General features: G+C 38.9%; 4 protein-coding genes across 4 annotated transcripts; 2 read left to right on the plus strand and 2 right to left on the minus strand.

Moving 5' to 3' along the window:
* Positions 1-5,013: 5,013 nt before the first annotated feature.
* Positions 5,014-16,146, minus strand: LOC109430151 (uncharacterized). The gene is made up of 2 exons (XM_029862377.2): positions 15,153-16,146; positions 5,014-5,511 (listed from the first exon to the last, which is right to left on the minus strand). Exons 1-2 carry the CDS (start codon positions 15,547-15,549, stop codon positions 5,096-5,098), a joined length of 813 nt encoding a protein of 270 aa, XP_029718237.2. The 5' UTR covers positions 15,550-16,146; the 3' UTR covers positions 5,014-5,095.
* A 12,777-nt stretch (positions 16,147-28,923) lies between these two features.
* LOC115265231 (uncharacterized) lies at positions 28,924-31,084 on the plus strand. The gene is made up of 2 exons (XM_062854890.1): positions 28,924-30,445; positions 30,509-31,084. Exons 1-2 carry the CDS (start codon positions 30,040-30,042, stop codon positions 30,904-30,906), a joined length of 804 nt encoding a protein of 267 aa, XP_062710874.1. The 5' UTR covers positions 28,924-30,039; the 3' UTR covers positions 30,907-31,084.
* Positions 31,085-45,978: 14,894 nt separating this feature from the next.
* LOC109430111 (uncharacterized) lies at positions 45,979-47,359 on the plus strand. Its single transcript, XM_019706142.3, has 2 exons — positions 45,979-46,575; positions 46,638-47,359. Exons 1-2 carry the CDS (start codon positions 46,074-46,076, stop codon positions 47,270-47,272), a joined length of 1,137 nt encoding a protein of 378 aa, XP_019561687.3. The 5' UTR covers positions 45,979-46,073; the 3' UTR covers positions 47,273-47,359.
* A 5,569-nt stretch (positions 47,360-52,928) lies between these two features.
* On the minus strand, positions 52,929-54,393 carry LOC109430112 (uncharacterized). Its single transcript, XM_019706143.3, has 2 exons — positions 53,695-54,393; positions 52,929-53,630 (listed from the first exon to the last, which is right to left on the minus strand). Exons 1-2 carry the CDS (start codon positions 54,116-54,118, stop codon positions 53,008-53,010), a joined length of 1,047 nt encoding a protein of 348 aa, XP_019561688.3. The 5' UTR covers positions 54,119-54,393; the 3' UTR covers positions 52,929-53,007.
* Between the last annotated feature and the right edge of the window lie 17,696 nt (positions 54,394-72,089).

The raw sequence follows: 72,089 nt of genomic DNA on the forward strand, positions 1-72,089 counted from the left end.
GTCAGTTCGAACATGCTGCGGGGCAAGACGAGCACCCCTACGGGGCAAGAAGAGCACTTCATTAAAATCAAAACATTTTAACTATAAATTGACCATACAGTGATTGAAATAATAAATCTTGTTTATTGCTATGGTGTCACGTTCTAAAATGATCAGATTTTTTTTTTGATTATTAAAAAATGGCGGTTTTATAATACTTTATACAAAATGACCCGAAAAGCAATGAACGATTACGAAGTGGCTTATTTTTAGAAATTAACGCAACCAAATAGTTTCATAGAATACGAAAACCTATTTTCGGCACTATTGAGTGGATTACAATAATTTCAAAATATTTTCTATATTCCCATCAGGGGTGCTCATCTTGCCCCACTATAGGGAAATAACTTAAATTGAATAAATTTTAACGTTTGTTTTTAGAAAATATTTCCTAATGCAAGTTAAAATGCTTTGCAGTAAGCTAGTAAAGTTCGCTGATAATCAAAATTATTGTAAAAATTTGATTCTAACACAAAAACCTTATTTTATTCTGATGATTTCTTATAAGAAACTGCTAAAAATCCATGCTATTGACTAATTTTGCGATATTTTTCAATTCGTTCGTTATGAGGTACCTTTTATCAGGTTTACAAACAGGATGAACTTTATTCTAACGGATTATGAAGTTGTTTGGACAAAATTCATCATAAAAGTAGTAAAACAGAGGGGTGCTCAACTTGCCCCGGGTGGCCATCTTGCCCCGTCCTACCCTATGCTCTCTCATCGGGAGCCAAACATCGGGAGCCAAACATTGAAGATGGAGGTTATGTTAAGCCTTGTTGAACCTGTGTGATTGATTGAAGAGTATTGTTATCTAGGTGCTGCGGATATAATCAAAACTGTTGTCACGATATCTCCATTTGCCGCTGTCCATCCGTTGGAAAGCGAGGAGAAGGATAAACATTGTTTTGAGCCTATTTTAGCTAATTTTGTAACAACTATCCATCAAAATTTCCATCGCGAATGGAAAATAATAAACTTTGAACACGAGAACAGAATCGGAATAATGGTGGATTGATCATGTTTACCATTTCCGAACAGCGTCGCGACGGCGTGTTTGACAACCGCGGTGAGAGAGGTGGTTGCAAGAAAATTGAACGCTCGTGCGTGTTTACAAGCTGTGTGCCGGGAGTGTGTAGGTGTGTGTTAGGTAGCTTGAAACATAAAACCGTTTCTATTCGCACCACCTAGCTTTTAGGTACCAAAGTTGTGGCACCATCAATGAACTGGGAACAGGATTTATAGTGTTGGGCAAGATGCGACAACGCCCAAGTAACCAAAAGTTCAGATAAAAGGGTACTTTATAAGCTAAGCAGCTTGTTCGAGGGTGCTCATTAGCCTTCTAAGCAGCTTCATTTTTAAGTAATTTTGGAACTTGAAAGTTCACATAAGCGCGCTGGATAGCCTTAAGCCTTCTAAGCAGCTTCTGGCAGAACTTTGACAAAATTCATGCAGAAACAAAAATGTGTTTTTCAGAATCACAACCCTGCTGGTGGGTTTGTGATTCACGTCTGGAAATTGCTTCTGATAATTCTATGTTCACACATGTCGTTGTTATGTAGATTTGAACTGGATCCTCCTTCGTGATAGCCTGCCGACTTACCGCTGCGCTGCTGAAGACATTTGACAAAGTCAAGCTAACTTCACTACTGTACAAATGTGCAAAACTAGCTGCCGAAATCGATTCAAGTCAGACTTTACCTGCTGTCCACTCAATCGCAGCTGTAGTACTGTGGTAGAGCGTGGGGTTCTCACGCAGCGACTATCAGTTCGAATCCGATGAGCGGCATTTTTTTTGCTCAAGCCTAGTATTCATTGATTTGATAAATTCATATTTGTCTTTCATCCGTGTATGCTTAAACAGTTGTTTTCTGTAAAATAAATAAATTTAATCTTCATTGAAACACAATGTTACTGAACTGAACTTCTATGAACTCGAAAGTTCCGACAAAGTTCCGAGTAGCATCTTAAGCAGCTTTAAAGTTCCGCGAAGTTCAGATAAAGTTCCGAATGGAACTTTCTGGCTGCTTAAGAGGCTAACAATGAGCCTTGCCGGAACTTGTGACCGAAGTTCCAGCAAGGCTCATCATTAGCCTCTTAAGCAGCCAGAAAGTTCCATTTGGAACTTAATCTGAACTTCGCGGAACTTGAAAGTGCATTTTGTCATGGGAAGCGGAACTTTTGGTTACTTGGGCGTGTGATCGGATGGCAGCCGATCAACGCAAGAATGTGCATGTTAAGAGTTAAGGGCCGTTTTTTTTCAACTACAGCATCATCAACGTCCACTGCCCATATGAAGGGAGACCTGATGACGAGAAAGAAGCGTTCCACGCTCAGTTAGAGCAAACATACGATAATTGCTTGCCGCGTGACGTAATCGAATGATAACGGCCAGCGATGCTTGAACTTTGCAGCCTCCCGTGGTATGGTAGTCCGAAGCACCATCTTCTCCCGCAAATATATAAAGCCACCTGGAGATCACCCGACCATCAAACAGAAAACCAAATCGACCACGTTCTAATCGACGGTAAATTCTTCTCAGATATAACCAACGTCCGCACATACCGCAGTGCGAATATAGATTCGGATCACTACTTAGTCGCTGTATGCATGCGCTCAAAACTTTCGACAGTTATCACCACGCGTCGAAGTCGAACGCCGCAGCTCAACATCGAGCAGCTGCGTAACGTAGAAGTGGCTCAAGACTACGCGCAGCAGTTAGCAGTGGTCCTACCAACGGAAGAGCAGCTTGGCGCAGCTACACTTGAAGATGGCTGGAAGGACATCCGATCCGCCATAGGTAGTACCTCGGCTACAGCACTAGGCTTCGCGACTACGAATCACAGAAACGCCTGGTACGACGGCGAATGTGAACAGTTGAAAAACGAGAAGAATGCAGCATGGGCAAGAATGCAACACCGTACGAGAGCGAATAAGGCACGCTACAAACAGGCGCGGAACAGGCAGAACTCAGTCTTCCGGATGAATAAGGGAACGTTCAAAAATTACGTCCAACATTTGGGGGAGGGGGGGGGGGTCTAGAAAAGTGTGACAGTACGTGTATTGGGTATAGGGAAATTGCGCGACAGAGGGGGGAGGGGGGGTCTAGAAATCCCGAAAAACGATGGACGTAATTTTTGAATCTTCCCTAAGCGCGAGAAGGAAAAACGAGATCGCGAAGCGATGGAAGAGCTGTACCGCGCTAAGGACACACGAAAGTTCTACGAGAAGCTGAACCGCTCGCGCAGAGGCTTTGTGCCACAAGCCGACATGTGTCGAGATAATCACGGGAATATTCTCACAAGCGAGCGTGAGGTGGTCGAGAGGTAGCGGCAGCATTACGATGAGCACCTCAATGGGGACGTTGAAAGCACCGAAGGTCGCGTTGTAACAGATCTAGGAGTATGTGCACAGGACCAAAGACTTCCGGCCCCTGACCACCAAGAGATTGAGGGGGAGGTTGGCCGGTTGAAAAACAACAAAGCCACTGGAGCAGATCAACTACCAAGCGAGCTTCTAAAATACGGTGGAGAAGCACTGGTGAGAGCACTACACTTGGTCATTACCAAGATTTGGGATGAGGAAGTATTACCGGAAGAATGGATGGAAGGTATCGTGTGTCCCATCTTCAAAAAGGGCGACAAGTTGGATTGCGGGATCTATCGCGCGATCACACTACTGAGCGCTGCCTACAAGATACTCTCTCAAATTTTATGCCGCCGTCTATCACCGATTGCAAGAGAGTTCGTGGGGCAATATAAGGCTGGATCTATGGGTGAAGGCGCTACAACGGACCAGATGTTCGCCATCCGCCAGGTGTTGCAGAAATGCCGCGAATACAACGTGCCCACACATCACTTGTTCATCGATTTCAAATCGGCGTATGATACAATCGATCGAGAACAGCTATGGCAGATTATGCACGAATACGGATTCGCGGATAAACTGATACGATTAATCAAGGCGACGATGGATCGAGTGATGTGCGTAGTTTGAGTATCAGGGTCACTCGAGTCCCTACGAATCTCGCAGAGGGTAACGGCAAGGTGATGGTCTTTCGTGCTTGCTGTTTAACATTGTGTTAGAGGCTGTAATAAGGAGAGCGGGGATAAACACGAGTGGGACGATTTTCACGAAGTCCGTTCAGCTGCTTGGTTTCGCTGATGATATTGATATAATAGCTCGAAAATTTGAGACGATGGCGGAAACGTACATCAGACTAAAGAGTGAAACCAGGCGAATCGGATTAGTCATTAATGTGTCGAAGACAAAGTACATGATGGCAAAGGTCTCCAGGGAGGAATCTCCGCGCCCGCCACTCCGAATTTATATCGACGGTGATGAAATCGAGGCGGTTGAAGGATTCGTGTACTTGGTCTCACTGGTGACCGCCGACAACGACACCAGCAGAGAAATTCAGAGGCGCAATGTGGCAGGAAATCGTGCTTACTTTGGACTCTATGATCGAATTAAGTTCGCCGTAACACGAAGTTAACTATCTACAAAACGCTGATTAGACCGGTCGTCCTCTATGGGCACGAAACATGGACCCTACGTGCAGAGGACCAACGCGTCATTGGAGTTTTCGAACGGAAGGTGTTGCGTACCATCTACGGCGGAGTGCAGATGGAAGACGGGACTTGGAGAAGGCGAATGAATCACGAGCTGCATCAGCTGCTGAGAGAACCAACCATCGTCCATACCGCGAAAATCGGGAGGCTACGGTGGGCGGGTCACGTCATCAGGATGTCGGATAGCAACCTGACTAAAATGATTCTCGAGAGTCATCCGACCGGTACAAGACGACGTGGAGCGCAGCGAGCTAGGTGGGTCGACCAAGTGGAGGACGATCTGCGGACCCTACGCAGAGTGTGGAACCGGAGACACACAGCCATGGACCGAGCAGAAATGAGACGACTTCTACGTACAGCAGATGACACTCAGGCCTGACCGGAAAGTAAGCAGAGGGGAGAATATTTATCTAAGAATTATATTTATTCTTTTTTGTTGTAATTAGTTTTTATTTACATTTCTTGTCAATTTTTGTACCACATTTTCAATCAGACAGCCTAATGTCCAACTTTCCGATGATGCTGGTCTGATCGTAATCGAGTATATCGTTTCCGGTGTGCATCAACTCCAGCACCTTGAGCTTATCCACAATAGTCTTCATCTGAAACGCAATTCCATCCGAATAATCTTCGGCCGAAACGATCGAATCAACGTACGGCTTCAGGGCCGGGTTGGCTTCGAAGTATTTCTTCACTCGTTCCAGTAGGTTGTTCGGCCCGGCTGCGTTGTCCACCTGTAGGAAAAGGTTCTTCGATACGAGACCATCGGCACAGCGGTTCGCCAGTCCGGAAATGACACGTTCCAGCAGTTCGATTTCGGCATTCGGATCGGACTCGTGCACGGTGGACGGAACAACGGGTTCCGGACAAGCGCAACGTCCCATCGGTTTGATGATGTAGTCTACGAAAAAAAATAATACGATTTTGTTTTAGTTACGGTTATGTTAGAAATTATTAACATAGTAGCTGGTCTGGTAGTAGGTAGTAGGTTCTTAAAGGACTTTCAGCATGCTTCTCTACAGTTTTTGCAACTATTTAGGTAGTTCATTGAACATTTCTTTTTTTTTTAAATCCACTAATATTATTGGCGACTATACTATCACCTATTTCAAAAATATGTCAACATACTGGGAAATTCTCAAGAAATTCTTCAGCAATATCTCAATTTTTTTCGGAAAAAAAAATTCCTGGACTCATTTCAGTTTCCTCCAAATATTGCTTTTAAAATAATTAAATTACTGGAAGATGTTATTGAGAATTACTGCAACAATTCCAGAAGAGAATCTCAGAAGAATTCTCGAGAGTACGTGCTGAAAGAAGCTCCAGTGGATTTTTCGGAAAAATCCTTTAGGAGTACTCAAAAGAATTTTTGGAGGGATTCCAGTATTGAAGAAATTCCCGAAAAAAAACTAGGGCATTCTTCGAGAAATCCTTAAAAATGTTACTGGAAAAATGCTCTGAATTCCAGAAGGAATTTTGAAATTCTGAGGGAAGCCTTGAAGGAGTTTCTAGAGAAAAAAAAATAGAAATGTTTGTGGAGGTTTCCTTGAACGAATCCTTTTTTGTTTTTTATGAATGTTTGTTCCAATAAAAGCTAGTTCAACACTTCGAAAAATAATCCTTTGCAGATCGCATTTCTGAAGCAGTTTCTAGCGAAGTCATCGGAAAAAATAAAGAAATTTTGGAGGATTTTTTAGAGAATTTTCTACAGAAATTCTGGAAGAATTCTCAGATGAACTTCCGGAAGAGAAATTTCTAGAGGAATCCTGAGTAAAATCCTAGAACAAAAAAAACAAAAAAGGATCCTTGGTAAAATCTTCGGTGAAATTTCTGGAAGAATACTGGAAATTATGTGTGTAAAAATGTATGGGAGAGACCTTGAAAAAAAATAACAAGATTTTTTTTTACAAGAATCTTCAGAAGAGTGTGTGGAGGAGCTCTCGGATGAACTTTTCTAAGATAGATTGTTAGAGGAACTTTCGGAGAAATTCCTGATATCGTTCAATCTTTCAGAAATTTTGGAGGAATCCTCGCAGATTTTTTTTTCTTTCAGAAGAATCCTCAGAGGATGAGTTTACAGGGATAACGTGGAAGGAATTTCAGGAGGGTTTTATAAGGAAATACTGGAGGATTTTTCGGAGAAATCCTCGGATGTGTAGTGGCAAAAGCCACTCGGTAATACTGCCGAACCCTCTTGGGTTCTCTGAAGTGACTTTGTTCTTAAATAAAGATTGAGTTTGAAGATGGCTACCATCGTAACTGGTTACACTTTATCGTAATGAGAAAGTTTAGCTCTTAAATTATTTGTCCCGTTATAACAGGATCTTTCTGATGGATGATATATTAGGGTGTCCCAAAATAGAAAAAGTGTCAAAAAGTTAACTTGCTCACCCTTAAAATGATAGATTAGGGTCCTAGCAACAATCAAAAAATATTTAGAGGTTGCACGCATCGGTTTTATGAAAAATGGACGATTTTTGGTATTTTTACCAAAAAATGCTAATATGAATTAAAAAATAAAAGAAAAAAAGTCATCAACGAAAGTGAATCATAGTTCTGGGTCTCACAAACAAAGTTTGGAGGGAGTTTAGGTCATCAAAGCTGATTTTATATATTTGGCAAAGGTTAAAATACTAAAAAATCGCGATTTTTTTCACCATTTTTTTTTCAAAAATGCTCAATTTATAATGATTTTAAAATTTTTCCTGCGATTCACAATTTCCTTATTTTATAGCAAATTTTGTGTTGATTATTTCGGCTGAAGACAGTTTTGAGCTATCTCCTTCATGAGTTGAGATATCGGCATAATAATAAAAAAAAAGACACGGACAACGTCTTCAGCTTTCGGCTGTACAGACTGTTTTGAACTTAACATTAGACAACGGACAACGGAGCATGCACCAGTGGAAACGGGGAAGAAACTATTCTCACGAAAAGTTTCAACGCCCGCAGCGGGAATCGAACCCTCACCCCATAGCATGGTGCGATTATAAGCTTGGTGACCCTAACCGCACGGCTACGAGGCTCCACAATGATAACACAATCAATGAAAAAATCGGATTTTCTTATGTTATGTATTTGTTTTTGTTCATTAGTTTCTATGACTACCATGCAAAATAACCAGATTTTCAGAAATAATTGTGTTACTTTGATAATTTTACATTGGTTGTGCTTACCGGTTCAAAGAAAGACTCAAAAAGTGGCTCGCTGCAAAATTTCAATAATATACATAAGTGATCGCAAGTCAGACAATCAAATTCCATGTTTGAAGTTCCATGATATATTTTGAGTGATGTGTAGATCGCTCAACAATGTTTACCTTTTTTAAATAGATTTTGGAGCTCTTGTTAAGCAAACATATAGGTTCTTCCTGGTTATACCAGAACTACTGCTCTTATATTGAAAACAACTAAAATGGCAATAGCTAATAAAAACTGTAAGAAAGAAAAATATTGTTTTATAATTGCAGCCAATCGACATAAAAATTCAAATATGTGCATGGAAATGCAGGTATTTTTAGGAATATAAGATTTTTTTCTTTTTATTCGCGAATTTTAACTAAAGTATTACACCATATTGATATTTATTATATAATTTGATTTTAAAAGCAAACCATTAGCGCACATATTTGCAGCTAGGGTTGGATTTCAGAAAGCGTTAGGATATTTTGATTCCACTATTATTTAAAAAAAATATAACTTAGTGACTGGCCTAATATGTTACAAGAGCTGTTAACCTAAGAAATGTCAATGTTTAAATCTTTCTGCTGCGCAGCTTACTTGTTCAGGGTGTCTACTACCTGGAAAAACCTGGAAAACCGGGAATCCTCAGGGAATTTTATTTAACAGGGAAAACCCTGGAATACTCAGGGAATATCTGGAATACTCAGGGAAATTTTACTCCGATAAAAAAAAAACATTGGGTCGTATGAATAAATAAAAACCTGATAGTAAAAATCCATATAGAAAAATCGCTACAAGGATTTTTTCCAGAAATTCCGTCAGGGTTTCTTTTTGGAACATCTTTAGAATTACCTCCTGGAATGTCTCTCAGGATTTCTTATAAAATTCCTACCGCATTTTTGACGCTATTTTTCTTGGTATTCCATTTTGATTTTTTTCCGGAAAGGCATACTTCCGGATTTCTTCCAGGATTCCTGAATTCCAACCGATTTCTCCTGGAGTTTTTCAAGGGGATGCTATTTCTTTCCGAAGTTCCTCCAGTGTTTTGCTCAAAGAAATCTTCGTAGGATTTCTACCAGAATTTATCCCGAATACTCTATAAGAATTTCTGTCGGGATAAATCGTGGAATTTCTTTCGGCATTCCTCATGGAAATTTTACACGATTTCTTCCGGTGTTCCTCTTGGGACTTCCCCAGAAGATCTTACCAGAGTTTCTATCCGAGTTGCTAAAGGAGTTATTCCTGGGGTTTCTACTAAAGTTCCTCCAAGGGTTTCGGAAGGAGTTTTCACGAATTTATTGCAAGAGTTCCTCAAGAGATTTCTTTCATTTTTTCCCTGTGATATCTTCAAACAATTGCCTTGGGCTTTCTTCGAGATGTTCTTCCTGGTCTCCTACAGTAATTTCTTTAAAATTTCGCGAGGTTTATTTTGATGTTTTACCTGAGATTACTCTCGGAGTATCTTCTGGAACTTCTCTCAGAAGATTCCTTCCGATGTAGGTCATGAGATGCTTCTCAGAGTTTTTCTGAATTTACCTTGAACTTTCTCCTTAGATTTTTTTCCAGAGTGCCTTCTGGGATTTCCACAGGAGTTATTGCTGATATTTCTCATTGAATTCTTCTCTTGCATTCTTTCAGAGCCAGGCTGTCCCTTGTAGTTGTACCAGATTTCTGACAGTGATCCATCTAAGATTCTTTTTTACAGATATTCTCTGCATTATTCCCAAATTTCTTCCAGCAATCTTTACCAGAAGTTATTCCGAAATTCTGGATACTCTTTTAGGGATTTCTCCGAAAATTATTGCAGGGATTCTTCTACGGGTTTTCCTCAGAATGTCTCCTGAGATAACTTACGAAATACCTTATAGGAAGTTCCTGGAGAAATATTCGAGGGAATTCAAACAAAATCTTGCGAAAAACTCCGCAAAGTGTTATTGAAGAAATCTCGACAGGAACTTCATGAGAAACCGGAGATAAAATGAGACATCTCGAGAAAAGTTCTAGGTAATACTAGTAATCCCGAGAAGAAATATTAAGGACATCCAAGGAGGAATTCTGAATACCTCATGAAATCCTTTGCGATAAGGGACGAATGACCTTCGGGTTAAAGTCCCTCGAACCCAACAAAAGAAGAAGAAGAAAGAAAAGAAGTCATGAAATCCTGAAAGTAGCTACGGACGAAGTTCCGCGAGGAAAACAAGAGAAATATCTGAAAACTATCGGTAAAAATCCCGATATAAACTATTGGATAGCTATCCCGGAAAACCACTAAAAAGACACGGACACTGGCTTCAGCCGTCGGCTGTACCGATTGAACGATACTTAACACGGAGTGGCTACGGATAAGATGCTATTCTCGTGAAAGATTTCATCGCTCGGAGTGGGAATCGAATCATAATCCATCCGGACTCTAACAGCATGGCTACGAGGCTCAACCAACGACATTCTTGAAGAAACTTTGAATAGTTTTGGATGGGTCTTCAGGAGGAATCCAGCGAGAATCTCTGAAAGTATATCGGAAAACTTTTGAAAGTAATACTCAAAGGACGTACTCAAACAGATATCTCGTGAAAGAATCTTACGGAGAGCCAGGAAGTTACATTGTAAGAAGTTTAAGGAATTACGCTCAGAAATCTTGAAAGATTTTTGAAGAGCAGGGGAACTTACGTATTTTCGGCAGTTTTGTTCTCTTTGTCATGGTTTTTTTTTCGAAACCAAATCCTTCCCAATCAAGCTGAATATGATCAAGTTTCAAGCAATTTGGCCGACATAAATCCCTCATGACGAAGAGAACCAACCTGCCGATGATACCCTAAGCCACCCTTTATATTATTTTTAGAAAATTTGGGTTATTTTTTTAAATATAAACTTTTGAAATTTCGTCTGGAAAAACCTGGAAAACTCAGGGAATTTCATTTTGAGTTATGAGTAGACACCCTGTTGTTAAACCATAATTACAAGTTTTGAACCGGTGGCTTGCTACTGTTATCTGATCAACAGATAAAATCTAAGAAAAAAAATTCTTTTCGTATTCACAAAGCGGGTGTGAACAGTTATGTTCAGCATATGTAGATATAAAACGATGATTAACCCTCAAAACATTTACATATTGTTACCACAGACAAACAGACGTAACACTTGCGAAATTTCCATCGACCACGCTTTTAACGATCATTTTAAATTTTCATAGTTGTGGTTTTCACAACCAGAGGCGCACGCGTCGTTTTTCTATGCGTTTGACGTTTCACACTAGCGCCTTCTGTTGACGATATGGCACAACACAGTGATTCGTGCAACTTTTCCACCAGGTGATGGTAGTGTAAACTGGGCGATGGATTTCCACGAAAATCGTTCAAGGTGTTACGTCTGTTTGTCTGTGTTGTTACTGTCATGCAGTATGATTCAGTAATGATCAAAGCAACCCAATAATTCCTGAAATTGTTCAAAAATGTACACTTGCACGTACTATAATGTCAAACATTTGTTGTGTGTTGTTTTAATTGCATGGTAGTCATGGAAACTAGTGAACAAAATCGATTAACGTAAGAAAACACGATTTTTTTTATTGATTATGTTATCATTATTATACCGATATCTCAGCTCATGAAATAGATAGCTTAAAACTGTCTTCAGCCGAAATAATCTACACAAAATTTGCTATAAAATAAGGGAATTGTAAATCGCAGGAAAAAATTCAAAATCATTATAAATTGAGCATTTTTGAAAAAAATGATGAAAAAAATCGCGATTTTTTGATATTTTAACCTTTGCCAAATATATAAAATCAGCTTTGATGACCTAAACTCCCTCCAAACTTTGTTTGTGGGACCCAGAACTATGATTTACTTTGATTGATGACTTTTTTTTTTCTTTTATTTTTTAACTCATACATATTAGCATTTTTTGGTAGAAATACCAAAAATATTTTTTGCAATTTCTCATCGTAATAGGCTGTTTTACCTCACGCAAATCTGACAGAAAAAGGCCTACTTTCCCACATCTTTCCCACATCAAATTAACAGTGCTGTAATGGTTCATTACAGCACTGATTTGCGTTGCGTAATGAACCATTACAGCACTATTTCCAGTTTTGGTCAACTCTTTGATGCTTTCTGGACGCAGTTTTGAAAAATTGTGACAACTTCACAGTCTAACCTATTATGATCATATTTTCCTAAGCATTGGCTATGAACATCAGTGTGCAGTTTGATGAAAAAGTTTTGTTGGAAACTATCCTTAAGGGTAATTTATGAAATTGCAAAAAACGTTGTACGCAACTCGGTGCAGAACTCGATTTTTCCAGCACTCGTCTAAATTATCCAACTGGGCAAGCCTCGTTGGATAATAGGCTCCTAAAGTCCTATCGGGATTCTTGTTTTAAACCACAATATATGGTTCAAGAGTACATATTTACTCATTTTTTGACGTTTTTATTAACCGTACCTAGTTGAAAATATATAATTTTTATTTTTTTAGCCTTTTGTCTCGACCCTAGCTTATAACACATACTTTGAGTGATTTTTTTCACCGTGTATGTCAGATAGGAACATTTTTGAAATCCCAAAGCGAAAAATGTCGAGCTCAGTCACACAAGGTTGACCTCAAATGTCAAAGTAGAACTATTTACCATTTTTCTTATTTCGAATTTTCTCATTATTCCTTTGTTTTTCAAGTTCGAGTAAAGTACAATTTCGATTAGAATACCATGCTTGATCGTATTATTCAATATAAGCGAGATTTCGTCTTTAATTTTAGGACCCTATTGTACAACTCGTGCTGTAAAAATCGTCATTCTGCACCTTGTTGCGTAAACTACTATTACAGGGATCGTCAAAGGAGTTTGGTGAAGAGTTTTCGAATGAATTTTAATAAAATTATTATGTAGATGCATCCTTGAAGAAATACCTGAACGACTCCACGAAAAAAGTAGAGGAGGATTTATAGAGAAATACTCGCTGAAACTTTTTAGAGGAATACTTATTTAAAGAGTTTCTAGAGGAATGTTTGATAGATTTTTTAGATGAGTCATCGGAGTAATTTCAGGTGAATTTCTCGCATAAATATTAGGATGAGTATTTGAAGCAATTTTGGAGCATTCTTTGATGGAATTTGTGGATCCTTACAAGTTATTTTTTTAAAGAAATTCACGCTGAAACTTATAAAGGATACCTCGGAAGAGTTTCTGGAGTAATGCTCGGATAAGCTATTGCAGAAGAAATTTGTACAGAGCAAAACATTCTGAAAATTATACCCGACGAAAACATAATCAGCTAATACATTTCTTTTTCATTTCACTGAATTTTACATAAAACTAGCTGTACCCGGAAAACTTTGTCTTGCCTACTGCGTTTTTTGACGTTTCAAGTTTTTTGACGTTTCAAGACCAAGTCCCCGGTCACAAAATGTATGGAAGATTGATTTTCAAAAACTTTCAATTTGTCCATGTTTTTTGCCTCATAAACCTTCCTTGGGTGAAAACTAACAGAACAAAACTAAGATGACCAAAATCGGACCTTCTGTTCGCAAGTTATGAGTGGTCCCACGTATGCCACTGCATTTTTATACAGGGTGTTAGGTTCCTGAGTGCAAACTTTTTAAAGGGTGATAGAGGACCATAAATGGTGAAAAAATTGTTCTACGCATATGGTAAAATCTCAACCGTTACGTAGTTATTGAACTCCCCATGTTTTTTACTCTTATTGCCTTAACTGGCTATAACTTTAAAATGGTCAAACTTATCGCAGTTTTTTTACCCTTATTCGAAAGATTATCAAGTTTTCTTTCAAATGGCATCTTTGAACCGATTGGTTTAGTTAAATATCTGAGTTTTCTTGACCAAATAGCTCAAAAGTGGTGTGTTTTAATTTGTTTTTCTCAAGTATCTTTGAAAAATGCGTAATCATTTAAAATTCTCTGTTTGGCAAAGTTGTGGCCCCTGTTCCACTCTACAATTCGTTCTTTGACATAAAACTTCTATCTCTTATCGTTTTCTTGCAATTTTGATTTAAACGTCGCATTTCAGATCATAAATTTGCAATCTTCATGGTAAGCACTTTTTTGCGCACTGTGCCGCACATTTAACTGAAAATTGCAAGAAAACGATAAGAATTAGAAGTTTGGCGTCAAAGAACAAATTGTAGAGTGGAACAGGGGCCACAACTTTGCGAAAGAAAGAATTTTAATTCATTACGCATGTTTCAAAGATAATTGACATAAACAAATTAAAACACACTATTTTTAGCTATTTTGTTCTACAAAACTTAGTTATTTAACTAAACCAAGTGGTTCAAAGATGCCATTTGATAGAAAATTCAATAATCTTTCGAATAAGGGTAAAAAAAACTGCGATAAGTTTGACCATTTTAAAGTTATAGCCAGTTAAGGCAATAAGAGTAAAAAACATGGGGAGTGCAATAACTACGTAACGGTTGAGATTTGACCATATGCGTAGAACAATTTTTTTCACCATTTATGGTCCTCTATCACCCTTTAAAAAGTTTGCACTCAGGAACCTAACACCCTGTATATATAGATAATTTATTGTACGGAATGGCGAAAGCAAGCGTCAAACTGAGGGCATGCTGCACATCTAAGAACTGATGAAAAAATGTGTGTTATATGACGAGGTCCTTTTTAACAAGTTATATTATGTACAATTTTTTGGCTGTGTAGTGAAATTTTGGGATAAATTTCTGCGGGAATACTTTGAAAATCGTCGGAGATATTTTTCAAGGCATTCTTGTATAAATCTTGAGTGAGATATCTGGAGGAATCCTTAGAGAATTTCTTGAGAAATTCCTAGAAAAATCCATTCTCATCGTAATTTATAGAGAAATTCCTTTGGGAATTTTTGGAGAATAATTTTGTACTTGGCAAGAATTTATCGGAAACTTCAAAGAAATACTTTGACGAATTCTTCGAGATGTTTCTATAAGAGTTAACGGGTAATTTTTACTGTAATCTTTGAAGAAATTTCTGGAGGAATTCTTAGCGAAATTTCTAAAAAAAATCCTGTAGAAATCGTTTGGGATATTACTGGAGAAATCCTAGGAGGTTTGATCATTGTTTTACGCAGAAGAACATCTACTGCAAAATACTTGAAGCAAACTTTATTTGCTTCTTACAGTTTGATCTGCAACTGGATGAAAGCGTCCTCACTATAAAGAGGGTAGGCTATACTGGTTAGGCAGGCTAGGGCTCAAAAATCTTCATTTTCTTTTTCTTCATCTCCTAACGTCCCAACTGGAACAAAGCCTGCTGTCAGCTTAGTGTTCTATGAGCTTGAGCTGTAAGCTACCTCTGTTCAAGCATCATCAATTTGACAATTATCAGCCCTGAATATTCGATTAAAAACACTCACCATTAACAATAATCTTCCTCGGTTTGTGCCGCTGTGTTGTCTTCCCGTTATCAGTAATTGCTATGTATTCCAAAACATCACCTTTCTTGACGATTACGCTATCATCCTGGAGGAAGTATTTGCCATGCGTAGCCTGGGTAGTATTTTTGCATAGACTACAAACAAGCGGCTCGTTGCTCCTGCCACTCGGATTGATGTACACTTCCACTCCGAACATCTTCATCTCCGGTTTGTGCGCGGTCCACAATCTTAATCCCTGAGGATCCAACACTTCGAAGTCCACCTTACAGATGCTGTGGCCCTTGTTGTTCTTACTGCGAAACCAGTCCAGAAATCCCGCGTGGGCCACCGTTGCGCAAAGAGCGATAACCACCCAAAAAGTACCGATTCGCGCCATCTTCGCTAAACAAGTTCAACACACTCGATCGAGAACTGCAATCACGCACGATCACCATCCGAAACTAAACTGAGACAATGCTAACGAAGCTAATTTACTTTTATTATTTTGTTCGACTCTCACGCTATTAACCTTATCGAAGAGAGCAACGAATTTATATGGATGTTGATTGGGACCTGAGATGATGGAGCCTGCTGGTGCCGATGCTGGATGGGGTAGTTTTTTGCTGCAACCTTGATCGGGGTTACCTATACGACATCTTCAGTCAACGAGAGAGGAGATCAACAGATCAGGTATTTCCTTGGTACCTATTCCCGTAAGAATTCAACCACAACAGAGACGAGACAGACCATAATGTAGCCGAGTTTCGCCGTGGGCGGTCTCCAAATAAGTTCTTTTACTTCAAGATAGGTATGGGAAATGAATAAACCTTTTCGCGAAACAACATGCTTTGCCACCTGTAGTGATTTTGGACGATTAGTGTGGCTGGGATTACCCCGTGCGTTGGATTTATTGGCATGCTAATGGGATTCCTCCAGAGACGCATGACGTCGTCTGAGTGATGAATAATCGCGCGAAAACATGCTGTTTATCAACAGCAGCGATGCCTATGTACATAGAGGGAGACGAGAAACTGCGTGGTATCAGTCATCTAAAGGGGCATTGTAATACAATATCCAAAATTAGCATATTTATATAGGGTGCGGGCACCGGTTTTGGCCAGTCTAAGGGAAATCATTTTTATAAAAATAACCAATAATCCTATGAAAACAACCAATGCGTCAAAAGAAAGGTTTCAATCTATATTTTGAAGGAAAAATGCAGAAATCATGCCAATACTTGATTTTTGTATTAAAAGTGGCACTGGCCAAAATAGAAGCTCTGCCGCAGTTTTGGCCATATTCTTAAGTTTAGTTTCTATTTTGGCCAATCACGTGTATTTCTTATGGGAGTGGCCAAATTAGAAGCACCCTGGCCAAAATAGATATATGGGAGCAGATTTTTTAAGAAAATATATTTTTTTCTTCCAGTTTTTAATCAAAATGTGTGGTTTTCACAGCTGTAATCATCATATTGTATTAGGATCTACTAGTAAAAAATAAATTTACGTCGATTTAGATCGCAACAGGCTCAATACCGCACTATGGCCAAAACTCCGGACTGGCCAAAACTGAAGCTTCTACCCTAGTGCAAATCGTCATCATTACTCTCTGTAAAAGTCTGAATGTGCTTGCATTTTGGTTGGGAGTAGTATTACTAGCTTCAATCTCAGATGCTAGATTGTGTCATTATACAGAATGTAACATTTTGTCGTAATACATAGATTTATTAACTGGTCGCAGTGACTTATAAACATACCTCGCATTTAAAAATTTCAGGAAGATAAACTGAGATCAATATGTGGAATAGTTGAACTCACATTCATTTACTATGGGAGAAACTATCGATTTAACACAAAAGTTAGAATAATTTTCCCAAAGAGTATATGAAAGTATCATCATTTTTTTAAAAGCAGTTGTCCCACTATACGTCTATACAATAGTATTTTACTAGAGACGTGGCATGGTGGAACTCTAAACTGGATCGCCTTAGAAAATTTTCTCGTGAAATGTTTAATACAGTGGAACAAACGAGAAATTGGACTCCGTACAGTAAAACCCTCTCTGAATACAATAACGAAATAAATGAATCTTAACAAAAATCTTGGGTGTTAACATGTGAACACATAAGCAGTAGGGGGATTAGGGGCATAATGGACACCCTTAGCAAATCACTACGTTAGGCCTGTTAACAGAGTAAAACTTAATATATTATCAGTTAACTTACAACTTTAACTTGTTTCTTACGTATTTCAATCATTTACAGTAGGTAGAATGTCTTTATTGTCAAGAAATAATGAATTGTAGAACATGTGTTTTTTAGGGCTGGCAGGAAAGGTACGGGGCGAAATGGACACCCCTGCATATTTTATGCTAATTCTTTGGTTACATCGGCCAGTTAAGTAATTTGCCTACGGAGATCAATACCACAGGTATAATACAGGTACTCTTCGATATAACGTACCCTCGATATAGCGTACCCTCGATACAGCGAATCCGATATAACGTACATTTTGCTTCGATATAACGTACAACATTGAAAATTTTTATTTTTCCCAGGAATAACCCTTAGATGAACTACGAAATCACTCAAATCAATGTTTTGTTGCAGCATTAGCCTTGTTGCCCAGAATAAGCGCAATTTGGAGAAACAATTAGTGTACGTTATATCGAAGCAAAATGTACGTTATATCGAAGCACAAAAAACAAAATGACTTTTTCGTGAAAACTCAAATTTTTCATAATTGGTTTTGTGAATTTTACCGAAATCATTATTTGGGATTAATATCATGTCGAATACTTCAATACTAGCATAAAAAATATTTAATTTTTCTCTGCTCCGATATAACGTACAAAGAGCAAACTTTTTTGTACGTTATATTGAAGAGTACCTGTACTCCATCTTAGACGAGTTTACATAACATCAAAGTTAATTAAATAAACTTTAGGCTTAAATAATCGGATTGATTTTTTCCAAACTCTCTAAAACGCCTAACAGTATGCAACGCGCGTACATCCATTCATAATTGTCAGTGCACAATGGTCCACGAAACAGATTTACGAGGAAAGATGCATTCAGCGCCTTCAAATGATTTTCTAGATTAATATGGTCTTTTACAAAGTTGTTCCTAAAAATGGGGCCCTCTTTTCAATATAGATGAAAATTAGGGTGGTCCATATTTTTAAAGAACTTAGGAATCAAACTTTTTTATTTGCAAGAATAACTATATACATTTTTCGGAAAAGTTGTAGATCTATCAATTTTGAGCAAATTTGCTGAAGACACTTTTTATGTAGCTTTAAAATTGACCGATCTAGAGATATTTTTCTGAATTAGCCTAGGGTGGACGTAAAAACTTGAAGTATTTTTAGGCAAAGTACGTTTAATTGGCAAATTGAGAGATAAATTTGAGAAAAAATTACCACTTGTTTTGGTGGGATTCGAACCCACGACTCTGTTATCGCTTGTCCGGCGCAGTTTTGTAACTTGTTGTAACTTGTTCTGTAGCTTAGTTGGTTAAATCGCCGGACTAGCGATAACGGAGTCGTGGGTTCGAATCCCACCGAAACAAGTGGTAATTTTTTCACAAATTTATCTCTCAATTTGCAAATTAAACGTACTTTGCCTAAAAATACTTCAAGTTTTACGTCTATTTCAGACATACTAGCCGACTGGTATAGCCGGAAAAGGGCAATAAAATCGTTGTCATAGCTTAGGGTGGTTCAAGAAAAACCGGTTTTCTGGCGTTAACTTTTTCTGTTTCAATTTTTCATCAAAGTCGCCCAAGAAACACTTGTAGAGCATTTGAAGACGCGTCGTTTCGTGCGCTGAGATGGTCATTATCTCTTTTGGTTCGAAAGTTACAGGCGTTTTTCTTAAAAAATCATAGTTTTTTAAAAAGGTGTTATGACGGGTTGGGGCAAACATAAAAATATCTTTTGCCCGCATTCAAAAGAAGAAATGTTATTATAAAACATATCAAAAAATTAGAGGGGTGTTATTTTTGTAACTCAAGTGAAAAATACTTGAAAAGTGCCTATTTTTTCTAGAAAATCATCAATATCTTTTGAACGGAATGACGTAGCAACATTCTCAGCGCACGAAAATGTGCGTTTTTTAAAGCTCTAAAAATGGTTCTTAGACAACTTTGATGAGAAAATTGAAACAAAAAAGATAAAGCGTTTAAACTGTTTTGACCAAATCTGGAGCATTTTCCCATAGTTTTCATAGGGTGACGCTAGAACAAATCGTTTTATTGCTTGATCTTTTTTGTTTCAAATTACTCGTCAAAGTCGCCTAAGAACCACTTTTAGAGCTTCCAAAAACGCGCATTTTCGTGCGCTGAGAATGTTGCTACGTCATTCCGTTCAAAAGATATTGATGTATTTTTCACTTGAGTTACAAAAATAACACCCCTCTAATTTTTTGATATTTTTTAGAACAACATTTCTTGTTTTGAATGCGAGCAAAAGATATTTTTTATGTTTGGCCCAACCCGCCATAACACCTTTTTAAAAAACTATGATTTTTTTTTAAGAAAAACGCCTGTAACTTTCGAACCAAAAGAGATAACGACCATCTCAGTGCACGAAACGACGCGTCTTCAAATGCTCTACAAGGGCGACTTTGATGAAACATCGAAACAGAAAAAGTTAACGCCAGAAAACCGGTTTTTCTTGAACCACCCTAAGCTTATTCAGAAAAATACCTTTAGATCAGTCAATTTTAAAGCTACATAAAAAGTGCCTTCAGCAAACTTGCTCAAGATTGATAGATCTACAACTTTTCCGAAAAATGTAGTTATTCTTGCAAATAAAAAAGTTTGGTTACCAATTTCTTTGAAAATATGGACCACCCTAATTTTCATGCACATTGGAAAGAGGGCCTTATTATTAGGGAAAACTTTGTAGAAGACCATATTTTCCTAAAAACTCATTTGAAGGTGTTGAATGCATCTTTCCTCGTAAATATGTTTCGTGGACCACTGTGCAGTGTTCATTTCGCCCCGAATCGACTACAACATTGAAATTGCTATTTCAGTAAATTCTGATCAAAAATAAAATACTTTATCCATTGCTAAATCTTCGTATACATGTGGGTACGGTAACAATTCACTTGTTTTATGGTGGACTCACTCAAACAATCGTAATTTCGTAATACCTTATTTGATGCTGCTTCGAAATTATAAGAATCTCACCATATGAAAAACATATTGCAATTTCAATGATATTTTGGTTATTTTGGAGCAGTATAAATGGTACTTTTGAAAAATAGGACTATGACTTGTTCCTTTACACTTAGGCATTAAAAGTTTTACACAAATGTCAACGGTTTCGGCAAAAACAGGGATGTCCATTTCGCCCCGGGTGTCCATTATGCCCCTAATCCCCTACTCATGTAGTTAAAAGACTACAAAAAACGCTTGCGAAAGATCATGCAAATGAATTGGGAAATCCGTCACTTGACGATGGAGGTTAGCGTTAGCGTAGTTACGGTATACTTCGTAGATTGGATACTAACTACATTCATGTACCTTTTGGTAATCTTGCTGGGATTGCTTTTCGGAACATTGCCGGGGAGATAACTTTGCTCTAATCTTAAGCAAGAATACCAAAAGCACAAATCGACATTGATTTTTCATAAAGGCCTAACTGACTTGATCGATTTCTCTTCATCGACTCTCTCTTTCGCTAATAACTTGATCAAAACAAACAAAATCATTATACTTTTTGTTTCTACAGCAAAATGTAGTCGTCTTCTTCGCATTTCAACCAAAAAATCTTTGGAAAACTCAATACACATTCTGTGATAACACAAAGAGAGGATCGATGAAGAGAACTCGAAAATGACAGTTAGGCCCAAATGATAAATCAGTGTCGAAATGTCATTATTCCCGGCCACGCCCATCTTTACCGCAACTTGGGATAGGGTAAGAAAATGTTGATGTAGCACGTACGAGGCCTTCGACTCAGTGACACCCTCGTAAGTACAAGTCGGACTCGGTTATCCAGAGTATAGATTTTTATTTCACTCCGGATAATCGAATCACACATAAAAGAAAATCAGAATTCTAAAACGTATCGAAATATTTGTTTTTTTTTAATTTTATTTTCATCAAGCAGTGGCGTAGCCAGAAATTCAAATAAGGGAACGTCCATAAATTACGTTATTTTATTTTTGTTTCCCCTAGTCACCCTTTTTATGTAAGTTTTCTGATGTTTTTATGGGTCATCACAATTTGCTGCATCTCCCCGCCCCTCTCAAAATGTGATGTAATTTATGGACTTTCCCTTAGTAAGCTATATTCAATAAGATTCTGATAGTGTTTTAGTTCGTCTGTGGTTTTAGATTGATAAATTCGGGGATCTTCTCTGTCAATTTTGAACTCAGGAAAAAGGTGTTGGGTTCGTGGCACAAAACATAAACAGTAAGGGGCCATCCATTAAGTACGTTACGGAAAAAAACCCGTACGAAAATTTCCAATTTTAGCGTGACGTACTTTATGGATGTTCCCTAAAGAAGGCTAGGTTGAGGGAAGCGGGTGTGGTTTGTGTGAATTGGAGAAAATGTTGAGGGACGAGAAAAAAAAACTTTTGAAGTGAATGGGATTGCTGTATGATGAATTCTGCGTTAATTTTCAGAGTGTTCTAATCTAGAAACAGCCTCTTCCGTGTGTCTATAATACACACGATACTGGTAGCAGTGATGCCAACCCAACAAACATTTTTTCTGTACAAATCTCATGGGAAATCCCAAGAGGAATCCATGGTCAAACTCCTGAAAAAATATATGTAGAATAGGCCTGTCCAATTTTAAAAGATGTTCTCTGATTAACAAGTCTACCCCCATATTTTGATTGGCATCTAAAAAAAGTAACTGCTTTTGTTGATTATTGACCGTCCAGTTCCAAACTGTTCACGACCGTTCGAAACAGTCACCGTTTCAAACGGTCGGTGAAACAGTCGGTGACGGATTTGACAGCAGAAATGAACGAGAATGATTTCGCGCGCAAACGCGTTTTCAAAAACATTCAATGAGCCTCTGCACGAATCTGGCGTACTGCTCACTCCCACAGAAAATTTAAAAACAGCGCGCACAGTAAAAGTCAAATTTGACTTTTACTGTGCGCGCTGTTTTCAAATGTTCTGTGGGAGTGAGCAGGACAGGGCAAATTCGTGCAGAGGCTCATTGGTGGAACAAGGACAGTTAACCGCAATGAGGTACAGATACAGGTGGCGCAGATAAACATTGCAAACCACTAATTGTCTCTTTTGTTCTACCGCTGATCAAATGTAACTCAATTAGTGACGTCACTAATTGAGTTGCATTTGATCAGCGGTAGAACAAAAGAGACAATTAGTGGTTTGCAATGTTTATCTGCGCCACCTGTATCTGTACCTCATTGAGTTAAACGGTCGCCCAGATCAGATGTTGCCGGCAGCCAAGCCGCCAGATTTTTGGCGCGGAAGTCGGGGGGTGTTCAGATGCAATGTTTATCACTCAACAAATTTATTTAAATACTTTTTCTTCGCAATAAATGTTTTAAATGTTTTAAAGTGAGGTTAAATAAATGCAATTTATTTTATTTCCAGGATAATTGCTAGTGTTTGTTATTCTAAAGAGCTATACGTTTGAAATAATGAGGTGCTTGAACAAATTTGCTGATTAATTGGTTTCTATAGAATACATAGAATACATCGAGAATCTCCTCGATATTCGACGACTGTTGTGAACAATTTCACAAACAGTCAGGATAATCCAACTTTGAACTGAATATACAATATTTGCTTTTTTTTGCATCAACGCACAGTGGCTTGAAGCCGGACAAAACCCCAAAAATCGACTTCAATATTTTATTTATCTGATACTTTTCTTCCAACCCCAAATTTTCAAGTCATTTGGTCATAAATTGAGTCTTGTAGATTTTTTCAAAGTTTTGGTTTTGTGTGGTACTTTGCTAGGGTTTATTGTCTTTATTTAATGAGCTTGCTTCATGACCTTGTTGTAAAACTTAGGAAGATTTGAATAATGTGGCAATATTATTGGCGTTTTTGGGTATGAATGACCATGTCATTTCAGGGTTTGTTTGGAATCCAATCACAAAATTATTATGTTCTGTTGTAAATATTGAGTTTTATGAAATGTTGGAAAAAAACTTCGTATTAAAGAGATCCAGTACTTATTTAGGAAACATCAGAAAACAACGCCGTATCACAGATCTGACGTACAATTTTGTCTTGTTTTTGGCTATATAGGTCACTGTTTGCGCTAAGCGCGAAATTTTTTTTTTCTATCATGTCACAATGGAGTCGCATGGTTGTGGAGGAAGTGATATTGTTTGAAGTTTATATTTAATCTTAACATAATTCAAATTGACATCAGAATACTAACAATTTAGTGTATTTAGGTAATCCTCATTCTAGCAAAAGACCTTTACTAAGTCAAGTGGTCATAAGGGGAGGGGGAGGGGGTGTTTGAAAACCGAATGGCCAGAACTCTAACATATTTTTTTTTAAATTTATTTTATATTTTTCTATTTAATTTTTTGACAGAAAAACACAAGAAGGTGGGTGCTCCAGTTAAAAAGAGTGAGCTGAAGAGAAGGGGAGTGATGACTAAGAATGATTAAGCCTTTATTTACTTAGACGCTACCTGCATCCCGCATTATTAAAGACCACCAAACACAACTAACTCTTTGATCCTATGGTGGATGTAATGGTGGAAGATCGCGAAGATAGAACCCGAATTCCAGACCGCTGGAGAAAAAACAGTTTGTCCACATCACGATGGTCCATACTCGATCGGACCAAAACTAAACCAAAACGAACGTATGACTTTTCGAGTTTAGCAAAACTATTTTTGACCAGAAAACCTTAAAGATTGAACCAAAGACCCAACTAAGACGTCCCACTCCCTTACATTTGAGTTAATTTTTGCGACTCATGAGGTACTAGCGCAAAAAAATACAATACCTCAGTTTAATGTAACCTTGCACTCTACTCCAAATTCAAAATCTAGTACGCCGCTATTGTTTCTAAGGGTAACCTTGAGGTTGTTTAAGCGAATGTAAACATGAAAAAAAAATCGCTGACGGGTAAAGTGCGAGTAAATTATTTTCTTCAGATAACTTATTTAATATTAATTTCTTCTAGAAAGCAGAAGTAATTGTTTGAACTTGGATCTTGTACTGCTGCCTAGTAAAATCTACCACCACCGGTTAAACTGCGACAGCGGATTTGAATTGGGTAGATGCTGACGTTGTAAGTGACTATCACATGGACGGAATCGCTGGGAAATCGTGACGTGGTGTAGGTGGAACGGGCCAGCAGCGAAACTAACAGACTACCAGAGTAGCCTTGAGACTGCAGGGAGACTCACGCTAGCATAGGTGACGATGCGGGAGGCGCTCTGAACAAGCGACGGTGTCGGTATACCTGATGGTCAAGCGGTTATTGGACATGAGCCAAAATTGGACATAAACCAAAGTTTCTACTATCGTAGGGGTTGACCATCAAGCAAATAGCCGTCGTAGTATCTTCCCACTGAAATGTGTAAAGGATCATTGTTCTGGTCTAATTGAATTGGAATCAATAAACTGAAGTTGCCTGCCTTTTCGGCCGCTTATCATTCTGGTTGCTGCTCGATCCATCGATAGCTTCTGTCGGGTTCACTTTTGGCCGCACCCCTGCAAAACGCTGGTTTTGCACTAGCCGATGTGCGAACGCACTATGGTTACTGCCCATACCGGCCACTCCTTGATTCCGCTTCAGAAACTCTCTGGCTTGACTACGCTCTACGACCGCGGCCCATTCTCCGATTAACGACAGATCTTTTTCTTCCGCATAGTAAACCGCTATTTAAGTTGACTCAGCTTAATTACTCCTACTAAGTTAGAAGTATCCCACCGTAAACTCCCCCATGCTTAACACCCTGAGACCTGGGAGGCATGAGATGACCTTGAGTGCCCGCCCCGAAGCGGCCGTGGTTAAGACCAGCTGCTCGGGGCTTGAGCCGTCCTTTTTTGGGTCAGTGCAATCGACTTTCGCGATAAAAAATTAAGTTTCATTAAAAAATAGAAAATTACGGACTGTGTATTGACTGTGGCTAGGACTGTGGCAACACCAGCCTCCTGTCAAGCGGCCATGTTTTTGAGGTCAGCATCAAAATCCAGGAACGATTATTGACTGTGGCTGAATCATATCAATAACAATTATTATCTTTATGGGAACTTTATTCCCGTGACGAAGACAAGCTGATACTATAACGATTTCATTTTTAAATAAATAATTGCGAAATTAAAAAGCATGTTTTGCTTAAACTAACGATTTAAAAAGGTGAAAAACAAAAATTAATTGTGAAAAAAGGTTTCGCCGCTTTTGATTTTTGCTCCTGGAATTATGTTTGTTTACAAACTTTGCGCTGTCATGGGGAACCAAGCCGCCGAGCCGCCGCTATTGATTTCAACGAGGCGGCTGGAAGTGGGAACCAGAGATGTTGGCTCGTTATTTTCCTGTGGGGCAGTATTGCGGTGACAAGAGGCTGGGCAACACACAAATTTGACATATTGAATTCATTGTTGAACTAGGTTCGTGGTTCGTTGTCATAGGTTACTAAATCACAATGTTAATAGAAATGAGGTACATCAGTCAAATGTCAAACTTGGGTACCGGGGACCAAATGCAGTACTAGAAGTGGTACCCGGTTTGAGCCCGAGTGCTACGACTTTATTTGGACTTTGATTGAACCCTTGAAAAAGGTCCCAAACGGACCGAAACGTCGGGAATAATCAAAAACTAGTGTTTTCCATTCCCCTTAAGACTGCGAAGCCAAACCGTAACAGTACATAACCTCAGTCGTATCCAGAAAGAATAACTTAAAAATAAAAACAAAAAACAATCGTGAAAAACATGTAACAATAACTACAAACCATTGCTCATTGGTTTTCTTAACCTTCCGTAACTCGCGCGGTTGGCTACCTGCGTCAGCACCACGCTAATGCTGAGTACAAAAAGCGGGATTTTTTCAACGTGTTGTACAAAATACAACAGCGCGATCGCTCGAGGGTTAAACTGATCGTTTTTTCGATTCCTCTTAATCGTTAAAATTGCTCAAAAAGCTTAGAAGCAATTTCTTCAAGAACTTCTATCAATATATAGTGATACAAATTCGTCGACACCTGCGCGCTTCTTTTCTACACGCACATCGTTACAGTTTAAAGCAGTAGTCATCTATAAAATATGAAAGGAATACACTAAACGGCGTAAAACGCTACGTTAAATATTTTTCTGCGTAAACGTTGCGATCACCATGGCAATCTTCAATTATTTTTCTTATTTTGTATTATTTTTTTCAAAAACTTGAAGTTTTATTTTATATTATTTATGCATTTTCTTAAAACACATTTCTACTGAACGAGAAACAGGGTGATATAGATTTTGAAAATATTTGCTGGAGCTCTACTGTATATCAATAATATTACCGATCTCTTATGATTGTTTATCAACAGCTCCCTTCAATATTGCGAAAATGTATTTCCAACTTTTTATATATAGTGTTGTTTTGGTTGCTTCGTCAAGTGTTAACAGAGATCAATGTACATTACAGCATGTACAACCTAAACGGACGAGCATATATGAAGTCGTTGAAACGAGATTTATAAAAAGCAGTTCAAATTTTACGCAGTTCACTATATGGGACTATCTGAACCCATTTTAAATCGTTAATTCACCTCCGTGTACCCACCGTAAAACGTCACGTGGTCTACAGATGGTTCCTGAGAATAGACCACGTCTTTTCAGCTAACATTGTGTGTATCTGAATTGATCCATTGCTTTTGGTAGGTAATCGAATTTTGCTAATGATTTATGTAGTTTTAAAGATTTTGGACCACCCTAAAGCAAAAAAAAATACACAATTATAGGTAATTTCAATGCCAACACATGATATAAGAACCCTCAAATCGAAAGGTTGATCAAAATCTACGTTCAAAAAACGCATCGGGTTAGCTTATTATCGATAACGTTTTACATGCCTCCCATAATCAGCAGATTTCAAAATTTTGAACCACCCTAATATAGTAAAATCAAAATATATGAAAAGTTCCATATCAGAAATAGGTTAAGGACACTAAAATCATCATAACCTGTGAATTTTAGCCATTTCGGTTAACATTTGAGGTTTTGTCCGACCTTTGTATGGAGGCCCGCCACTGTGCAACGGTGTAGGAGTTGAGGAAAAATTATTAAAATTCGTCGCAATCATGCTTTGGACCTCTTCAATTTCGATGGAATTTGTTGATATTTAGAGTAAGGTGGGGCAAAAGTTCGACCCTAGTTGTAAATTCATTTTTTCTCAAAAAACCGAAGCAGATGTAAATAAATGAACTCAGTGTGGTGATTCTACCGAACAGAGTTACGCTAAATATCTTTTCATTTTTGAGTTACAACGCTTTTTGTATGTGTGCGTCTAATTCGAACTCTTGCCCCACCACTGGGGTAAAAGTTCAAATCTAGTGTTTGTGGAATTCCTCTAACCGTAGCACACTATTTCGACAGTTTGGTAATAAGAATACCTGAAACTAATTAATATTCGATGCTGGAACTGGAATACACTTTAAAGTTCGATCTGGATTTTACCCAAATTAGGGTTAAATATACTACACCAAAAATTAGTAGTTTTCCGCGAAATTCAGATAAAACAACATTTTTTGCAACTTTGATCGAATTTTCTCACTAATTCCATCATTTTTAGAGATAAGGGGCCGTTCATAAACCACGTAGACTTTTTGGGGGGAGGGGGGGGGGGGTCTGGCCAAAGTCCACGCTACATACAAATTTCAAATTTTTTGTATGGACAAAAGTCTACTAGGGGGAGGGGGGGGGGTCTGAGATGGCCAAATTTTGGTCTACGTGGTTTATGAACAGCCCCTAATATGTACATTTAGCAGAATTTTAGGTTATTATCCAAAGTTGCCATATGACTCGAACTCTTGCCCCACAATTCGAACTTTTGCCCCACTATGTGTGGAATATGATTTCCAAATATTTTTAACAAAATCTTAGGCATGCTAAAGCATCTTCAAAATAAATCTAGTTACGCCCCAAAATAAAAGACCGAATTCGGTTTCATAACAATTCCAATTTATGCGTTGGAAGGACCGTCGCAAATTACATTTTTTGATCATAACTTTTCGAAATATTGATCAATTTTCAAAATTTTTGGAGTGAAAGACTCTTTTTCAAAAAGGCCTTGACACCCGAAAGAAATAATTTGGATTGAGCTCAAAAACTTCAAAAGAAACTCTTGCCCCACTCGAACTTTTGCCCCACTTTACTGTACTTCCTTTTTGGATGCCAATCATAAAAATGGGAGTGGACTTGAGAATCAGGGAATATTTTTGAAAAAAGTGAACAAGCCTAATGTAGAACTTCCTGGAGAAATCTCTGAAAGAATTATGAGGAATATCCGGAAGAATTTCTGAAGAAACCCATGCAGGATATTCTGTATAAAATAATGAAGAAAAATGTCTGGAAGAATACCTGAAAGAATCCTAGGAAAAATTGCTGCATGAATACCTAAAGGAGTCCTCAAGGACTTCTGGTGGAATATCAATAGAAAACTCCGGAGACAACTTTAAGAAATACCTGGAGAAATTATCATAAGGATCCCATGAATAAAGTGCAACTACAAAAACCCGTGGAAGAATTCCAGTTTTAAATCCTGATGGAGTCCCAACAAGAATTCCCGGAAAAAATCGTAAAATCTCCTCGGGAAATATCTGGTGGTATATACATATGCCTATGCATATGCCTGCAGGGATTGCTTGAGTAATCTTAGCAGAAATTGCAAGCAATACCAAAATGAAATAAACCTCTGAAAGGTTTCCCCTTGGAGAAAAATTTGGAGAAATCCCAGAAACACTATCTCGGATAATCGAGTCCGACCTGTACTACGGAGTGGGTTGTTGGGAGATGTATTAGGTCAAGGATTCACCTGAAAAGCTGGCGATGGACCCATGGCATTTGTTGTTTACTTGGTTAAAATGTAATCTTTTGAAAGCCGGCAATCAAAAGATTTTTTTTTAATTATTGTATAAATAGTTATGTTTCTGCTCAGTGAGAGGCAAAAGCAAAACCGATCCCTCCAGGGTCATTGAAAAAAGTTGCGTTTCAAGAAAACAAAAAATAAAAAATAAGTAAATAAACAAAACAAAATAAACAGAAAATCACGTAAAATAACGATAACAAAACATTTCAACTCAGCTACAAAAAAAAACGCGTAAAACGAGTTAAACAAAAGTATGCGGGAGCTATGCAAAACTTTTACAACTTAACTAAACTTTTGATTATTTAAGTTTAAAGTTTCTTCTTCTTTGTGGCTCGACGTCCCCCACTTGGACCTGGCCTGTCTCTCTTCAACTTAGTGTTCTTTGAGCACTTCCACAGTTATTAATTGAAGGGCTTTCTTTGCCTGCCATAGCATGAATTTGTATATTGTGAGGCAAGAACAATCAAATATAATAAATTAAAATTCTTTGGTACACTTTGCCCAGGGAGTCGAGAAAATTTTCCCGACCGGAACGGAAATCGAACCCGCCGTCTCCGGATTGGCGATCCATAGCCTTAACCACTAGGCTAACAGGAGACCCCCTTAAGCATGTTCCAAGTGAAAAAAAAACTCTAAACGATCAGTTCAAGTGGAAGACAATGTGTTATACCTATCTATAGATCTATAGGAGACTCTACTGTAGTTGCGTTCAGTTATCTCCTTTACTAGTATGTAGCCATTTCGTACTCGAGTAAATACATTTTCAATTTGATTCTCATTCTTCTCTGTAGCGAGACTCTCCCCCATTCCGTCATATCAATCCGTCTAAATCAGTTCAAAACAATGATCATTGCACGATTCACCGTTTTCGCGTTCATCCTAGCTGGTTGTATGGTTGATCTTTCAGTTCCGTCAGAAGATGTAGCACCGCTTCCCGAGTGGATCGTGTTGTCCGGAAAGACCAAGTTGAACATTCAAATTCTGGAACCCCGCGGAATACAGGTTTGGACCCGGTACAAGTCCAAATATTTGAGCTTTGGTGTGGAGTTGTACATTAATCCTGTTGAAACCGGTGAATCGCTGTTGAAGTGTGACTTGTGCCGGAATGTGAGCCAGTCTGTGGATGGCAAGTTCTTCATTCAGGATGATCAACTACAGGTGAAGTTGGGCGATATGATCAAGTATCGCATGGTGAAGGTAAAAGCACACGAAGTTAAGTGGTCACCCTGGAAGCATGTGTTTGTTGATAGTAAGAAAGTCATCTGGAGTTTTCAAAATGTACATTTTCATAAAGATTCCTATCTTATTCCAGAAAAGTTGTTTTACGACTCCGAAAAATACTGCGCTTCGCATTGTGCACACTCTGCAGAAATCGCAAAGGTTCGATATCTGGAAAGATACTTGGAAACGATGCTGTCCACCTGCGAGATGACACACACTTCGGAACATTTATTTTTCCCCATGGAACAGGCAACATTGTTCGTCGATAACGCAGAGCGGTTCATCAAAACTCGGCTGTATTCGGTTGATGTGTTGAGGCCACTGGTTGAGCATGTTGAAAACTGCTACATAGCATCCGATGGAGTGGGCTTTCAAATGCGAACCGTTTTGGAAAAGTTCAAAGTTTTGGAAGCTGGTCGCGAGCAGCTCGGTGTGGTGGACTTTGACGAGTACTTTATTGTACCAGGACCCAGCCATGCTGATGATTAGAGCCTGGATTAGACTGTAGAGCTAAGGCGAAACGGTATGTCGCTAATATTAGTAAATCATGCGAAGGCAACTGTAAAATCCGGCGAGGAAAGGCAATGTATGTCATTTTTCAGAATTTAAGGGAATTAAGTTCTCCGAGTTTGATTAATAATTATAGACAAAAGCTTTCCACACCTTACCTGACTTGGTCTCACAGTAGTTAATTTTCTTTTCGTTTTGAAAGAACTTTCCATCAGTATAAAAGAGGTCAAAAACTAATACGGCGTCTCTACTAAACAGGTGTCCTGCCATTTTTTCAGACAGCTATACCAAGCCAGATATGCCCTCATTTGCAAGGAAAGTAACGGTTCTGAACCTTTCTACGGTCTTGTACGTTGTAACGATTTAACGAACCCTCTAAGAACCATCTTCTACATTAAGTATATTGAAAGAAGTCACGACTGAAGAAAGTTGTGATTGTTGTGTCGAAACCAGTCATTTTCGTCAGCCAGTTAAGATGAGTATCCTTGCTTGCCAGTGTATGTAAAGTTGTGAAACAAAGAATGTTCATTTACATCATTTATGCATTTTATATACACAAATTTGTATCTACTTCACTGATTTCAGGAAGTTTGCTCTGTTGGTTGAAAAGGCTAGGCACACAGCCTCTGTCGGTCTAGCTCGGCTCAACCGCTTTACACCCGCTCACCGCTCAGCCCGTCATCGGGACAACACCGGTTCCACCTGTACACATCAGGACTTCCCAAAACCCTTCAATCTCCATCCTAGGATTCAGCCGGGTTTGTTGATCTTTTCCTTTAGCCTGTCCCCCCAGCACATCACCGCTCTGGCAGTGGCAACTCCTACTCCGGCGGTGCTAAGCCGGCCAACTTTCCGCTTTTGCATGCATAGTCAGATTTAGCTGATGGAATTTTAAATGAGTTTTTATCCGAGATTTTTCGTCACATGGCAAACGATGGGACATCCAACACACACCGTCAGGCATCCACAAATAAAAACTGCAGACTTTTTTTTATCACTCATCTTGTGAAATACCTACAGTAAATTTGTCTACTCTACGTTATCTATAGATATACGTATACGAAAGTAATGAAGTTCCGCATTTGCAATGGGTCAACAAACCAAATCTAAATAGACGGACACACGTGCTGTTCTACCAGTTTATACCAATCTAAATGCATGTGATGATAGTGAATCCGAATGGTAATTACACCGCTCTTGATATTCTGAAAGTTTTCGTGCATCTAGTACAGCAGTAAATAATTGAGATTTCGGCACGTTTGCAGCTTCATTGTGCATTGAAAACAATTTTTTTTATATAGGGTGACAATGGGTATTATCGGCAGGTTTGTTCTCTTCGTCATGGTGGGTTTTTGTCAGCCAAATGACCTGAAACTTGGCCATATAATTCAGCTTAGTTGGGAAGGATTTGAGGCCAACTCTGAGTTCAATAGGTTTCAAAAAACCCCCAAAGACGAAGAGAACAAAACGGCCGAGAATAGGTAATTTCCCCTAATTAAGATCGATTGCTTTTGTGTACGGACAGTTTTCTAAACTATTGCTGCTGGCTAGATTTATCTCTCTCTCTTCTTAGCGTAATGTCCTCATTGGGACAAAGCCTGCTTCTCAGCTTAGTGTTCTATGAGCACTTCCACAGTTATTAACTGAGAGCTTCCTCTGCCAATGACAATTTTGCATGCGTATATCGTGTGGCAGGCACGAAGATACTCTATGCCCAAGGAAGTCAAGGAAATTTCTTTTACGAAAAGATCCTGGACCGACCGGGAATCGAACCCGTCACCCTGGCTAGATTTATATTTAAGTTAAAACCTGGTTAAAACCAAGTTTGCAATTTTATTCTCAAAATAAAGCCAAATTAAACGTTTAAATAGTTATGGTAAAAAGTTGGAAGATTAAATTAAACTTAGAAACCGTGTTATACTTTTTTGCAATTTCTCATCATAAAAGGCTGTTTTACCTCACGCAAATCTGCCAGGAAAAGGCCTACTTTCCCATACCACATTAGCAGTGCACAGTGGTCCACGGATCAGATTTACGAGGAAAGATGCATTCAACGCCTTCAAATGAGTTTTTAGACAAATATGGTGTTCTACAAAGTTGTTCCTAAAAGTAAGGCCCTCTTTTCAATATACATGAAAATTAGGGTGGTCCATATCTTCTAATAAATTGGTCGGGGTTCTGCTAAACCGAACCAAAGACCATTTTTTAAAAAACTGAGTTTTCTTACCCATTAGATGAAGAATATGATGATCTTCCTTCCGTGTAAAAATTCAGTAATTCTGACAGCTCTTCGTGGAGTAAATTCAAAATTTCTGTTTAGCAGAACATACAAAAAATTAAATTGCATCCAACCAGAGTGAACTGTAAACCATTCCATAGAATCAGCGAAATATTTTAGTTTTGGTCCCGATGATGAATATTTCAAGTTCTCCTCAGTGCCGTCAGATTTTTAACTTCTAACCGACACATAGTAACAATCTATGAGAGAATTTAACATGTAATTAAAAATACGGGTGATGGAGGATCCAATTATGTTTCGATGGCGTTGATCGCCATATGTGCAAATCACATTCAGCCAGACCGAACCAAATACACTGCATTTATATATCAATTTATTCTCAACAATACAAAACTTAACTGGTTTTAAATACATGCGTTATGTCGATACACCTCATACTGATAATTTAACCCAGAAGCCGTCATTGAACAGCAAGGCCAGTTAGAATAATAAAGCTTGAAAAATAATCATACACTTGGTTCACTTTGGCTGATCGAAAAATGGCATTTTCACGAAAACCTTCCTTGAGAAGAAAGTTTAAAACTTGATTAAGACATAACGACTGACCTTCAGCTAGGTAAAATGACCTAGAGGTAACGGTCTTGGTTATCACTTAAAAGATCCAAGTTATAATCTCTTTCATATTTTCGAAAACTTTTTTGTGCTTAGTTCACTTTGGCAGAATATTTTCATGGTTTTCTTCGACCAGCATAAATTTGAAGTACACAAATTGCCCCACTTTCACATGTCAGGACCTCAGGACATGCATGAACATCATTAATCACTCTTGCTTTGTGCCTGCACACATGCACCGCCTATGAAAAAAAAAAACATGGGTGGGAAGAGCTGAGCTGGGAGGGCTTCCGCAGTTCATATTTAAAACTATTTTGAGACCTCTGTGCTACTATACTATACGCGTCCTCTCTGACTCAGGTAAAGGATTGTAAGTGATATCGATTTCAACTTCATAGACACTGAACAATCGAGATTTTTTCACAATCCGACTGGTTTTCTCTGAAACAAAGAAACACAGTCAGCCACACTGAACTATTAACCATATCTCAATGTTTTTGTTCAGCCAGAGTGAACTGAGTGCAAAGTACTGAGAAATTAAATGTTATTATATCAATGATTTCATATAATTTACATGTATTCTTCATCTCTGATGGTTAATAAAGACTTGTAAGTTACATGTGTGCGAAAAAGTTTCAAATAATCTAAGCTGTTGTTTATTTGTGAGTGGTTGAACTTTGCACTTAATTTTCTCGGAATAAACTTTTTGGCGCTTAGTTCGGTTTAGCAGAACCCCGACCAATTGGAAACCAAACTTTTTTATTTGCAAGAATAACTATATACATTCTTCGTGAAAGTTGCAGATCTATCAATTTTGAGCAAGTTTGCTGAAGACACTTTTTATGTAGCTTTAAAATTGACCGATCTAGAGGTATTTTTCTGAATAAGCTTAGGGTGGTTCAAGAAAAACCGGTTTTCTAGCGTTAACTTTTTCAGTTTCGATTTTTCATCAAAGTCGCCCAAGAAACACTTTTAGAGCATTTGAAGACGCGTGGTCGTTATCTCTTTTGGTTCAAAAGTTACAGGCGTTTTTCTTAAAAAATCATAGTTTTTTTCTAAAAGGTGCTATGACGGGTTGGGGCAAACATAAAAAATATCTTTTGCCCGCATTCGAAAGAAGAAATGTTGTTATAAAACATATCAAAAAATTAGAGGGGTGTTATTTTTGTAATTGAAGTGAAAAATACTTGAAAAGTGCCTAATTTTTCTAGAAAATCATCAATATCTTTTGAACGGAATGACGTAGCAACATTTTCAGCGCACGAAAGTGCGCGTTTTTGGAAGCTCTAAAAGTGGTTCTTAGGCGACTTTGACGAGAAATTTGAAACATAAAAGATAAAGCAATAAAACGATTTGTTCTAGTGTCACCCTATGAAAACTATGGGAAAATGCTTCAAATTTGGCCAAAACAGTTTAAACGCTTTATCTTTTTTGTTTCAAATTTCTCATCAAAGTTGTCGTAGAACCATTTTTAGATCTTTAAAAAACGCACATTTTCGTGCGCTGAAAATGTTGCTACGTCATTCCGTTCAAAAGATATTGCTGATTTTCTAGAAAAAAATAGGCACTTTTCAAGTATTTTTCACATGAGTTACAAAAACAACACCCCTCTAATTTTTTGATACGTTTTATAACAACATTTCTTCTTTCGAATGCGGCATAAGATATTTTTTATGTTCGCCCCAACCCGTCATAGCACATTTAAAAAAAAACTATGATTTTTTTAAGAAAATCGCCTGTGACTTTTGAACCAAACGAGATAACGACCATCTCAGCGCACGAAACGACGTGTCTTCAAATGCTCTACAAGTGTTTCTTGGGCGACTTTGATGAAAAATCGAAACTGAAAAAGTTAACGCCAGAAAACCGGTTTTTCTTGAACCACCCTAAGCTTATTCAGAAAAATACCTCTAGATCGGTCAATTTTAAAGCTACATAAAAAGTGTCTTCAGCAAACTTGCTCAAAATTGATAGATCTACAACTTTCGCAAAGAATGTATATAGTTACTAGCTGTACCCGGCAAACTTTGTCTTGCCTACTGCGTTTTTTGACGTTTCAAGTTTCTATCCAAGACCAAGAGGCCGGTCACAAAATGTATGGGAGATCGATTTTCAAAAATTCTCAATTTTTCCATGTTTTTTGTCTCATAAACCTTCCTTGGGTGAAAACTAACAGAACAAAACTAAGACGACCAAAATCGGACCTTCCGTTCGCAAGTTATGCGCGGTCCCACGTATGCCACTGCATTTTTATATATATAGATTCTTTTCATGTATATTGAAAAGAGGGCCTTACTTTTAGGAACAACTTTCTAGAAGACCATATTTGTCTAAAAACTCATTTGACGGCACTGAATGCATCTTTCCTCGTAAATTTGTTTCGTGGACCATTGTGCAGTGCTGTAATGGTTCATTACAGCACTGATTTGCGTTGCGTAATTAACTATTACAGCACCGTTTTCAGTTTTGATCAACTTCTTGCTGCTTTCTGGACGCAGGTTTGAAAACTTGTGACAATAGGAAGCAATCAGTGAAGTACTAGATTGAAAGTAGTGAGCTGGATTTTTGTATGGTGAGATAATCAATTCTCCGTTTCTGCAATGAAATGGTGCAAACAGCGTGGGTTATATGATTTCTTGCCTAATTTGATGCTGTTTGAGCAAAACTTTGGGAAACAGTGTTGTTGTTTTCTCCATTTCTTGCAACATAAACAACATAGTTATCCAAAGTTTTACTCAAACAGCATCAAATTATGCAAGAAATCATATAACCCACGCTGTTTGCACCATTTCATTGCAGAAACGGAGAATTGATTATCTCACCATACAAAAATCCAGCTCACTACTTTCAATCTAGTACTTCACTGATTGCTTCCTATTGTAACGTAACACGGTGCAAAACTCGATTTTTACAGCACTCATCGTAATTATCCAACTCGGCAAGCCTCGTAGGATAAATGTACGACTCGTCCTGTAAAAATCATCATTCTGCACCTAGTTGCGTGAACTACTATTTTGATTCGAGGCAGTTTTTTGTATAAGTCCAATAATGTAGCTTATACAGAATCTTCCGCTTCATTGAGCGAATGAAAGCATTAAAAAGATTACTCAAACATTACCGTCCGATGGTTTCATTCACGCTATGGATCAGTAGACCGCATATCCGGGGTAAATCGAAGGGCGAAAATGTGTCTCATTTTCGTTAATGGATTTTTCCTGTTGTTTTCCGACTGGTCACACATAATGAAATGATTAAATTCGATTAAGATTGGGACAGTACCAGCATACGAACTTCTACTTTTTTACATTAAATGTGGTGTAATTATTACTTGCAGCTGTATATATTTACGCGTGCATGGGATAATAAAGTGGAATAAGTGGTTATGCGGTGCATTTAATCTCGTTGCCAGCTGAATTTGATAATACAGATTAAAAATCCGATAGAAAGCGGTATTTAGTCACAACAAACCACATTTGGATATGGAAAAGTGACAAATGCTATTGCATTTTAGGTTAGAGATTAATTTCGACATTTCGTTGAATTCAGTTTTATGATAGTGAGTGTAGAATTAGCATTTAAGTTAAAATACACATTAATAAAAAATAAAAAAAAAATATGATAGAATTTTGATTTTTGATTTTGTTTGCCAGCAATATGATTTATTTCCTTTCATTATTCATAGCCGTGACAGCAGTTAAAACTTCACGCCTTCAACAAAAATGTGTCATTGAATTATTGAGAACAAATTGAAATCTAAAGAATGAGTGTAATCAGTTTCGTACCTTTTAATTCCGCCCTAATTGCTTATCCTTTGACAGATACGCGTATTTCAACTACCACTGACTGATAACTGACACTGAGGAAGATTACAAGTGGTAGTCGAAATACGCGAATCTGTCAAAGGATAACCAATTAGGGCGGAATTAAAAGATACGAAACTGATTACACTCATTCGAAAAGAAGAGGGTATTCTGCTTAGAGGGTTCGGTACAAGATGAAATCTAAAGACCAACATGATCGATGGAATATGAATTTCTTTGTAACAACTAAGATGCTTGGTCATTGATATTCAGGGCCGGATTAACAAATGCCGCGATCACAGTGTTGTGGGGGCCCTTTATATAGACGAAATATTTTCGCCCATAAAAAAAAATGTCAAACATTCTTACATGCCACTGTGGAAGAATCCACTAGATTTATTTCTAACAGATTTGAAATTATATCGTAAAAATAATTACATATAAAAGAAATCTATATAAAGTGTGTTCGCTACACTAGATCCCAGATGTAGTAAAATTCTAGAATTTCTAGGATATCCCTGATGAAAACTCTGGCGAAGTTGATAGTCTATCACCATAATGAATGAAGAGCACTTAACAAAAATTTGTTCTAACACGACTGCTGGGGGAGGTTATGGCGGTCTCCTAAAAGAATTTTCCACAAATCTCTGAAATCAAAGTCGGCTGTTCGAGCCCGTATGAAGTTGATCATCAATATTAACTTCTTTTCTCGATCAGCCTAGATAGCTGTGTAGTGTCGGTGGCGGTTGTCTCAATTGGCTAAGAATACACTACGGACCGCTTGTTCCGGTGGTAAGAGTCCATTAAACAGATGACCCCTAATTCATGGTGTGATGCGGCTATATGCTTACCGTGCCTAGGAATGAATGGTTAGGGGGTATAATAAAATCTTAACCGCTTAACGGAGCCTGTGGAGTACCAGGGCACCCTCCACAGTATTCTGCCCTTACTGAGCTAACCGGAGCAATGGTGTAGTTGACCTTGTGTTTCTTCGAGATAATCTGCTATCCTTCTTAAGCCTCAACTCAAGCAAAAGGCACTTCCTACTTTTTTGAGAACGCTATGCATTCTACTGGAACATTCTACCAGTACATTCTACTGGAAATTTAAGCCCAAAAAACTACATGTTATGGCTTTAAATTTTGGTTTATTGAAAATTATAGTATTTTTGTAACTTTTTGAGTAAAATAAATTAAGAGTGTCATAAAAACGTGACTATTGTTCATCAAATATGTCCTGAACTCTTTCACGGATAATTTCAAGACAAAAAACTACAATGAATTGTTAGCCATTTTTATTTGTTAACCACTTTGTGTGAGAAATGTGGTACTTTTGATGGTTTTAGAGTAAATCCAAATTTGAGTGTAATGAAAACATCACTATTAATCTTCAAGTATGTCCTCCAAACTACTAAGAACAATTCAAGGCTAAAAAACTAAAAGTTATCGTTTTAATTTTAGTTTTGTTGACTACTTTGTGTGAAAAATATGGAATTTTCGTAGTTCTTCGTGTAAAACAAAATAAGAGTGTAATGAGAATATTTTTATTGTTCATCAAAAATGTCCAGTACTATCCTACGAACAATTTAAGACCAAAAAAACTACATTTTATCGCTTTGAATTTTGATTTATTGCTTATTTTATGTGAAAAATTGGGTATTTTAGTAGTTTTTTCAGTAAATTAAAATATCAGTGTACTGAAAAATCACTTATTTTGCATAAACATGTTCACTTTGGATGTACGCATGATTTAGGGTCGAAAAAACCATATGTCATCGCTTTAAATTTTACTTTATTGATCAAAGTGTGCAAAAAATGCGTTCTCAAAAAAAGTAGGAAGTGCCTTTTGCCTAATAACTTTGGGTAGACGCTTCTATTTTGAAATCTTTAAAATGGACACTATTCTTGAAACCTGTCCGGTTCCATCGCAAAAAAAAAAGTTTTAAAATCGGTTGAAAAACGGTCGAGAAATGCCTTGTCAAAGTTGGACTTCCGACTTTTTTTGGACCCTTGGTAGTTTAGGAGTTAACGGTGTTGAGATAATTCGATATTCTGAATCTGCATGTCAAACTGATCCGAAATCCAAATTTTCATGAGTTTTGGTGCCCGGGAACTTATTTAAAAATCAATTTGAAGTTTGTATGGGAGCGATTTATCGAATCACCCCTCGTCGCAGTTTGTACTGGGCGGAGCTGTTAAACAGTTGCCCAGCTGTCAAAAGGTGATTTCTAAAAATCTCTTTGAAATTGATTTTAGGTTCCAAAATAAAGTTCTAAAAATCTGAAAAAAATCACACTGGCTCAGAAAAAGGTGCTCTTTCGTATAAAATCAAAAAATCGATACATTTTTCAAAATTTAGAAATCTAATTGTAGTTCACTGTTGAATTTTCAACTCGAGCGGTCATAGGAGACCAAAGTTACAGCCAGGGATGGGAACACTCACTTGCAAAGAGTTACACGCACTTGCTATTTTCTCAGCTCGGAAGCGTGCAATCAAAAACGATGTATGGACGACTTATGCATTGTGGTTTCGTCTAAAAGTTTGCCAAATAGAGTAAGGATCGCACACGCATACCGAAGTTGCGAGAGAGCTGCGAAGGCAACTGTCCACGAGGTGAGTGTAAATTAAACTCACCTCGTGGAGAGCCGATTTCTAAGTTGGCCATTTTGTACGAAAGTTGGCTTTCACTGCTATTTTTATGAACACAGCTGAAAGTCAGAAATTCCACCAGGAACTTAATTATAATAGGATCCCGTTACATTGAAAATAAACTATTAAACTATTAGAATTTCCTCTTTGATTTCAGAGTTTTGTGGAAAATTATTTTGGGAGGCCACCAGAACCTCCCCAAGCAGTCGCGTTAGAACAAGTTTTTGTTAAGTGTTCTCCATTCATTATGGTGATAGTTAGACCATCAACTTCTCCAGAGTTTTCATCAGGCATCTCCTAGAAATTCTAGAATTTCACTAGAAACCTCTCGAAAATTTCAGCTATAAAATTCAAGCTGGCACACTTTATATTGTTTTTTTTTTATAGTCGTAAAAATATAGAATTTCAAATCTGTAATGAAACAACATTTTTCATAGCTCTGCTTAGAATGTAAATTATTAGTGATGTGTTGATCAAAGGGGATTGATGCACGCTTCAAAGTTTCTGAGATAGGGGTAAGTCTTGCCAAATTCTACGCTCCATACAAATTTCGAAAATTTAGTTTGAACAAAAGTCTACGAGAGGGGGGGGAGGAGCTGGGATGGCAAAAAAAGCTACCTAGTTTATGGACAGCGCTTAATGTGTATTGTCTAGATCATAGGTTCCCAATCTTTTCGGATGGCGACCCCTCTTGCTACTGGGCTAACTTTCCGCGACCCACCAGGGAAAAATGTAAACTTAAATACCATAAACAATATTTTTTTCATGGTAAAAAACTTAGCAAATTTTAAGATATTCTCAAACAATGACTATGTACTTTAGCGTTTATTTATTAAAACTTTTCTATCTTCCAACAAACATAATAAAATTAAAACATAATGTACTTATATCAATAATGACAAAGTGAGACTGTCTCTCGCGACCCTCTTTTGAAGGCCAGCGACCCCTCTGGGGGGTCGCGACCCACATTTTGGGAAACTATGGTCTAGGTAGTATACTTTTAGATTATGTAATAAAAAAGTTCCATTATTTTTGTTCTCGCAAAGTATGTGACCTATTAAGCATGAAAAGATCTACGTGATTGCTACAAGAAATTCTGAGAAATAAATGATTTTTGGCAAATTTCTTAAATCAACTTCTGAGGGCACTTCATGGAGCAAGGAAATTAATTGCCTCGGGCTGAAAGTCTCGATAATAAAGATAAAAAAAGAAATTCAATGTTTTAGTGATTTTTGTGTGCTCCGCATTTCCTCTAAATCCGGCTCTGGCTGTATCCAAAACCGCAGTAGTCAATATAGTGTAGTAAAATTTTTTTTTTTTTCAAAACAAAACAAAAAACTCCTAGTTTCTTGTGTTAATGGTATGTGGTTTAATTTCTTGAATTCATGATAAATACTAGAAAGTAATACCATACCGATCCGTGGAATTAAATACAAGATCAATCCTAGATACAGCAAATAGTTAAATCTAGGTAACATGTATGTATATTCAACAACAACATCCTTTCCACCTTAGAGCCTCTATGTAGCTGGCGACTTTGACTGGGATCAATCTGGCCAACCGCACGCTACACAGTGCTGCGAATGTGTGGAACTGCAGGACAAATAATATCATAACTAACGTACCATACATTTTTTGCCTTTCTCGTACACTAAGTGTACTGGAAAGGCTATATGTTCACTCCAAAAATGACTTTTTGATAGAAGGCCCGGAGGATCGAGTCACATATACTCAGCTCGACGAATTGAGGTGATGTCTGTGTGTATGTATGTGTGTATGTGTGTATGTGTGTGTACAAAAAACTAACATCACTTTTTGGCAGTAAACCTCAACCGATTTTAATGACCGACGGTTCATTCGACGCGGAATCTGGTCCCATTGTTTCCTATTGAAAATGGTTTGGACCAGTCCAGCCGTTCCGGAGTTATGGCCATTTAGGTGTTCCGGACCGGTACCCCAGGAAGGGGCCAGATATGAAAATGCTACAACCCTATGCATGCGACACATAAAACCGCGGCATTTTCCATAACCTGATGAACGGTATGCAGGAAAATATTCTCAGACCATATCTGAACCGGTAGTGTTCCAGAACCGGTTCCGGGTGTCCCGCCGGAAGTGGACAAATATTAAAGTGGAGCAAACCTATGCACGCGACACATCAAATCGCGGCTTTCTCGATAACCTGATAAACGGTTAGCAAGAAAATCTTGCTTTTCGGCTTTTTCAAAAACCCGATGAACGATTAGCAAGAAAATAGAACCAGACTACATTAGAAACTACCGGTAGTGTTCCGGAATCGGTTGCAGTTGTCCCGCCGGAAGTGGTCAAATGTAAAAGAGAACCAAACCCATGCATGTGACACATCAAATCGCAGCTTTTTAGGTAATCTGATGAACGGTTAACAAAAAAAAGACCACATTAGGGAAAACCAGTAGTGTATCAGAACCGATTCCGGGTATCCCGCCGGAAGTAGACGAATGTGGAAGGAAACCAAACACATGCGTGCGGCTCATTAAATGCCGGCTTTTTCGATAACCTGAAGAACGATCAGCAAGAAAATAGTCTCAGATCACATTAGAGACTACCGGTAGTGTTCCAGAACCGGTTCCGGGTGTCCTGCTGGAATTGGTAAAATGTAAAAATGATCCAAACCCATGCATGTGACACATCAATTCGTGGCTTTCTGGGAAATCGGGTGAACAGTTAGAGGAAACTAGTTTCATGCCATATTTGGGACAATTGGTACTGTCCTGGTTCCAGATGTCTCGCCGTAAGTGGTAAAATATAAACTTGAACCAAACTCATGCATTCGGTGCATCAAATCACGGCCTTTTCGATTACCTGATGCGTGGTTAGTAAGAAAATAGGCACAGACTACATAAGTTACTACCGGTAGTGTTTGTGGTTCCGGGTGTCCCGCCGGAAGTGGCCATATACAAAAGTTAACCAAACTAATGCATGCCACACGTCAAATCGCGGCTTTTTTGATAACCTGATTACCGGTTAGCAAGAAAATAGGCTCAATCCACATTAGAGACTACCAGCAGTATTACAGAACCAACTTTGGGTGCTTTGTCGGAACTACGAAAGTGAGCAAAATCATAGCAAGCGATAGATATGTGTAATTGTTCTCTTCATCATGACAAAACTAAAGTGATCTCAGAACTCATCAAATCACACCATTTCAGATTCCTACTCATTCTTACAGTCAACGTTGTATGGGAAAATTATAATTTAATCGCAACAACCCTGAACAATTTTTTTTCAATCCCCTTTTGCGTCTAAAGTTACTACACAAAATTCTGATGTGACTGGTTGCGCCCTCGCGCTCTGTAATTTTATTGGGATTTCTCACTTGCTTGCATTTTGTTCTGTTCAATTTTACATGGATCTTGTAATCAGCGATAATAAAATATAGCCTGAAGTGTACAGAAAAAACTTTGTCGACGACCCCAAAGTGATCTGTGGTTGTGAAAAAGATTATATCTTAGCTTGTAATCATCGTCTTCATATTGATTGGCCTCCAATGACAGTGAAGGTGGTCAAGCAGTCAACTGAGAGCTCTGATATTTTTAAGCTCTGCCTATACGTTGAACATAACGTCGGAATATGCATCATCAATATGTTTTTCTATTCGATAATGGCTTTGATAAAATTCTTGCTTTTCTCAATAAAGTATTCTCAGGATTCAGGAACACTTCGGCTTACGTCGGCATATTCGACGAGAAAGGCGCTATCACCACTTGGTGGATTAATCAGGGTTTTTTCTCAAAGGTATCTTCGGTGAAGTCGACAAACTTGATAAAAGCTTCATTTTGCATAAATGTCCTATGTAAAATTCATAATCGCTTAAGTGTCTTAAACGCCAATTTATTTAAAATTTGCTGTTTTTTTTCTAGAATGCAGTTTAGGCAGCTTTATAAACAGATAGATCATAATAAAAAGGTAATTGCAAGAATGACTTATTCACCAAACTTTATTCTCACCGAACATGTTGTTTCTTGAAAGTCGTTTGGCCATTTCTAGTCCAGTTGCATACTTTAAAACTGGAGAATACGTTGAAGTTTACCCTCAAATTCCTCGTAGAAATCAGCAGTTTCATAAAGAAACGAGGAAACAATATAAACTGATACATTTTTCGTTTGAATGGATCAGAAAGAACACTTGATCAAAAATATCTTCGATTTTGATTATAAATACATCACACGGAAAAAGCTTGATTACTAAAAAAATTAGCAAATAAAAGCAGCTGCAGTCGAATTCAGTATTCAGCGGATACTATAATGAAAACATGATGAAAAATTCAGAGAGGTCTTTTGAGGTCATTTTTTGTTTCATCAATTTGAATTTTGGGGTCGTTTTTTCTCTACGCCATATAGTACTTACATTATGACATTTTATTTTCACAAACATCAAAACATGTTACCGTGCAAAACGAAAAAAATAGATTCTACTGATGTGTTGTAGACCAGGGGTTCCCAACCTTTTTGAGGTGGCGACCCCTTTAATAATTGTCAAAGCATCTGGGGCCCAATCAAAATTTTCAGAAAAAAATATGAATTAAATAAACGAAGCCGAGTTATTTGGGTACAGTGGCATAGACTGAAATTTACTGTGGGAGGGATTTTCGACGTTAAATGATACTTTTTTTTATTTCATACTCACATTTCGTCAACAATGACATACATGTCAACGTGTACATTCAGTAATTGAAGTCGTGGTTTAAAAATAGCGGCGCAGCCGAAAATTTTTTCTTCTAAGAGCGTTTTATGCTGAAAATTTGTTCCTCAAATTGTGGCTCTTGGGGTTTTTTGATAACATCGCGGCCCCCCTGGACTGACTTCACGGCCCCCCAGGGGGCCGCGGACCACCGGTTGGGAACCCGTGTTGTAGACCTTCCATTTTGATTTTCACTCAAAACTTAAACGTTTAATAATGTTGAGCTAGGCCAAAGATGAATCTGTTTTATAAAATATTTTTTTTCTATGGACAACGACAACACTGTTTGGTAATCTAGGTTTTTTTTGGTATAATAAACACGATCTTTAATGTTCGAGCAACATACTTCAAGCATGTATGAAGAGCATGGCATACTAGATTAAACAAAATTTTGAAGTCGATTTGCACTGTGCGCTACGGCCCTGCATCTGAGTCTTCTATTTCTAATTTTGGTAAAAATGGTCGGCAATGGTAATTTAACAAGATTTTCGAATCAAAAGAGTAACAACTCGCTCCAGGCTCTGATATTGTGTGGATACAGAGATCACAATCTCACTGGACGTAAACGAGGTTACGCCTGTTATGCGGAGATAACTTTTTAGCGTTTTCGGTGTATCCTAGAGATCAATTCGTTCATGACAAGCAGCTTTAAACTTGTATAGCCCATCTTATCTTTGCAATTATTTCGATCACTTAAACTACAGTCATCGTTTCGTTAGAAATAATTATTGTTGAACTGTTATGACGCTACAAAAACAATGAATCACTCTTGATTGTGTTCATAGAACCCATGGCTCTATGCGTAACAAATTGCAACCAGATCCACATACGAATGCGAATCTTTTTTCCTACTGAATCTCAAAGATGCTACTGACAAATAACCCAGCATTTTGTTTATTATTCACTCATTGGATCACACACACCGCGGTTTTGACCTATTGATCTTTATTGATTACGAAAAAGCCCACTCTCTGACTCTGATAACGGCGCAGCCCGAACCGAGAGTAGAGCTTTAAATATTAAGAGAACCCCGACTTGCTGAACTAGTATCCCCAAACAGTTAGTGTTGAGAGTCGATCAAGAGCAGTTGTTCTACCATTCTTCGTTTTTTATTTGTAATTTTCAAAATGATGATCAAATTGATCGTGTTTGCGAGTTGTTTGCTGATTTTGGTATCCGGGCATCGCCATCACGATGGGTGTCATCATGGTGATCACCGGAACGGTCATCAGCATGGACATGATCACAGTCATGGACACGGTCGCGGTCATGGCCACGGACACGGCGGTCACAGTCACGGACATGGACACCACCATGGGCGACATCACTGGCATCGACATGGACCGTTTGTGAATTTTGAGGCGCACGAACCGAATGGTTTGACAGTATCCATGGTTCAACGTAATCCGAATACGACGTTCTTTGGGATTGAGCTATACGTGAATCGAGTGCCTGAGCCGTCGCAGCAATGCGATGTTTGCCACAACACTACGACGGTTACTTACGGAAAGTTCATCGTTGAAGATACAGAAGCTGTTGTGAAGAAAGGAGATGCTCTGTACTATTTTGTATTGCTGGGAGATAGCTCAAATGTTACTCGTTCGCATCTGCAGAAACTGTGGGTTACAGGTAGGAATCCACCATGTTCTATTTTTTTTCAGAGTAGTTAACAAACTTTTATCTACCTTTAGACTCAATTGTCAACAAATGCAATTGCGAAACAACTTCAGCTGATCCGGATATCGACATTCGCTTTGGACAGCCCACAGAACTGCCAGATCGCCGTCCAACCTTTGGCGTGAAGCCTACGTTTTCAGAAGGAGATATGCCTGAAGGGCCCACTTCTTTTGACGATTCTCACTCAAATGAATTGGGCTTCGACGAAAACGTTCCGTTCGAATGCGATCTGGATCCCATCACCAACCTGTGTCGCACGGGGAAGAGCGATAAACTTACGGCATCAAACGAGGATCTTCAGCGCGAAGTGGACACTTTGAAGGCGATCGTCGAGCATATGAGAAAATCTTGTGGTCCACGCGGTACCACCAATGTTCTGCGTCTGCAGCGTCCAGGCTTGTCTACGGGCGATATAGAACAAATGACCAGTACTGTCAAGGCATCGTTCGGGCTTAGCCCGGATATGAAGAAGCTTACCCACAGGATTGCGCGCGTTATTCCGGACGATCGGATGTCTGGCGCTGTTCTTTTCGAAATGGTCACTTACGTTGACAAGCAGAAAGTGTTGTATCATGTGCGAATGCATAATTCGAACGACATAATTGACAATGATTTTCGGCAGTCAGGAAGGCCCGACCGCAGAGGTTGAATGAAGCCGATTTGTTTATCTAGATTAAGATGGTGTTGAAAACATGTGAATGTAATTTGATATTAATAAACTGTTTTATAAATGTGATGCTCGGTACAATTGTTAGTAACATTTCTACGTTTATTTTGGCATAAATACACAGAGAAATTGCTGCGAGCATGAGATGACCATACAATTCGTAATTGCTACTTGGTGATTGACCAGAAAGTTAGATGTCCCACAATGAACGGGTCCTGAAATTAGGTTTGCGTCCCTAGTGTAAATGTCCAAGAATTCCAAACTTCATCAATAACCGCGTCGACAATGTGTTTACAATCAGCGAAGAAGGGAAGGATTGTTAGTGTGACTTGCGTTGCTAGTTGAGACCGAGAATTTTCGGGAAGGAATTCTTCGTGCATGATCTAAATTCGCCCTCAATACAGAGGGTGGCCAAAATGTTTAGGATAGATAACTTTTTTTTTTCTCCCAACAAAAAAGTTCACCAAGCTGAAATTTTTCATAGAGTGCTTGAACTTGACGCGGAAAACCGTGTTTAAAAAAAGAAGGATTTTTTACTTTGCGTGAGTAAGGAACGTAAGGAACCTCGTGAAGATTCTCTCTGGATTCTTGTGGAGATTCTATCCACAATATCGTAGAGATACCCTCTAGAATCTCGTGGAGATTCGCTCTGGTATCTCGTAAATATTATCTCTGAAATTTTCGTGGAGATTATCTCTGGAATCTCCGTAGAGATTATCTCTAGAATCTCGTGGAGATTCTCTCTGGAATCTCATGGAGATTATCTGTGGAATCTCGTAAAGATTTCCTCTAGAATCTCGTGGCGATTATCTCTGGAATCTCGTGGAGATTATCTCTGAAATCTCGTGTAGATTGCTCTAGAATCTCGTGGACATTCTCTCTGGAATCTCGTGGAGTTTCTCTCTGGAGTCTCGTGGATATTCTCTCTGGAATTTTGTGAAGATTCTCCCTAGAACCTCGTGGAGATTCTTGCTAGAATCTCGTGGATATTCCCTCTGGAATCTCGGGGAAATTTTCTCTCGAATCTCGTGGAGATTATCTCTGAAATCTCATGAAGATTCTCTCTGGAATCTCGTGGAGAGTCTCTTTAGAATCTCTGGAATCTCGTGAAGATAGTCTCTGGAATCTCGTAGAGATTATTTGTGGAATCTCGTCGAAATTTCCGCTAGAATTTCGAGGAAATTCTCCCTGGAATCTCGTGGAAATTCTCTCTGGAATATCGTGGAAATTCTCTCTGGAATATCGTGGAAATTCTCTCTGGAATCTAGTGGAGATTGTCTCTGGAATCTCGTTGAGATTATCTCTGGAATCTCGTGGAGTTTCCTACGAGAATCTCGATAATGTTCCCTCTGGAATCCCGAAAAAACTATCTCTAAAATCTCGTGGAGATTCTCTCTACAATCTTGTGGACATAATCTCTGAAATCTCGTGGAGATTCTCTGTAAAATCTCGTGAAGATTCCCTCTAAAATCTCATGGACATTCTCTCTGGAATCGCGTGGAGTTTCTCTCTCGAGTCTCGTGGAGATTCTCTATAGAATATCGTGGAGATTCCCGCTAGAATCTCGTGGAGATTCTCTCTGGAATCTCGTGGAGATAATCTCTGGAATTTCGTGAATGCTTTTTCTGGAATCTCGTAGAAATTATCTCTGTAATCTCTCGGAGATTATCTCTGAAATCTCGTGGAGATTATTTCTGAATATCGTGAAAATTCCCTCTAGAATCTCGTGGAGATTCTCTGGAATCTCGATTATCTCTGGAATCTCGAGAAGTTTCCCTCTAGAATCTGGTGGGAATTATTTCTGGAATTTCGTGGAGATTATCTCTGCAATCTGGTGGAGATTACCGCTGAAATATCATGAAGATTTCTTCTAGAATGTGTGGAGATTCTCTCTGGAATCTCGTGGATATTCCCTTTGGAATCTCGTAAATATTCCCTTTGGAATCTCGTGGAAATTCTCTACAGGTTCTCGTGAATATTCTTTCTGTAATCTAGTGGAGATTCTCTCTGGAACATCGTGGTGATTATTACTGGAATCTCAGAAATGTTATCTCTGGAATCTCGTGGAGCTTGTCTCTGGAATCTCGTTGAGATTTTCTCTGGAATTTCGTGGAGATTCTCTTTAGAATGTCTGTCTTGGTTCGTCGTTGCATCGCGTCGTCGTTCTGCGTGCGTGCTCATCTTCGTACGGGGCGGTTGAGTGTGTTTTTGGAGACAAAGTGGAAGTGCCGCTTTTTTCATTCGGTTCGACCGCATCGTCGTCGACAATTTGAATGTGCACTTCGTCGTACCCGTGTGTTGTTGTAGCGGTTCAGTGTGATCTCGAGGCCAGTTAGTGGAAGATGCTGCAGCACATACGCACTGGACACTTCGAAGGATGTTTATTGGTGAGCTCGTTCCATTTTATCACAATAATTAATGCTATAGGATGTATAAAATTCTGCTCTGGTTTTTGCGTATTTATCTAACAAATATTGAAAAGTTCGTCACGTCATGTGTCGGCGCTAGTTCCAAATGCACATTTAGTTGGTAATAAATATTTTTCTTTCATTTTTTGCATGTACACAAAAATTTGAATGGTTCGTCATCTTCGGTGTCGACATTTGTAATATTTTAGCCCAAATGAATAAATGTTTTGACTCAAATAAAGGTTGCATGAATTTCTGGAAAAAGAGAGGGTCGGTAAAAGATAAACGGCGAATCATGCGGTAAGATCTTTCTGATTTATTTATCACGTGTTATTTTGTTAATACTTGTGAATCGATCGCGTTCAGCATTATCTCGCGCGGAAACGCAAACTACTGATGCGTCGGTGTGTAGCATTGTGTTCTCCTTGGTTGCGATTGAATAACTTATGTAGGGTGAGTTTGGAGGCACAATAGATCACGTTCGTCGTCCAAGGTTTAGAAGGGTATTTCTTCGCGAGCGCATTATTAATCGTGAATCAAAACATTACATTCGTTTACTACGACGAAATCCTCAACCCATCTCCATTTCCCCTGTCCAAACTCCTAGTGATTTCTCGTAGTAACGCAGAGAATTCCTCGGTTATTGGCCTAAGCGAGAATCACGTCATCATTTCCTTCCCTATCCTCAATTGACCTGCATTCGGACGCGGCTGGCGCTGGTATTGCTTATTGAAAAGTATTGGGATTGCAGCATTTACACAATGAAGAGAAAGCTAATCCCAAGCATCATCTGTTGGTTCTTTGTGTAAATGCAGTTGTCCTTGCAATAACAGAGGAGCAACCGCGGGCGGTCAATCATGCTCATGCTCATGCTCAATTTCGTGGAGATTCTCTTTAGAATCTCGTGGAGATTATCTTTGAAATCTCGAGAAGATTATCTCTGGAATCTCGTGGAGATTCCCTCTGGAATCTCGTGGAGGTTTTCTCTGGAATCTTGTAGAGATTTCCTCTGGAATCTTGTAGAGATTTCCTCTGGAATCTCGTGGAGATTCCCTCTGAAATCTCGTGAAGATTCCCTTTGGAATCTCGTGGAGATTCTCTCTGAAATCTTGTAGTGATTATCTTTGGAATCCCGTGGAGTCGACATTATCGACGTCAGGACCTAACATTGACTCGGACCACTATCTGGTGATAGTCAAACTCCGCTCCTAACTTTCCGTCATCAACAGTACCGTATTGGCGACCGCCACGGCACAATCTATAGCAATTGAAGCAACTGGATGTCACCTCTACGTATGCGTAGAAACTCAAGACAGCATTGCCAGGAGAGAGCGAGCTCGATGCGGCTCCTCTACAGAACTGCTGGAGTAACGTCGTGCGGGGTGTCATTGGTGTTGAAGGCTAGTCCACCATGGCCACGCAGACCATAGCGAGGCTAGCTCCGTCGATGCCTGTTTCTTAATAATAAATAAAAAGAACGCTAGACAACTTCCATCAAACTAGACGGCTGCCGACTGATATCTCAATCAGCAACCGCCACTCTCTTTATTCCATAATAATATACATCTGCCATCTCTCCAACAATTGTACCTACCAACAATACTGTCCCCGTTGACGTACCTGAAGGTTCGACGCTACCCGAGCGTTCAACGCTACCTAACTTCCGACACTCCTCCTTAGCGTCGCAACCTTCGAAACACAATCACCTCCTCCTGGATCGAAGCTCCTCCTCACTCCAACGCTTGGCAAGTCCGACGCTTGCACCAGCTCTACACCAGGTCCGAGCTCCGACCAGGTCCATTTCCGAGCTCCACCTTCATGTTGTCTTTCGGATCACTCCTCCTGTCGCCAACCTCTTCGTCCAGGTGCGACCACCGAGCTGCATCCGATCCTACTCAACAATCCTCGAGCTCCGTCCGGTGACCAGCCAGCAGTCATCCAGTTGACCCGTATCGCCAACATTCCCATGGATCCTGTCCTCCGTTGCAGCCAATCCATCCGCCCAAGGATCCCGTGCTGCGACTCCGCGACTTATCCTTCTCCCGGTCGATACGTGCTGTGGAACACGCTCCTGGGCTCATAACCTGTTGAAGGCTAGTCCACCATGGCCACGCAGACCATAGCGAGGCTAGCTCCGTCGATGCCTGTTTCTTAATAATAAATAAAAAAAAACGCTAGACAACTTCCATCAAACTAGACGGCTGCCGACTGATATCTCAATCAGCAACCGCCACTCTCTTTATTCCATAATAATATACCTCTGCCATCTCTCCAACAATTGTACCTACCAACAATACTGTCCCCGTTCACGTACCTGAAGGTTCGACGCTACCCGAGCGTTCAACGCTACCTAACTTCCGACAATTGGGCCACTATTCCGCACATTTAAAATACGACGGAAATGCACAATGTGTGCTAGACTACTGTAATACATACGACGGTACAGTAAAAGTAGCCATCAAAGACGTAGGCGAGAGCACCATCGGGTACATGGAAATGAGTCGACGAAACGATTGGTTCGACGAGGAGTGCAGAATGATTTCGGTGCAGTACACAGCACGGGTGGTAATGCTGCAGCAAGGAACCCGGCAGAACGTGAAACGTTATGAACAGAAGCAGAAACAGCAGATATGGAATTGATGTGCCGTTTCCTAGACATACGGAAGTTCTACAAGAGGTGATCGAAAGGAGGAAGCATCACTTCGACCAGCACCTAAATGGCGTGGAGAACTTAGGCACGGGAGACCATCACAAAGGAGGAAAGGTAAGGATGGTATCGCAGCTGAACTCATCAAGATGGGACCGAATGACATCATGGGAAGTTCTCAAGCCGGCTTCATCGACGGCCGCCGTTCGAAAACAGACCAGATCTTCACCGTACGACAAATCCTGTAGAAATGCCGTGAATACTAGGTCCCAATGCATAGACTTCAAGGCAACATGCGACAGTATCGACCGCACAGAGCTATGGAAAACCAGAACGGCTTTTCTGGGAAGCTGACCAGACTAATCAAAGCAAAGATGAACGGGGGAAAAATCTGCGACCCTGGGGAGTGCCCAGTTGATGTTGACTTTTTCGTTCCTAGTCTACAGATGTGGGTCGGTCAAATAAGTGCAGCTTATTTGGTGATAATGGATAAGCAACTGCGAGTGGTCAATCAAGCTCAGGTGTAAGATTTTCAAGTTTCAGGCTTTGGTTTGGTTTCGGATCAGCACATTTCCTCATCATATGTTTTAGGAAAGACTAACATTTTTGCAGTTTATTTTCCATACAGTCCTTCTATACAAAAAGTACCCTTATCTTGGTCATCAAAACCGCAGCAAATCGTAGTCACTAACGTGATTCAGGTGATTCAACCGAGCGTGGTACAACATCTTTTGCTTATCCACATAGCTGAACATATCGATGTACACAATGTTCGGAGATCGTTTGTCCGGCATAATATTTTTTATTTTGCTCACTAACTCCTTCATTTCCAGGTTGATCAAAAGCGAAGACTGAACAACATCCGCCAGCTGTTCCATGTCTTTGGTTGGTAGATTTGAACGCCCTAGACGTAGCATAAACACTTTGGTAGTACGTGGTCTACATGGTGCCTGTTTCATCTGTTCAATGATTGCTTCCAGGATTTCCACTTCACGCCCTAGATCTTGATTGGTATGGAGTAAATCGCTTTTTGACTGACGGCACTGGTTGGTGATTGGGTCTATGTCACATTCGAGTGGAAATATTGCCTCGTTCAGTTGATTATACACATCGAAGGGATTATCTGTTGGGGTGTGAGGATCTTCAGCACTGAGTGTAACTTCGAATGTTGGACGATGGTCCAACTCAGGTAGAGCTGTAGTTTGTCCAAAACGAAGATCAATGTTTGGAATAGCTGGAGGAGGAACTGGTGCGGTTGAACAATTGCATCGTTTGATAATTTTAGCTAAAATTAATAGAATGTTGGAATGAAATCCTAAGTTTTTTGTACTGTTTTAAATGATTCTTACCAGATACCCAGAATCTCTGTAGCTGTGGAGGAGTAACGTTTGTACTATTTCCCAATAGCACATAGTAATACAGTACATCTCCATTTTTTATTATGGCTTCCTCATCTTCAATGATGAATTTTCCGTAGGCAACTGATGTAGTATTTTTACAAACATCGCAATGAATGTCACTGTGGTACCTTGGATCGCGATTGACGTACAGCTCTATTCCGAAGAATGTGACATTGGGAGACCGTTGAATTGTGGACACTGTCAAACCTTTCGGCTCTTGAACTTCAAATTGCACAAGTGGGTTATATCGCGGCCAACGGTGATCGTGCCTTTGACGATAACTTCCTCTATTGCCTTGTCTGCCGTGGAAATGGCGATGTGCTGATACAAGGCCCAAAACACAACCGACAAACAAAATTATCTTGAAATTCATGTTGAACTCGCTGCTTGAAGCACACTAATGTACTGTTCCTTCTGTTATTTGTTTGTTGAATGATCCCTCAATGGCAGAATTTTCGTTTATATAAAGAGCTTCTTGGGTCTGTTATCAAATATGGGATTTACTTTTCTAAAGATCAAGAGTTCAAAATTGCAAACCGTCTAGCCGTCCAGTGTGATGTGATGAGCGTACGCACGCTGTAGATTGGTCTTTTTGTCGACTCTCCGAATCTTTGATTGACACTGCCATTCTACAGTGTGAATCACAGGGATGTTTACGCTTTCAATTCACGGAATAGACTGTGCGTTTCAGGTACTTGTTGTGACAACAAACAAATAAACAAACATTTCAAACGTATGAGTAATGAACGAATTGAATATAGATGCTTATAGTACAAAAGTATTCAAAATTTTAATTCAAACACAGTAAAACATGCTGCATATACTGATGCTGTAAATTAGTATGATCCAATCATTTTTTTTTTGATTTTTTGGAAATGTTTTCCATTATTGTTATTATTAGCTTTATTAGGGAGATTTTCAGCCCGAGGCTGGTTCATCTCCCACATGTCTTCCATGACTCATTTTAGTTCTTTCAGTTATTAACCATCCAGTTGGTCTATGCTTTTCAGCAATTTTGGATTGCCCTGGATCTGTATTTCTCAAAGAATCAACCTTCAGTGTTATTGCTCCAAGTGGGTCCTTCCCGGAAAATCTCTAAAGATATTTTTATATACTCATATTAGAGTGGGTCATTGTTTATATGGAAAAATGAAAAATTCAATGGTATCCCATAAGATCAAAGCTTTTTTGATCCCATTTCAGGACCCAAATAAGTGTGCACAATTTGGGCACGATCGGTTATACCTACGTTTTTCGCATCGCGTTTGAAGTTTGTATGGGATTTTACATGGGAAAACACACTTTTTTTTGCATTTCTCTCATGACAAGTTATTTTTTTTTCTAAAGTCATGTAACCGATAAAGTGAAAACATAGCCTAGGGTGTCCTGAAAAACTTTGTCGAAGACCGCGAAGTGATCTGATGCTTATGAAAAAAGTTATAGCGTTGGAATTGCTTACCGAATCAGCATGATTTTGTTGCTATTGTTATTCCTTTACATTTACATGTTAAAACATAAACACACGCATGCGGTTCGTTGGTTATAACTATTTTCACAAGCATCGGATCGCTATGCGGTCTTCAACAAAGTTTTTCAGAACATCCTAGGCTATCATTTTACAGTATCGGTTAAAGAGTTTTAGACAAACTTTTTCAACTTATGACAAAAATGCAAAAAAGTATGTTTTCCCATACAAAATCAATTGCAATGCGCAAAGTGTAGACGCAACCGATCGTGCTCAAATTTTACACAGATATTCAGGACCCGAAACGGAACCAAGAAAGATTTGATCTGAGAAAACGGTTCCGACGACCCACGCTGACTCATATACTGCAAATACTCACCTCAGAGAATAATCCTAAAGAAATATCAATTGACGTTTCTCGGAAGGATCCTTGGAAAAATTCTTGAAGGTAATCTCGCAAAAGCCTTGACATTTGATTTGTAGGAAACCCTTGGAATATTTCTGTACAGAATCTCTAGAGAATTTCTTGAAGAATTTCCTGGATGTATTTCCGGAAAACTCTCTAATAACGGAATCCTTGGAAAAAATCTTGAGCTTACCTCAAGGAATTCTGGGACGAATTACTGGAATATACCTAAAAATAAATGTCTAAAGGAATTTAAGACGGAATTCTTAGAGGAATTGCTGATACATTAAAAAAAAAATACCGTTGGAATCAATGGGAGAATTCCGAAAGAGTTTTTCTGGGTGAATTCCTGGTAAAATGTTTGAAATATCCCTGGAGGAATTATTACAAGGTTTCTGAGAGAACCTTTAAGTAAATTCTAAAAGAAATTTCTGGAAGGATCCCTGAAAGAATTCCTGGAAAATTTTGGGCAACATGTTGGAGAAATTCCAAGAGACATTTAAGAAGCAGATCTCTGGTGAAATATTGAAAGGAATCCTTGGATAAGTCCTAAAATATTCGTTGGAGGAAAACGCTTGAGGCATTTCAGGGAAATCCATCAATATTTATCTGGAAGAATCCCTAAAAGAATCATGAAAACAACTCCTAGAGGAATCTTTGGAGGAGTTCCTGAAGAAATCCATGGATAACTTCTTGGAGGAAAAAAAGAATCTCAAAATTCATTCCTGAAAGAATCAAAGGACGAATTCTTTTGCAGGAATTGGAGGGGCTCTTCTTGAAGGAATTCGTGGATAGATTCATGAACAAATCCGTGAAAGAATTACTTGGAGAAAATTGTCAGTGAATTCCTGGATGACTTCTTAGAGAATTTTCTGACTCCTGTATGCATTTCTCAAAAAATATCCTCAAGAATTCCAATACAAATCGATGAAGAAGTTTCTCTAGAAATCGTTGAAGTAATTTTAAAAAGATATTCAGGTTTGTTATATATAAATTCTTGGGTGATAATGAAAGGATTTTTGTAATTCCTGATTATTTTTTTAGGAGACCTCGAGAGGAATTACTGAAAGAATCACTAGAGGAATTCCTGGAGCAATCCCTGGAAGAATTCCCGGAGCATTCCCTGGAAGAATTGCTGGAAAAATCCCTGAAGGATTTCCTGCAGGAAGGTATGAAAGTATTCCTGGAGGAATTTCTGAAAGAACACCAGGAGAAATCACTGGAGGATATACTGTAGGAATTCCGGAAGGAATTCCTGGAGGAATGCTTAAAGGAATCCCTGGATTCACTAGAGAAATTCCTGGCGAAATCCCTACAGGAATTCCTCGAGGAACCATTGGAGGAATCCCTGGAAGGAATTCCCGGAAAAATTCCTGGAGGAATCCCTAGAAAAATTCCTGGAGGAATCCATGGAGAAATTTCTGAAGGAATATCTGGAGGATTTCCTGTTTTTTTTTCTGAAGGAATTTCTGGAAGAATCTCTGGAGAAATACCTGGATACATTTCTGGAGCAATCATTGAAACAATTCCAGGAGGATTACATGGAGAAATTTCTGAAGAAATCCCTTGAGGAATTCCTGGAGGATTTCCTAGTGGAAGTCCTGGAGGATTTCCTAGTAGAATTCCTGAAGGAATCCCTGGAAGAATTCCTGGATAAACTCTTGGAGATATTGCTGGTGAAATTCCTGGAGGAATCCCTGAAGCAATTTTTGGAGGAATCTCTGTGGAAAATCCTGGAGGAACCCTTGAAGGAGTTGCTGGATAAATTCTAGGAGGAATTCCTTGACGAAATGTTGTAGGAATTCCTGGAGGAGTGGCTGGAGGGATTTCTGGAGAAATTCCTGAAGAAATGCATGAAGGAATGCCAGGAGTATTTCCTGGAGGAACTCCTAGAGGAATTCTCGGAGAGACCACTAGAGGAATCCCTGGCTGGAGGATCCCAGGTGGAATTTCTGGAGATATTCTTGCAGGAGCACCTGTAGGAATACCTGAAAATATTCCTGGAGGAAGTTCTGGAACAATTTCTGGGAGCATCCATGGAGGATTTCCGAGTGAAGTTCCTGGAGGATTTGAAGGAATCCAAGGAGGATTTTCTGAACAAACCCCCGGAGGAAGTACTGAAGAGATCGTAGAAGGAATGCCTGGAGGATTTCCAAGATGAATGATTGAAATTTTCGGTGGAATTCTTGGATGAAATCCTAGAGGATTGCCTCAAGAAATCACAGGAGTATCTGCCCAGAGGAATTCATGTTGGAATATCTGTAAGAATTGCTGGACGAATTCTTGAAGCAATTTCTGAAGGAATCCTTGGAGGAATTCCACGAAGAATTCGCAAATAAATTTCTGGAAGGAACCTTTGTAGGTATCAGGGATGGCATGCTCCTCAGTGCGTGTGCAAGTGTGCGCGGTTTTAATATGAAAATAAACTGCACAGTGCACATTTTCAGCGCAGAATGCCATCCCTGGTAGGTATCACTGCAGAAAGTCCTGGAGCAGTTCCTGGAGGAATTCATGGAAAAAATGGAGTTCCCGAAGGAATGCCTGTAGGAATCTTTGGATAAATTTATGGATGAATTCCCGGCGGAATCCCTGGGGAAATCCCTTCTGGAATCTTTGGAGAATCCCTGGAGAAATTTCTGGAGGAATATATGGAGGAATTCCTGGAGGAAGCCTTAGAGGGTTCCCTTGAGTGATTCCTAGAGAAATCTCTGTAGGAATGCTTGGCACAAATCCTGAAAGAATTCCTGCAGGAGGCCCTGGACTAATCCCTGGAGAAATTCCTGGAGGAATTCCTGGAGTCATGCCTGTAGGAATTCCTGGAGGAATTTCTAGAGGAACTTTTGGAAGAATGCCTGGAATTCTTTGGGGAATCCCTGAAGAATTTCCTGGATGAATATCTAGAGGAACTTCTGGAAGAATCTCTAGAGGAATTCTTTGAGGATTGTTTAGAAGACTTCCTAGAGGAATCTTTCCCAGATTGAATCCCGGAAGCAATCTCAAGAGGAAATCCTTAACAATTCCTATACGAATTCCAGGAGTCCTGGAGGAATTCCTGGAGAAAGTCCAGTAGAAATCCAATTAATGGAAAATCAATTAATTTTGAATTTCTGTACACAGTTTGGAAGGAATTTTTCGATTATTTTTGAAAAATCTCTGGTAAATATCTCTGAAAGAATTCCTGGAAGAAATACCGGAATTCTTGAGGAAATATATGCAGAAATCCATAAAAAAATCTGAAATGAAGTCACCTTAGGAAACTATGGTAAAATTCCTGGAGGTTTTTTTATGCATCCTTTCAGAAAAATTTCTCTTATATCAATCAAACCAATATCAGTTTTTGCTCTTCAGCAATTCAATCAATAATAACTGAATATGCTATTCATCACTTTTATTCACCTACTCGGGTAGCCATTCCACCAAACTTGTTATTTGTTACAATTCTGTGATAAAATTGAAGGGGCGCTTATAGAGAAATACTTGACGAAATTTACTGTGGGTTTAGGAAAAAGAAGTTCGATAAATTATGGATAAAATCCTAAATTATTAGAATAGCATATTTCTTGAGAGAATTTTTCGGAAATTCTGAATAATTGATAATCTAGAGTTGGCTAAGTTAAAAAAAAACAGGCGGCCAGACTGCCCTTTCTGACAACGCCCATGGGCAGGAGCTGAGTCTAGGATCCCGGAATTTGATCTAAGGATTTCTTCAGGAACTCCTGTATGATTCCCCGAATAAACTCCTAAAGGAATCCCATCGACCCTGAAGGTTTTCCACACGGAACACCGGGATAATTCCCAAAAGCAACTATTGGAGGACTCCTATAATAAACTCCTTGAAAATGCCATGAGTTCCTTGGAGGAAACGTAGTAAGAAACCCTGGAGAAATTCCAAAGACGGAATCCAGACTAATCTGTTAGGAGTATTCTGAATCAATGTTCCAGAAGGAACTGTTGCGCATCATCTCCATACCAAATTGCACCTATATTAGATGGCTATTAACTTTTACAGTTTATGTTAACGTAAGAACTTCACGACACACACGAGACGCGACATTGTCCTGTAGATGGGCTATATCACGCCCGAAACCGGTCGACGTGAAGGTAATTTTGATTTTTTCTTGACGACTGTAGGAACGATTAGTGTTATGTCTTGTCTCATGTCGCGTCTCGTGTGTGCATATTAGATGGCTTAGATCAAACCTTTCATGAAACAGTCGCAGTCTTGATTTCTGGCCGCCAGTCTAAACATTTTTGACACCAATCTTAGACTCCGGGCTTCTTAACTGTACCAAATAAAGTATGGTTTGAGAACCTAAAACCACAGACAAACAGACTATTACTTGGAACAAAGTGCGATTAAAATCATCGTCACTACAGTATAATCGCCCAATGCTAATTGTGTTGTGTTTCGCAAACCCACTGAGTAGATGCCGGTAGTGAGCAAACGTCAAACAAACGATGCGACCGCCATGAGCGAGAGATTTGCGAACCACAGAATATTTGAATTGTCCGTTGAAAAGCGAAACGATGAGAAGTCGGTAAAGTAAGACGTCTGTTCGTCTGTGCTAAAACTTCATAAAACAGCTACTATCTTTACTTTCAGGCCGCCATATTGGACATTCTGATGGCCATTTGGATTTCTTCCTCACTATTCGTTGGTTTGGAGAATAGGTTTCGATCCTAAATTTAGGCCACAGAGAAACAGACGTAACACTTAGAACAAATTACATTTAAAAACATCGTCACGAGAGCGTATCCGCCCAATGCTAAACATATTATGGTTGGACGGGGCCATCACTATGTGGCGGTAGTGAGCAAACGTCAAACACACTGAAATAAATTTTGTTGTGGAAACTACAGATTCCATAGTAAAATTACTTACCATACCTATGATTCTCAACCGACAACAAAATCTGTTAAGGTAACTGAAATATGCTTGAAATTACAATGCATTGTAGTAAATTTAACTAAACGCGTAGTCGTCTCAACAACAAAACATTGTTATTTTTTCCTGGACACGCATTTTACAGCACAGTATTGTTAAAAATACAATGCTCATTTGTTAAATTAAGATTATTTTTAGTAATTTTAACTGCATTGCTAGTTAAGTTGACAGTGTTTTAGTGGAATTAACTGGAAATTGTTGTCGGCTGAGAATCATCGGTACGGTTAGTAATTTTACTATGGAATCGGTAGTTTCCACGACAAAATTTATTTCAGTGCAGGAGTAAAAACGATGCCAGCGCCGCTAGTGGACATTGACCAATTATCGAAAATTTGAATCAACCGTTTAAAACAGCAATTTTGGAGTTAAAGCCGCCAACTTGGATTGGTCACCATCTTCCTTATACCAAGTATACTTCGTAGTTTTAGACCCTAAAGCCCGCCATTGTTGATTTATGGCCACTATCTCGGATATTCTAATCTATATTTTTGGTCTCCGAAGAATCCGAAAATTCTTTCCTGTTAAAAATATACCCATACTCCATAAAATAGCCGTTATCTTGAATTTAAAGTAATCATTTTGGATTTGGGGTCGCCCTCTTGGATATTCTAGTGTCTGAGTCTGGACATCTTCATTATACCAAATATACCCCTATTGCCTGGATGAAGAGGTTAACACTCAATAAAAAGGCCGCCTATTTAAATTTTAGGCCACCACTTTGAATGTTAGACCGACATATTGGAAGTTCTGATCGCCATTTTTTTTAAATTTCAAACAACGATTATCACGTTTATCGCCACAGCTTGTGTTTTTCGAAGGAAACCGTTATTGAACTATTCTCTTCGACGAGAGAACCAGAACATTTGTGTAACTTGCAGAAATATACAGTAGATTGAATAGGAGGAAAACTGTTGAATGACTCAATTATCCTCTTGGCTTCCACATTCTAGCGAACTACAAATTGCCATTAAAATAACCGGAACTAGGTACTTTCCAGTTCTCCACTCAAATGATGGTTACCAATCCCATGTCGCCATGCCGTAATTGCGGCTGGAAACTGCATATAATGAGCCAATTGGCCATGCTAAGAGGTTTAAAACCATACCTACTACTGCAGTCAACGGCAAAATAATATCTATTCACAATGTGGATGAAAAAAAAAACTGCTGCGTTGGTATAATTGAAATTTCCATCAAAGACAATGGAGAAAATCCCTCTATTCAGAAAACATGATTTGGAGCATTTTGTATGCAACGTTTTCACAAGTGAATGGCCAGGCCATTCATTTGCAAATGGTACCGAGCTGAGGGATTGGAATGATGGAATGCTCCTATTACAATTTGCCTTGTTGTATTTACGATTGTCTTCTTCTTCTTGGTGGCGTAACGTTCCAGCCGGGACAAAGCCTGCTTCTCAGCTCGGTGTTCTACAGGGGATGGCCAAAATGTTTGGGATAGGCAACTTTTTTTCTCTCACAAAAAAGTTCAACATGCTATAACTTTTCATAGAGTGCATCAAAAAATCTCTAATTTTGACTTTTTATCAACCTATTATATGTGCATCATTGGTACAAATTTGGGCTTGATTGAATAATTTTTCGCGAAGTTAGAACCGTTCGGGTAAAACACTGTTTTTTAGACAACTCATTTTTGAGCTGTCATATCTCGGAAACCAGTGAACCGAATTGAATGAATTTTCTAACGTTTATCAACAATATGTTGATACTTAATACAACGTTATAAAATGTAATATTTTCTCACGGCGAATTAAGTTATACCGGGTTAAAATTTTTACCCATATAGAGGAAAATAAGTCAAATTTACAATACCGCACAAAAATTACTAAATGTGTTCTTCCTTTAATCTAAATAGGCTCTAATATATCTGATTAAAGATAACTTGAGAACAGAAGTGGAAAATCTTTGGACATCAACACTAAAATTTATTGACATTGACGTAAAAAAATTACATTTTTTCGAGAAAAATCCAAAAAGTGTCAATCCATGATAATTTTTTTCAACGTTCAAACAGTATCTATGTTTTAATAGTTTGTGAAGCATTTGTATATTGTTAGTGTACGTTCAAAATTTCATTCAATTCGGTTCACTGGTTTCCGAGATATGACAGCTCAAAAATGAGTTGTCTAAAAAATAGTGTTTTACCCGAACAGTTCCAACTTTGCGAAAGATTAACCAATCGAGCCCAAATTTGTACCAATGATGCACATATAACAGGTTGATGAACAGTCAAAATTTGAGATTTTTTGATGCACTCTATGAAAAGTTATAGCATGTTGAACTTTTTTGTGAGAGAAAAAAAGTTGCCTATCCCAAACATTTTGGCCATCCCCTGTATGACCATTTCCACAGTTGTTAGCTGAGAGCTTCCTCTGCCAATGACAATTTTGCATTCTTACATCGTACGGCAGGCACGAAAATACTCTATGGTCAAAGTAGGCAAGGAAATTTCATTTCCAAAAAGATTCTGGACCGACTGGGAATCGAACCCGTCACTCTCAGCATGGTCATGCTGAACACCCACGCATCGGCCATATAGGCCCTAGGGCTATTTCACAATTGTCGGATATTTAGATATATTTTGGTACAGGTACCTAGGACATACGCGTAACCTCAGTGCATTTGGCCCCTCAGCTCCAATGTCATGCACGCTGACTGTACTGTATAGCAAGCGAGCACGACATTGGAGCTGAGGGGCCAAATGCGCTGTAGTTACGCGCATGACCTAGGAAAACTTAGTTTGAATGATGAACTGAATTCGAAATGTTAATGGAAACCACATCAGAGAATCAATTTTTTGGTACAGCGTGTAATGGATTTTTCGTAACAATCATGAATGTGAGACCCTCCTTACAACTTTTCAGTTATGCTAAACAGTACTCAATGAATAACTGCATTTTATTTATTTATTGCTACTGAAATTATGGCTCCATTCCACACGTCCCAACTGAGCGGAGTCACAGACTGCGTCTCAAATTTCATACTTAGGATTTACTTGAATTGAAATTATTATTCATTTCACTGTGTATTAAAATTGCAGTGCTTCTCTTTGCCGTCCCAGATTAAAAAAAAAATCTACATTGTGATATCAAGTTCACTCCCTATCCCTAGAATGTCTGTCTGTCGTCGTAGTATTCAATGTGAATGAGAAATCATTTCGACAAAATATTTTATTCATGTTCACTCATCAACATTTGCATTCGATTGCCTGATGATGTAGATAGGCGAAATTCCTCTACTCGGACGCATTTTCACGGCTTCTCGCTTCGAACCTACTGCTACGCCAACAACGGTTATCCTGTAGCAGTGGTTCTCCAAGTGTCGGTCTCTCGCTAATCATGGAATCAATGCATGGTTAAAAAGCGGAATTCTAACACGCGAGAATTGATTGTTCTAGCAGAAATGCCATAAATGTAAAACTGAGAGCTAAATCATATTTCAATACATTCATTTATGCTTAAACTAGCACACTATTATGATTTGACGCCAGGTATTTTCATGCTTGGACAACAGTGCAGCGCACTATGGTTTAGCAGTGCGCTGCACAGTGGCCAAAGTATAAAAATACCTACCAAAAATGTCAAATCATAATAGTGTGCTAGTTTTATCATAAATGAATGTATTGTAATATGATTTAGCTCTCAGTTTTACATTTATGGCATGTTCATTATTTGTCGATTTTTTTTCGAACAAAATCCGAACAAAATGATTTTTTTTATATACAATTTGGCTATAAACATATCATCACGGCGCTAATGTTCTGGCCATGGAACAGCTTGTGAAGAAACTCCTGCCGATATTTCTGAAGTAATTCTAGGAATATTGAAGAAGTCTTTAAAGATATTGCGGAAAGTATCTCTGAAGAAATTTTGGAAGAAATTTAAAAAAAAATATAAAAAAATGTAAATGAATTTTTGAAAGAATTTCTGAAAAAAAGATTTTTTTTATGAATGGATTTCCTGAAGAAATTACAGATGAATACCCGGTAGAATTTCTGATGAATTTTCTGTGTGAATTTCTGCAGGGGTATCTGCAAGAATATTTTCCAGCCTTCCAATAAGGCCGTTACAAATATTTTTTTCACTTTTTGTCCCACCACTATTTGGCTGGTCGAGGGGGGGGGATAAAAATAATAAAAAATTTAATCTGAAAAATATTAAAAACTCATCGGATTTGTTAAAGAATTTTCAGCAAAACCCGATATTTTGATAAATATTTTTTGTCTGCCCCCTCAAAATGCAAAATCCAGCCAAAAATTTATGAAGGGGGGGGGGGGAGACAAAAAGTCAAAATTAAATTTGTATCAGCCTAAGAATCTTCATAAGAATCTCGGAAAGAATCTGTAGAAAAATTTCTGTAGGAATCCATGGAGGATTTTCGAAGACTTCCTCAGAAATCCTTGAAGCAATTTAAGAAAGAGAAATGCCTTGAAGGAATATCTAAACGAATGTGAAGAAATGTACAGGGAGAAACTTGAAAATAAGAAGATACATTATATTGATTAATTGGCAAATTGAGAGATAAAATTGCGAAAAAAATCGCCTTCTGGTGCGATTCGAACCCATGATTCCGAATTCGTTAGATCAGTGCTTTAACCAACTAAGCCACAGAACAGGTAGCAACTAAAAGAAATCTTGGAAATTTCCTTTATAATCTCTTGTAGAATTTCTTATATAATAAAAATAAACTCTTAAGAAAGGTTCTGAGAAGATTTTGAAGAAATCGTGAAGAATTTCAGGATTCAATCCATTAATTAGTATTCAAAAAAAAAACATGGAGTATCTTTGAGAATGTTCGTGGAAGGTTTTCTAGATGAATTTCTGGATTAATCTCCATGAAAAAAAAAATCTGAAGAAATTCGTAGATGAATTTCTGGAACAGTTTATGCAAGGTTTTCTGAAAGAAATTCTAGAAGTTTTTTCTAAAAGAATCCAAACAACATTTTTGGAAGCTATCCGTGCAAGACTTTCGTATGGAGTGCTTGGAGAAATTCTGTAGGGCATTCTGTAGTCTAAAATAATTCCAATAATTTTGTGAACTCGTGAGCGATTTTATAAATGAATCCTTGGATGATTTTCAGGAAGGCTCCATGAAAGAATTATTAAAAAATCTGTGGAAGTTTTTCCAAAGTAATCCTTGAAGAAATTTGTAAATAAATCTATGGAGATATTTCTGAAGAAATAATTAGTCGAATTCATAAAAAAAAGTCATGGAAGATCTTCTGAAAGAATCCCTCGAATGATTTGTAAAGGAACCCCTAGAACAGTTCTTATATGAATGCCTGCAGAAAACTTCAAAATGGACCTAATAATAAAAAAAGAGTCTGTCTGTCTGTCTGTCTGTCTGTCTGTCTGTCTGTCTGTCTGTCTGTCTGTCTGTCTGTCTGTCTGTCTGTCTGTCTGTCTGTCTGTCTGTCTGTCTGTCTGTCTGTCTGTCTGTCTGTCTGTCTGTCTGTCTGTCTGTCTGTCTGTCTGTCTGTCTGTCTGTCTGTCTGTCTGTCTGTCTGTCTGTCTGTCTGTCTGTCTGTCTGTCTGTCTGTCTGTCTGTCTGTCTGTCTGTCTGTCTGTCTGTCTGTCTGTCTGTCTGTCTGTCTGTCTGTCTGTCTGTCTGTCTGTCTGTCTGTCTGTCTGTCTGTCTGTCTGTCTGTCTGTCTGTCTGTCTGTCTGTCTGTCTGTCTGTCTGTCTGTCTGTCTGTCTGTCTGTCTGTCTGTCTGTCTGTCTGTCTGTCTGTCTGTCTGTCTGTCTGTCTGTCTGTCTGTCTGTCTGTCTGTCTGTCTGTCTGTCTGTCTGTCTGTCTGTCTGTCTGTCTGTCTGTCTGTCTGTCTGTCTGTCTGTCTGTCTGTCTGTCTGTCTGTCTGTCTGTCTGTCTGTCTGTCTGTCTGTCTGTCTGTCTGTCTGTCTGTCTGTCTGTCTGTCTGTCTGTCTGTCTGTCTGTCTGTCTGTCTGTCTGTCTGTCTGTCTGTCTGTCTGTCTGTCTGTCTGTCTGTCTGTCTGTCTGTCTGTCTGTCTGTCTGTCTGTCTGTCTGTCTGTCTGTCTGTCTGTCTGTCTGTCTGTCTGTCTGTCTGTCTGTCTGTCTGTCTGTCTGTCTGTCTGTCTGTCTGTCTGTCTGTCTGTCTGTCTGTCTGTCTGTCTGTCTGTCTGTCTGTCTGTCTGTCTGTCTGTCTGTCTGTCTGTCTGTCTGTCTGTCTGTCTGTCTGTCTGTCTGTCTGTCTGTCTGTCTGTCCGTCTGTCTGTCTGTCTGTCTGTCTGTCTGTCTGTCTGTCTGTCTGTCTGTCTGTCTGTCTGTCTGTCTGTCTGTCTGTCTGTCTGTCTGTCTGTCTGTCTGTCTGTCTGTCTGTCTGTCTGTCTGTCTGTCTGTCTGTCTGTCTGTCTGTCTGTCTGTCTGTCTGTCTGTCTGTCTGTCTGTCTGTCTGTCTGTCTGTCTGTCTGTCTGTCTGTCTGTCTGTCTGTCTGTCTGTCTGTCTGTCTGTCTGTCTGTCTGTCTGTCTGTCTGTCTGTCTGTCTGTCTGTCTGTCTGTCTGTCTGTCTGTCTGTCTGTCTGTCTGTCTGTCTGTCTGTCTGTCTGTCTGTCTGTCTGTCTGTCTGTCTGTCTGTCTGTCTGTCTGTCTGTCTGTCTGTCTGTCTGTCTGTCTGTCTGTCTGTCTGTCTGTCTGTCTGTCTGTCTGTCTGTCTGTCTGTCTGTCTGTCTGTCTGTCTGTCTGTCTGTCTGTCTGTCTGTCTGTCTGTCTGTCTGTCTGTCTGTCTGTCTGTCTGTCTGTCTGTCTGTCTGTCTGTCTGTCTGTCTGTCTGTCTGTCTGTCTGTCTGTCTGTCTGTCTGTCTGTCTGTCTGTCTGTCTGTCTGTTTTCAGTAACTTTGCTATAGAGTTATATGCAAATGAACTATAGATTGGTAAGCTCATTTCATTCTTTTTCCTTAAATTGTACATTACATATATTTTCGTCTGATGTAAGTATATTTACTTTCCGGAACTCGCGTGTTTGGCCACCACCGCCAATACCACGAAAACGCTGAGTGAAAAGAGCGAAATTTTTTCAACGTGTTGTACAATATACAACATCGTGTATTGGTTCTTATTTTCTCGTTAATAATTAGCTTAAGAGCCTTCTTTTCATCTACATATTTTTGATAGTAATTTGATAGTCAATTCTGTTTCCTTAGAGCAGCATGGGTCTGGTGTCAATCGACGAATTATGTCGGCATGATAAGTCTATCCAAATCGACTAAAAATAAACTATTGTCCAATATTCTCGTATTTAATTAGCCCCCAAATTTCACCAGGAACTCGTCAGCTATTCGATTAGTTGATGGACCCTAGTGTCCCGTGAACCACCACTTGCTCACCACTGACTGCCCCGGATGATATGCCTACACCGCCACTGACTACTCTACTAATATGCAAGAGCACAATTATGGAATAACTTTCCAATTCGTCAACCGATTGCAACCAGATCGAATTTCAGGTCCCACAAAACGGTATGTACTACGGCGATCGGTGGGTGATGATGTGAGCAGGTGGGATAAGGGTGGCTCAACAACCACGCGCCTGGCAGTGTGTTATTCTGCTGATAGAGTTCTTGAAATTTCAATAGGCATTCATCCAGTAGGACTGCTGCAGGCTCGCTGACTGGCTGGCTGGCTGGCTTGCTGCATGCTCTTTAGTCCTCGGCGCACTATTCATCATCTCATTCAGAATTTATTTGTGTGTTCGTTTCCATTTCGACATCGGTGATGATTACTGCCCGGTTTCGTTTGCACCATTTTGGAATCGGCATCAGCGTGGGATCGGGGGGTTGTGCCAGGAAACTGCGGTGTACTTGATGAGCCCGTAGAGTACACTAGCAAAGAAGTGCTTTCTTTTATTGAAATTTCAGGAAATATAATTAAGTATTTCTTTAGATGAACTTGAATATTTAACAAGTTTATTCACAACTTCACAAACATATAAAGAATATTCACAAAATTACTTTACGCTCGTATTGAGGTATTGCACGTCTCGTTGTATCGTATTCGTTCTAGTACAATCGATAAGCAGTTTATGCATGGTGGGTGTGAGTTGGTGAGCTCGTTCCATATTATTATTTATAAAAATTTAAAAGTATCTACCACACCCAGATTTGTCAGAATGAAAAACTTATTATTAGTGAAATAGTAAATAGGATCTTGTACCCTTTTGAGCAGGTGTACCTATTTTCAGCACTTGCCACTGCTCAAAATAGATACACCTACCCAAATGGTACAAGACCTTATTCTGTGTTTCAGTTAAAAAAGAAACACTCAATGGTGATAATCTGATCAATTGCTGTGTATGAACTAATAACAAAGCTGTTAAATTATTAACAGTTAACCAAAAATATCGACAATTGTCAAAGTTACTGAAGTACTTATGTCGTACCGTAGAGCACGGAGTAGTAAGTATTCTGCAATATACGTCTTTCAACGGTAGCAAAAACCCCTTGCCGCCAGGAAATGCAACGCTCTATCATAGACCATAAAGACGACAATGCCGAGTGGTGCGATAATGATAGAGTGTTGGCTTTGCTGTGTGCAGGCATGAATAGCTATCCTATTGTCCATGAGTTGTTTGTTTGGATAAAATTATCAATCATTAGCAGCCAGTCTGTTGCGGTGATGTAGAATGGGCGTATTGGAAATCAATATGCTTTGTTGATTTACAGAGAGGATCCATTAATGATCTGAATTAGTTCTCTTGAATCTAGCGTTGTTGGTATCAAGTATGGGTAGGAATGTTGAAATGGGTTAACGATAGGATTCAACTGTTTAACGCACAACTGTCGCATATTGTGTGGGGTGTATACCATTTCTGTGAGACATGCTACATTTTCAATCGTCTTTGCAGACTGTAACGTATGCTTTAAGTAAGGCTTGCAAATTGGAAAACTTGTATTACATACATGTGCCAAGCATTCCCGACTGGAAAAACATTTCCCTCTATTTTTCGAACGATCCTTGTCCTTGATATCTAACGGATAATCAGATGTCTACCAAAAATCTTCGTGTCCGTAAATCTTCAGCACCAGTTCCTCGCTTTCTAAGATGACAACGTTTGAACCTGATACCGGTCGGAGCTGGTACACCGATGTGCGCCATGTCACGGTTCGAAGCACGCCAAATTAGATTTCCGTAGGTACCTAGGATCACACAGGTTTTCTGTTTTCGGAAACAAAGCAAATGTTATGTTCTCTCCGAGGCGTACATTAAAATACGCGACACCGAAATTGCGGAAAAACAAACAACACAAGGAAAGCTGAACGATGTCATGCACTTACAAGGTAAAAAAAACGAACGTTGACAATTTTTACACGGTTCAAAGACAGAGTGAGAAGAATGTTCCTTGCGCTGTAGATTGGGTGAAAATTGGATAAAGAAAAAGAAAAGCAACATGAATTAAAAATATTTGATGTTTTGCCGGCAGGTAAAAATGTATGGTGGAACAAATTTTACACTAAAACATCTGAGTCTTTATGAATAGAGTTAATAAACTATAGAGGACGAATGTCGCTGCTGTTCCCTTTGTTCTCGTTCGCAAACATGTCGGGTATCTATCTGTCAAACTGCATACTTTTTAGCTTTGACACTTATATCCCTGCCTATCTCCGCCAGCAAGAGATGTTGCGGCGGCGACGCCAGCGACATTCTTCCTCTATAGTTTATTACCTCTATTCTTTATTGCGTCTTATGAAAAAATGCAGAGTACTGTGAACTCATTGAATCGGATGCCAAAGAAAACTCTCTCAGGTGAAAGGGTTTTTTTTTTTAAATCTGATTCCCGTCTAAATAAGCACCGACCAATAATGTACTTGCATCTCGCCTAATGTCTCATAGCTAATTTGGTATCAATTTCTCATTTTTAAATTAACTTCTATATCATGGAAAAATATTGTGAAAAAAACGTCAATTTCCTTGAAATATTGATATTTAATAATTGTCCCTCGAATTCTATTTCCGTCTAGTCCACGTCTATTTCGGGCACAACCCGAATTCGATTCTTAGCACACCTTCTACGTGACACTATGGTACATAGGGTGGTCAAACATTATGATTAGACCGTAGATGTTTATTCGAAAAGTCGGTTAAATTCTTCGCAATCCAAATAAAATCATATGTGCAAAGTAATTTTGAGAGCAGAAAGCTTTCAAATTGAGATGGATACCTATGTGGCTTTGGAATAACGATCAAAATATTTCAATTAATATTTTTGCCCGCTAGTACGTCATCACAGTGCAACGAAGAAACCTTTGTTTGTGGTTGTGAAATACGATGTTTCGAAAATCCACGCACACATTTGCCTGCATCCTCACTCTAGCCGAAGACAACTTGGTGTTTACATTTTACCGACGGGAAAAAAAGTGATGTATTTAATTAATTGAATGGTTTTGCTGCAGTCACAGAGCTTTTGTGGGGTATGAAGAATAAGCCTAAGCTAAAATTCACGAATATGAAAAAGAAAAATTGGTTCCACAAGTGTATTGACCGTCCAGTTTCAAACTTGTCACGAGTTTAAGGCTCAAATGAGAAACGCACAATATCCAAAACTGAAAAAGCACTTTTCTCCATAATGACGAAAAAGCTAACAAAACCAACGTGCCCGATTGTCATAATTGGCTAAATAAACAATCAGACATTCTTATTTTGTTTGATTTGTGGATCATTTTAAGAAAAAGTGCTTTTTCAGTTCTGGAATTTTTGCCATTCTCAATTGAGCCTTAAAACAGTTGTCGTTTCAAACGGTCGGTGGAACGGTTGTTCAATTGGTAAAACAAGGACAGCTTACTGGGCACCAAATCTGATTTCCGACCAGCTGTTTCCGGCAGTCAAGCCTAAAATTGTTCTACAAGCGATACCACGACCAACTCAGAGTTTTTCTTCCGCGTAGATGGTGGTACTATGTAGTTGTATCGCAAAGAATTCAGTGGTTCCCAAGTTGGGGTCACGGGCCAGAAGAATTTCTGAAAAACCGAAAGTTCTAGGAAGTACCGAGATGAACTAGCCCAGGGCTAAAAATCTCGTTATTACAGATAACTCGAAAATGGCTTTTGCAGTCTCGACAAAATTCAAATACTGCTATTTAATTTCGTCCAACGTTTCGGTCGCATTTAGGACCTTCATCAGGGACTCAATTATCACAGATTCTTCGTCCAATGTGTTCTGTTGAACAAAGGTTGTCCAGCGGAATGAATTGCAATGGTGATCGATCAAGCGCGAGGTGTCAAATTCCAGTGCGGTAAAATTCCGGAAGGGTTTTTCCACAGTTACTGAATCCCAACCGTTAACTGCTGTGAGGGAAAATTCATTCCGCTGGACAACCTTTGTTCAACAGAACACATTGGACGAAGAATCAGTGATAATTGAGTCCCTGATGAAGGTCCTAAATGCGACCGAAACGTTGGACGAAATTAAATAGCAGTATTTGAATTTTGTCGAGACTGAAAAAGCCATTTTCATGTTACATTCCATCACAGTCGCAACCAAAACTGTTATTACAGATAAAC

This window comes from Aedes albopictus, chromosome 2, assembly GCF_035046485.1.
Source record: "Aedes albopictus strain Foshan chromosome 2, AalbF5, whole genome shotgun sequence".
NCBI lineage: Eukaryota > Metazoa > Arthropoda > Insecta > Diptera > Culicidae > Aedes > Aedes albopictus.

Coding starts and splice junctions, on each gene's coding strand:
- LOC109430151 (XM_029862377.2), bottom strand. CDS start 15,549: ATGGCGCGAATCGGTACTTTTTGGGTGGTTATCGCTCTTTGCGCAACG. Junction 5,512..15,152: donor GAGGAAGATTATTGTTAATG/GTGAGTGTTTTT, acceptor TTTTTTTCGTAG/ACTACATCATCAAACCGATG.
- LOC115265231 (XM_062854890.1), top strand. CDS start 30,040: ATGATCATTGCACGATTCACCGTTTTCGCGTTCATCCTAGCTGGTTGT. Junction 30,446..30,508: donor GAAGCATGTGTTTGTTGATA/GTAAGAAAGTCA, acceptor ATCTTATTCCAG/AAAAGTTGTTTTACGACTCC.
- LOC109430111 (XM_019706142.3), top strand. CDS start 46,074: ATGATGATCAAATTGATCGTGTTTGCGAGTTGTTTGCTGATTTTGGTA. Junction 46,576..46,637: donor GCAGAAACTGTGGGTTACAG/GTAGGAATCCAC, acceptor ATCTACCTTTAG/ACTCAATTGTCAACAAATGC.
- LOC109430112 (XM_019706143.3), bottom strand. CDS start 54,118: ATGAATTTCAAGATAATTTTGTTTGTCGGTTGTGTTTTGGGCCTTGTA. Junction 53,631..53,694: donor ACAGAGATTCTGGGTATCTG/GTAAGAATCATT, acceptor TATTAATTTTAG/CTAAAATTATCAAACGATGC.